This window comes from Equus caballus, chromosome 17, assembly GCF_041296265.1.
Source record: "Equus caballus isolate H_3958 breed thoroughbred chromosome 17, TB-T2T, whole genome shotgun sequence".
Classification (NCBI taxonomy): domain Eukaryota; kingdom Metazoa; phylum Chordata; class Mammalia; order Perissodactyla; family Equidae; genus Equus; species Equus caballus.
In genome coordinates, this window is record NC_091700.1 from 81,462,279 (window position 1) to 81,534,367 (window position 72,089).

General features: G+C 35.4%; 1 long non-coding RNA gene across 1 annotated transcript; it reads right to left on the reverse strand.

Moving 5' to 3' along the window:
• Positions 1 to 8,884: 8,884 nt before the first annotated feature.
• LOC138918473 (uncharacterized) lies at positions 8,885 to 42,076 on the reverse strand. The gene is made up of 4 exons (XR_011427883.1): positions 41,930 to 42,076; positions 14,052 to 14,189; positions 13,630 to 13,954; positions 8,885 to 12,108 (listed from the first exon to the last, which is right to left on the reverse strand). It is a non-coding gene; the product is annotated as an uncharacterized lncRNA (long non-coding RNA).
• Positions 42,077 to 72,089: the final 30,013 nt, after the last annotated feature.

Here is a 72,089-nt window from a genome sequence, read left to right on the forward strand (position 1 = left end):
TATTGGAACACAAAAGGAAGCAATAAAATGATTATCAAAACTAAGGAATAATTCTATGTTATTCAAGAATCTATTGCATTCGTGTTATTTGAAGGTAAAGATTTGTACTTTTAATAAATTTTCACGTGTTTACCTAAGTCCGTCCACTGCTCAAACACATACCACTCTGCCAGACAGTGTCTATTCTAATATTAACAGCAGCACATCACAGAAGCCTTGAAGATAAGACTACCCGTTTACCTTCTGTAAGGGATGTTGGAGAAGCATTCTTCTGGGCCTGAACAATATTTGTGTGACACGTGACCTTCTAAATGCTGGGATTCAGGGAAGAGGCCCTTCTTCCCTGGATTTAAAGGTATGACTTAGTTTGAGAAAGATAATGATGCATTTGAAAAAAAAAAATGTTTCTATTTAGAAAAGGGGGAGTAATGCTTCTAATGTAAAAATAAGAATAAGGCAAATTGTTTGGGTTTTTTTTCATGAAGAAGATTGTCCTTGAGCTAACATCTGTGCCAGTCTTCCTTTATTTTATATATGGGCTCCCTCCACAGCATGGCTTGATGAGCAGTGTGTAGGTCTACGCCCAGGATCCGAACCTGGAAACCCAGGACTGCTGAAGCAGAGCATGAGAACTTAACTGCTATGCCACTGGGCCAGCCCCTAGAATAAGTCAAATTGAAGCAACAACAAAAATAAAATGAAAGAACTTAATTGAATGAACTGATAAATTAAAAAAAAAAAAACTGTGCAGACCAATGGAGCTGAGCATGCTTTTTAAAAGAAAAAGAGGTTTCAAGTGTAAAGAGCAAGTTTTCTTCTGAAATTCAATGAAATACAAGTGACGATATAAACTAATAACCTAACCACAATAAGAAAAACGTCATCAAGTTTTAATCCACAGGAATAATATGCTTTCTGTTTTCTAACTTCTCTACATCAATTGGCAGATATTAACGCATCAATGACTTCGCAATTGGAAGAAATGCTGTATTATGCAGGGTTCTCCAGGGAAAGAGAACCAATAGGAGGAAAATGAGATTTATTTTAAGGGATTGTCTCACACAATTATGGAAGTCGGCATGCCCCAAATCTACAGAGTGGGCCAGCCGGCTGGAGACCAGGGAAGAATCATGCTATAGTTTAGGTCTGAAGGCCACCTGTAGGCAGAATTCCTTTTTGCTCAGAAGAGGTCCCTCTTGGTTTTATTAAGGCTTCAACTGATTGGATCAAGCCACTGATACTATTCAGTATCTGCCAATTTAAATGTTCATCTCAACTAAAAATGACCCACAGAAACATCTAGAATGTTTGACTATATCTGAGTATCATGGCTCAGCCAAATTGCCACATAAAATTAGTGCTCACAGGGGCCAGCCCAGTGGTGCAGCAGTTAAGCTCTCATGTTCTACTTCAGCAGCCTGGAGTTCATCGGTTCAGATTCCAGGTGTGGACCTATGCACCGCTTGGCAAGCCATGCTGTGGCAGGCGTCCCACATATAACATAGAGGAAGATGGGCATGGATATTAGCTCAGGGCCAATCTTCCTCAGCAAAAAGAGGAGAATTGGCAGCAGATGTTAGCTCAGGGCTAGTCTTCCTCAAAAAAAAATTAGTGCTCACAAATGCTTTGAGTCCTATATTCAATTATTGTTTGTTTATGAAAATAACAAGATGTTAACTGAAGATCAAAATTAGTCTGGCTTGTAATAATTTGTGATATTTTTTGTACTTGTGAAGTTAGTAAACACCATGAATTTACCAAGGTACACACACACACACACACACACACACACACACACATACACATATGATATGTTTAATTTTATGTGACCACCTGGCAACTTAGTTAGGCTATGATGCTCAGTTGTTTGGTCAAATAGCACTCTAGATGTTGCTGTGAAGATAATTTTTAGACATGATTAACATTTAAATTAGTAGATTTTGAGTAAAGCACATTCCCTTCCGTAATGTGGGTGGATCTCACCCAATCAGTTGAAGGCCTCAAGAGAAAAGAATAAGGTTCCTGGAGAGAGAGGAATTCTGCCTCCAGACTGACTTCAGACTCACGACTGCAACATTAACTCTGGTAGACATTTCCAGCCTGCCAGCCTTCTCTGCAGATCTCAGATTTGTCAGCACCCACAATTGTGTGAGCCAATTTCTTAAAATAAAAGTAAATTTATCCATCTGTCTGTGTGTCTATCTATCATCGATTTATGTTCTCACAGAAACAGAATTGACAGGAGATTATAAATATATATATATTTTCACCAGAAATTCCAGAAGAGCAATTAGATTCTGATTTCAGAACCTCAACTTGACAATATTATAGTCATCAGAACAAATGATTACAGGGGTAGTGACATAGAGGTGAAAGAAAAGAGGAACACTATCAAGAAATATGAGACAATTACCATTTTAAGTGTAATTATGAACATATTGTTCTATCTAAACATTCTGAGAGTTTGGCATCCTATGACACTGTGTCAGAGAAGAGTTAGATCCATTAGGAATGGTTTGGCTACCAGTGACACAAAAGCAACAAACTGTGGCTTGAAACATATTTATATATTTTTATCATCTAACAACAAATCTGGTATTAAGCACTTAAGGGCTAATTTAGAGTGTCAAAAAGGTCTCAAAAACCCAAGCCATTTTTGTCATTCTTTCCTGCCATCTATGGTATGTTGGCTTTTTGTACTTATGCTTGCAGCCCTTTGGTCAAGAAGTGACCAACTTAGCTCCAGGAACGTTGTTGAAAATTTAGACAAAAAGAAAAATTAAAAGGTCAGCACCAGCATTATCTTTCCTCTTTTATTAAAAAAACAGACCTTCAAGAAGCTTCCCTTCAGGATATTTATTCTTGAGTTTTCTTGACCAAAGTATCAAATGAGGTCTCGGTTCGGTTAAGAGTGGATTAATTTATATTGGACTAAGCTTTCCACACATGCAAAATATTTTTTTTTTTTTTTATTAATGTTATGATAGATTACAACCTTGTGAGATTTCAGTTGTACATTTTTGTTAGTCATGTTGTGGGTACACCACTTCCCCCTCCGTACCCTCCCCCCACCCCCCCTTTTCCCTGGTAACCACCGATCAGATCTCCTTCTCAATATACTAATTTCCACCTATGAGTGGAGTCATATAGAGTTCGTCTTTCTCTGACTGACTTATTTCGCTTAACATAATGCCCTCGAGGTCCATCCACATTGTTGTGAATGGGCCAATTTCGTCTTTTTTTATGGCTGAGTAGTATTCCATTGTGTATATATACCACATCTTCTTTATCCAATCATCAGTTTCTGGGCATGTAGGCTGGTTCCACGTCTTGGCTATTGTAAATAATGCTGCGATGAACATAGGGGTGCAACGGACTCTTGAGATATCTGATTTCAGGTTCTTAGGATAGATACCCAGTAATGGGATGGCTGGGTCATAGGGTATTTCTATTTTTAACTTTTTGAGAAATCTCCATACTGTTTTCCATAGTGGCTGTACCAGTTTGCATTCCCACCAACAGTGTATGAGGGTTCCTCTTTCTCCACAACCTCTCCAACATTTGTCGTTCTTGGTTTTGGATGCTTTTGCCAATCTAACGGGGGTAAGGTGATATCTTAGTGTAGTTTTGATTTGCATTTCCCTGATGATAGCGATGATGAACATCTTTTCATGCCACACATGCAAAATATTATAAATCAAGCCAAAAAAAAAAAAAAGCCCAACTCTTTGAAGGCACTAGGTTTTGACCAAATGGACTTTCTTACTGCCAGTGGACTTAGCCCTGGAAGAAAAGGTAACACACCATGCTGGAGTGCTTAGATCATGGAGCAGCTGGAAGGGAAGCAGAAAGGTACTAACCTACTGGTCCGAGGAGGCAAGATTTGGAGTTTAAGCTGATCAACACCCCCTGGAAATTGAAAGTGGATATGTTATAGTGGAGAGAACTTCCAAATCCTTCTATAGATACTCCTGAATTTCCTCTGTGACCATTTAAGTATACAAGTGCAGGTGAGACCACAAAGAGCCCAGGGGAAAGCAGCATCTGGAAGGCTCAAGTTGCTGACCATCTATCTCAGCTGCTGTCCACAGAAGGGGTCACAGAGCTTGTAGTTTGATTAAGAGGACTAAATCAAAGGAACTAAAATTTAAAACCTATTGATAACACAGAAATTTCACATCACAGGAATAGCAAGCAGGACCCTGGCAGGGTCCTCACATATTAATTTGATTCAGTGGCTATGCACACAGGTATACATATGCCCAGCCATAGCATGGGCCCCCAGCTGCCTCCACGAGTCTGTACTCTGCTGGCAATTATCTCCATGCTGTGTAAATACAACATTAAATACCAAAAAAATCACCATGGCAGATTAAAGAGAGACTGTGGAAGAAAGAAACATGTTTTATATTTTAGTACCATTAACAGCAATTTCTTCCTGCTATTTGAACAAGGGGCAGCATATTTTCATTTGCACTGGGCCCTACAAACTATCTATCTCATCTGGAATGAAAAGAATCCTTTAAAAATTACCAGCGCTTCCTGCTTCGTCAAATTCAATGATAAATTATTCGTCCTCGTCTAACTCAACCTCGTAGCAGGATTTGACATAGTTGACCACTTCCTCATTCTTGAGAATCTTTCCTACATCGCCGGTTGCCTTGTGCAATCTGCTGTGATGGTTCCTCCTCCTCTGCATAATCGTTCAATGCTCCATTGACCTGAGCATTAGTTTTAAGTCCTCTTTTTTTTAATAGCCACCAATTTTCCAGGTTGATGTCATTGATTTTCATACTATCAAATACCACTTGTATGCTGATTGATTCTCTGAATTATATATTCAGATTTCACCCTTCCATCGAGCTGTTGACTTACCCTTTCTACATGAATGTACAATGGACATCTCAAACTTTCCGAAAAGAACCCGACCCTCACCCCCAAACCTTCCACACTGCAAATAACATCATTCTCCACACAGTTGTGCAGGCCCCAAATTTGGAAATCATGCTTCTTCTCTTTCCTTCTTACCCTATATCTAACTCATCAGCAGCCCCTATTAATTCTTCATATATCTGATACTAAATTTGATCACTTTTCCTCTCTTCTGTTGCTGCCACGTTAGTCTTAGCTGCAGTCAACACTCAACTGGGCAACTTAATCCTTCCTGATTTCCTAGGTTCATACCGACATCTTCTAAATACAGTTTCCACATAGCAATCATTTAAATAGATAAAAGTCGATTACTTTAAATCTTGTAGTAACTTTCATGGAAAATTTGAAGAAAATCCAAACTAATGGAGTAAATGGCTTCCTATAATCTACACCTGCTTATCTCTCTGGCTCACTAGTATCTTGCCAACAATATTATGGACATACCAGAATTTTCTGTTTTCCTCAAACATGCCAAATATTCTCCCAGCTGATGTTGCATTCTTGGCTGATTCTCATCATTCAGATCACAACTTAAATATTATCTCTTCGAAAAGGCAAGCCTGCCTTAAGGGGCTTTCTCCAACCTGACCCCTAATCACTTGCTAGCTCATTATGTCTCTTTATTTCCTTATACCACTCAGTACTGAAGGATATATATATATATATATATATATATATATATATATTGTTTTTAATTCATTTGTTTCTTTCCTCTCTTCCTGGCTGGAATGTAAGATTAACAATGAAAGTAAATGTGTTTTTCTTGTCCCTCTCCATATTATCAACAACTAGAACAGTGTTTCCAACATAAGTACTCAATAAAGGTTTCTTTATTTTTATTTTTCCAGCTTTACTGAGGTATAATTGACAAATAAAAATTGTATATATTTAAAGTGTACAACATGATGTTTTGATATATGTATACATTACGACATGATTACACAATCAAGTTAGCTCATCCATCACTTCACAAAGTTATGTTTTTTTGGGGAGGGTGAGAACACTTGCGATCTACTCTCTTAACGAATATGCAGTACAGTATTATTAACTACAGTCATATGCTGTACATTAGATACTCAGAACTTATTCATCTTGTAAATGAAAGTTTGTACCCTTTGACCAACATCTCCCCATTTTCCCCATCCTTCAGCCCCTGGCAACCACCCTTCTACCTCTGGTTCTGTGAGTTCCGCTATTTTCGATTCCACATGTAGGTGAGATTAGACTATTTTTTCTCTGTCTGGCTTATTTCACTTAGCATAATGTATTCCAGGTTCATCCATGTTGTCACAAACGGGAAGATTTCCTTCTTTTATAAGTCTGAATAATATTCTAAACTTATACATACAATATACTAATAATATACATATATATGTTTCGTTTTCTTTATCCATTCATCTGTTGATGGATGCTTAGGTTGTTTCCATATCTTGGTGATTGTGAATAATGCTGCAATGACAATGAGACTGCAAATATCTCTTCAAGACACTAATTTCATTTCCTTTGTATATATACCCAGTAGTGTGATTATTGATTAAATACACACATAAATTGTAGATGAAAGAGTCAACAAGTGGTTAAACAGCCAATGTTAGATCCATATGATAGCAGCATACACTAAAATGTAAAAAAAAAAGAAGCATTTCTGGATTTTGGATTGTTCATACTAAAATAAAAAACAAGGAAAAATATTGCAGAGAAACAAGTATAATGTAGTAATTTTACATTTAAATAATAAAAATTACATTAATGTAAGTCAAATTCAACTCAAGAATTTGTTGCTCAATAACTTGACACGTTCTGTATGCATTTTCACCATTTAGTGGTCCTTTTCAGGATTTTCTCAAACTTGTCTGTTTTTCTGTCCCAAAATATAGTGACATACTCTTGACCTAGCAGCTAACGGGACTTTTTTCTTTAGTATATCCTATCATAATTTTATTAGGATATTTCTCATTTCTTGACTTTCAAAATCTTTTATTCAATATTGTTCTAATTAACATAGATTTTTTTGTTTGTGTGGGAGGGAAGTGCTAACTAGCAATGAAAATTAAACATTTTTGAATTATTAGGCACTATTCATACAGAAATATTCCCTGTTCGCCAATGTCTAAAATCCTCCATATTGGTGTAGTTGTCACTAAGAAATTATGCTGTCTCTCATTCGGATGTCTCTTAGTAACTAGGCAACAGTTTTGCATCTAGACTTCTGCTTTTATCTTCTCACAGTTTCCTCAAGCAGGTAAAGCTTATTTTCATTTTGAAGGTGAGGAATTGTCCTGAATTCCCTTGAATTCCAATAATGCTACTGATGTTTGCTTTTTTACATGAAAGTTAAATTCAACATTCTAAGTGAGAAGAATAAGCATATATACACATACACAAATAATTACACTTATAGTGATAAAAACACAAAACTTATACCATATATATGATACGATATGTAGAGAATCTCCTATAGGTATGGGAATTTCCACTTTAAACTTCCCAGATTAGTTTGGAAACAGAGTGAAGATATCAGATTACTCTGTTTGGGCAAATCCATCAACATAGAACCTTTTAGTTATTTACCTATCTTATGTAGGGAAGAGTATATTTTTTGGGAGAGGGAGCTTTTCAAAGAAGCTCGTGGAGATTACATGCTATTAATAGGTGATAATATGTAGTGCTTACTCCCTTTGCTTCTATTTGCAATTGCAACGGCCACTAAACTTCTTAAGAATAATAATGATTTTTAAAAAGTGAACAAGATACTTCTTGTTTTAGATTCAAAATTTTTGAAGATCTTTAAGGGAAAAAAATAAAGTAAAATATAGTGAAGGACACACGGACCCTGAGAGAAATCTCATCATAAACTAATTACCTTATGAGAGCCGAGAGGTGGTGTCTGTTTTCTGAATTCAGCGCAGAGTGTGAGTGGGCTGGGGAAGGTTAGTCTGGGCACAGTGTGTGGTGGATGCTTGTTCTCCTCTGAACCAGACACCTTGGCATTACTGCTATGCCTAGTGAAAACTGTTACATAATGTGAGTTGAGAAAGTTGATTGACTTGGTCCTTAAGAAATGTAATAATGGGACTCTAGGGTTATTTGTGATGAACTCTTAAAACTGAGTCTTAGAGTAGAGAGATAAGTGCAGACTTCCACTCATACTCTCAAGACCATGGATGAACAAGCAGTTAATGACACATGTCCAGTACTGAGTGTAGAAAAGAGGACCAAATTTATTTAACAATCATTTATAGGAACAATATATATTGCTGTATATATGGGAGCCAGGGAATTTATTAAATTAACATTTAAAGTCTCTAATTTTTGAAAACTATGAGCCATATCCAAATTGAACATACTATAAAACTGAAAGACAAGGTAATTTCACTTAGGTTTTGGAAATTACATTGATGGTGTTGAACATTATGTAAAACTAAGGGAACTTATTCTGAATTGCTTATTGGTGTGAATGCTTTTTTTCCAATTGTTACAGAAAAGTTGAGTCAGAATCATGTGTTGGTTAAGGTAACAAATCAGGAATATCCAAAGAAAGCATATTTCATTCATGTTATGGAAGTTAATTGAGCACACAGTTAATGTTAGCAACAACTTTTTGATTAAATTACTGCTCATGAATTTGCCAAGTCATTATGAATCATTAAATTTTCAATCACTTGTGCAAATCTGTAGTCATGAGCACTTTTTTTTATTTTCTAATCTTTGGCATTGGTTATAATTGTAGGGATGTGTATATAAATTTACTACCTATTGCAAGACAAGAAATGAAGCAATATATATGAAAGCAATATGTAATTAAATCCAAATTAGATCATTTATTTTACAAATAATGCATTTACCTAATATTCTAAGCAATAAGACATTTTGATTAACAATGAATAAAACATGCTTGAAAATACTTTTATTATCTCAACCTCTAGCCTTTAGCTATGACTTTGCAATGAATAAAATGACCATCATTTTGCTCAATGATTTAAATACTCACTGACAGTAAGTTAAGTTTGAAATTGTCTAAGGCCATCATGTACAAGTTATTCTACCACTCTTTTCATAGAACCACTTAAATATTTCCAGAAATAATGCATAAAACCAGTATAATGAAATGAGTATTATCTTGCAAATCAATAGGACCTTGAATTTTAAGTTGCTTTTCTCTTCTAGGGGATTAAAAATCTATTTAGAAACTCAATTGTATCACTGTCATCTACAAAAAAATTTTGTGTGTGTCCCAATCATTGAGTAAATAAATATCTTCTGAGATGATGAATTCCACTGACAATTTGAGAAAAATAAGATAATGAAGGTAATATTTTTTTAAAAATTGGCTATCTTCAAATTTTGCCATGCATTTTAATTTTATTTCATCCAGTACATTCATTCAACACCCTACATACACAGTTATTACTTACACCTATTCTATCCCAGTTTGAGCTCATTGATGACCTTGGCAGCCATTGTACTCCTTTAAGAAATTAAAAGTATAAATTCATGGAAGCCTGATGTAAATGACAATCAAAAGTGACTAGCAGTGATTTCATGAAAAATGACACTTTTAGAGTTGCTATATATGATTTATTCCATTAAAAAAAAACTAAGAGCATAAATATCTGTAGGAAATACTTTTGATTGTATGTCTCAAACGTGATTCAACTATCTTACAATTTTGAAAGATTAGTGAACCAGGGTTCCAGATGCAAATTAAGGTGTGCCAATTAGTTGCAGTCTTGAGATATTTGGAAGGTCGAAGTGGGTATAATCTTCTTCCTGTTGCTGTTATTTATTCTTGGAGAGATGGGAGTTGCTATGGCAGCATTCTAACATCATGTCCATTCTCCAGTTCCCTGTGACAAGAGACAGTTGCAATTCTTCCAACATTTTAATATGAGTATTTAATCTCTGGCCAGTGGCTTTGGATGTCTATTCTCCAACCTTATGAGTATGAAAGGTCATTGCACTATGGTTTCTTGACCTTGACTTAGTTCCAGTGATAACCTGACAGCAAGTTGTTCTCCTAGAGGACTAGTTGTAAAGTGATACCTCAAAGAGCCCCAAGTTAGAACCTGATCTCCCAGTCCTTCAAATAGTTCTTTAAGTACCTAAATCCCTTTATTAAAATATCTAGAGTGGTTTTTGTTTATTTTGTTGAATTCTACTAATCAAATAATGAAAAATGTAAGAATGAACAAACAATGAATAGATAAAAAATCATATCATATCTAATTGAGTGATCAAGGGAACCAGTTCAATCCAGGCTGAGAGTTCAGAAACTAGAATACGCATGGAGAAATCTCGGTGATAATTCATGACAGTTGGGTATAAAGACCTCTAGGAAAAGGCTGAAATTAGGAAAGATATGACACCTAGTCTAAGTTACCCTGCAGAAAACAACCATTGGCATCAGCAAAATAATAATGATAAAGGTTAAAATCTGTAATGTAAAATCTATATAGTGGGCAAAAAGTCATAGAATAAATGGATTCAGGAAGTTGAATCTAGAGTAAATTCTCTAGAAGTAATAGGATTCAAGGAGAAGATGCATTTTTTGGAACATCTGCAGCAAACTCTACAGATCACTTCTCGGGCCAGACATCAACCAATATTCAAAACTCTGCGGATGAAGAAGGGACAGTGTTTCCTTGAGTTTGACATGCAGGAAAAATTTACATGTTCAGAAGCATTAAAAGGTGAGTAGTCAATTGATAAGTAATCCTGCAGTAGCTTCTAGTAACCTAGAGTTGGCAGTAGTACTTAAAAAAGAACTCCATGGGCACAAGTAGAAGAAAAGGAGATTAATTCAGGGAAGATCAACAGGAACGCAAGTCCACTGGGTTGGTAACTACCATTGCTTTGCAGGAAGATAGGTTTTGTTCAACTGGTCAAGTCTCTCACTGTAGCAGGGAGAGATCTACACCATGTTTTCTGTCAGAATACTGTCCATCAGTATTCCATGCTGGAAGGTGTCGTGGAAGTTGCTGCTGCATGAATTATAGCTCATTCAGATCATAACCTGTCACCAGGAGGTCAGTTGAGCAGAATGAACAACAATATACCAATGGGTATGTTACAATATGATTGTGAGGATAGTATGTCGACATTTCCTTTTAGCTGTTAGATTGTGTGGTATGGTTGATGACCAAAAGAGCATGTAAAAGCAATTTTTTAAGAGTGTTCCCTACATTGATTAAAAATTGGGGCTGATAGGGAAAATCTGGTGACCTTGGATTAGAAATGTTGGGAAATTAATAGGTGTAGGTACATACATCTGGAGGAGTAAACAGGGTTGCCATAGGAGGAGAGGAAGCATGTCAACAAGTAAGAGAATCTACTAACACAAGAACACTAACATAGGTATATGGAGAGAAGCTCACCAGAGATGAAACATAACCCAAGTTATGATATTTTAAGAATCCTCAGCATTAGTTAATGGGCTGTGATATTTTGTGTAGTTATGTGTGCCCACATGTGGAAAGTTGTCAGTAAATCTTTCAGCATTTTTAGGCAAATCTGAGCTAGTTTTCCCATAAGCTTCACAATGTATGATGTTGTTTCTGATAAGGGTGATTTGAAGTCCCTGTAGAGAGAGGAATCCACATAAGAAGAATTTTAGAAAGGAAGACTTGGAAGAGAGGTCAGAGCAACTAAGGTAACATAAGAGGAATGATCTAAATTGGCAAGCTATGTATAGAACTATGTAGGTATAAGATCAAATTTAATATTTATTTTCTTTATAATATTCTGACTATTCCAAAATTTTGAAAATGTTCATAAATTAAAAAGCCTTCAACTGTAAGAAAAGAAACCCAAAATAACTATGACTTTAATCAATAAGAAATGTATGATATCTACAACAAAAAATAAAAAATCAAGGATTGGTGATCCAGGGGTTGTTCAGTAGTTTAAAAATATTACTGCAATCTCTTCTTCATCTCTAGAATTCTCATAGTGTTGACATTTTGTCCTCTGATTGCAAGATGGCTGTTATATCGCTAAGCATCACAATTATATTCACAGTCAGGAAGTAGGGAAAGCCAGCTGGGATGATAAAAACCCTGTCTTCATGGCTCTTTCCTTTCATTAGCAAAGAAACTATCTCCAGGAATCTCCCAACAGACTTCTTATGCCTGTACTGTCACAAAACAGCTACGTGATCCTCTATGGCAGCAAGAGAGGCTGGAAAAGAAATAATCTGACTTTAACAATTTCAGTGGTGAGACATAGGCAAGAGTGGCCAAGTGTGTCTGCTCCAATGACTATGCATGTACTGTTTTTATAAAATTAAAATTTAAAATACCTCAGACTATTGAAAAGCATAAAATTGAGGTAATACAATGCATACCCCTAGATACATACTTAAATAAAAAAAAATTACCCATATATATAAATCTTCTAAGCACTCTATCTTCAGAGTCACACTCTTCCATCTCCGTCACAGGTAAATACTCACTTGAAGTTGATGTTCATTAGTTCAGTTCATTTGTTTTCATTTTTACTATATACACTACATATGAAAACACACACCTACACGCATGTGTGCATATGTACACTATATATAGTAAAATACAAACAAATTTACATGCATATATCAAGGAAATATAATAAAACAGTAAGATACATTACTTAGGCACTAAATGGGCAAAAACTTTAAAATCTGACAATACCAAGGGTTGATGAAGACTTGCAAAACAGGAACACTCATATGCTTCTGTTGCAGGTATAAATGGGTACAAATAATCTGGAGAACAATTTGGCGTTATCAGTTAACTAAAGATGTGCATAAATCAAATCCTAAGATTCTAGTTCTAGGTGTAGACACTAGGAAACCTTTCCCATATGAGCACTGGGAGGAATGAACAGTAAGAATCTTCATAGCAAGGTTTATAATAGAACCATTTGGAAACAATCTTCATTCTTGCAAGTAGAGAATTGGTAAATAATGCATAGCATTTTCCCCATTTTTAAAGTGAATTAAACAGCCATCAATATTGGTAGATAAATTTCACAAATATAATATTGAGCAGAAAAGCAACTGTCAAAGAATTTATTTAATGCGATATACTTTATAAATTTTAAATACATAGAAAGTAATCACGTATTACTTTCATAGAGTAAAAGGATAGAAGAGGAGACATTATCTGAAGTATGTTGGGACAAGCTAAGAGGTCAATTGGAAATAAGGAACAAAAAATATATATATATTTTTCCTAGAAGAGATAGTTAGGAAAAGGATATAGGAGATTAGGGGAGGAATATTATCCCTGGGGAATCATTTATGGTTTATTCTAATAATCTCCAACACTCACATATGAACATATTGATACGAACACATATTAAATCCATAATGAAGCCTAGAAATTAATAAGGAGAGAAGACATACGCACTTGTGCATGTACACACACACAAGCAAAACTCCATGAAGTTATATTAATTTACTGATTTCATTTAGTCAAAAGTATCAGAAATAAGCATGGTCCCTGAGAGCAAGAGGAGATGAAGCACATTTGGGGGGATGTTATTTAAATGCAAATTATTTAAAGAAAACTATTTCAAATTTTATTGTATTTGAATGCAAATTATCTTGGTCCTTATTTCAGTTATCTATTACTTTGCAACAAGCCACTTCAAACAGAGGTTCAAAATAATAATAATCTTTTTATGATTCATTGAGTTGGCCTGATGGCTCTTCTGCTTTACCTGGTGTTGACTTAGGCGCAGGGATGCTGTCATTACTTGCTTGCCTGGCAATGTGGTGCAGTCTGCTGCTCCGGAACTCTGCTGAGGCTGTCAGTCAGTTTCTCCAGGGTTTCTTCATGTGGGTCTCTCCACATGGCTGGACCTAGTTCCTTGGGGCATCATGGCTGATTTCAAAGAAGTATTCTAAGTGCTGAATGTAGATTTGTGGACCTCTTCATGTCCAGCCTTGGGAGTTAAACAGCATCACTTCGGCTTCATTTTGTTAGTTAAAACAAGTCACACGGGCAGCCCAGATTCAAGAGGAGGGAAAAAAGATACCACGACTCTGTGGAAAAAGGGGCAAAGAATTTGTGACTATCTTTATTATACCAGATCCTACCCTTAATGGTTAATTATTTACATTTCACTCATATGCAAAATACCTTCATGCCTTTCCAAGATTCTTCAAAGTATTGATCCATTACGGCAGCAGGATGAAGCCTCAGTTCCTGCATCTTGCCCCCAAATCATGTTCACCCGCAAATGAGGCACTTTGTTTGTGTTTCCATGGACCTAGCAACCTGTGAATTTAAAAGGTCATTTATCATTTTCCCCACACATCAAACACACTATGGTGAATGGGCACAGGATAACCAAAATATGCACTCCTATTCACAAAGGAGGAGGTATGGGAGCTACAAAGAGGTCACTGGTGCATAATAATTTTCTACCCAATCATATGATGCCAATTAACCTGAGGCAGGGAATGTTCCTGATTAGGTATCAACTCGTCTCCCTGGCAATGACTATCCATGCTTCTTGGCTCCACCCTCTGGGTTCTTGGTTCTGCCTTCTGACTTATTCTTTTTTTTTTTTTTTTGGAGGAAGATTAGCCCTGAGCTAACATCAGCAGCCAATCCTCCTCTTTTTGCTGAGGAAGTCTGGCCCTAAGCTCACATCCTTGCCCATCATCCTCTAGTTCATATGTGGGATGCCTACTGCAGCATGGCTTGTCAAGCGGTGCCATGTCTGCACCTGGGATCTGAACCAGTGAACCCCAGGCCACCAAAGCAGCACGTGATCACTTAACCACTAAGCCAGTGGGCCGGCCCCTGACTTACTCTTCTTTTCCATTGGAAATGTCCTGTATTTGTCAGTCTGTTTTTTGTCCATTAAAATTTGAAGCCAAAGACCTGTTTTCACTTTTAACTGCTGGCTTTTCAACTGAAACTGTTACTGCTCCTCTAAAAACTCTGTGTGCTTCTGATGTATCAAATTTTAAATCCACTCAATTAGAGAAATGTTCACATGCACAAATCTCTGTGGAGCAAGCATTTCTCTATTGCAGCCTGAGATTTAGGAGTTGTGAGACAGTGTCATTAAGATTCATAGAAGATTTTTGTCTATCTTAATGATTTTATGAAACACACACACCCTTAAGAAACTTAGAAGCTCATCAGTATAGTATAGAGATGCTAAGATGCACCACCACAAACATTTCTAAGTTTGTCATGAAGGATTATACAGCCACACACTTGACTTCATCTTGACCTTGAGTATTTCTTTAACTGGCAACACTTTGTGTTTTATATTTTCCCTGAGGCAATCACTTATTTTAAGTATTTTTTTCCAGAGAGAAAGTCTAAGAATAAGAAACAGTTTTATTTTCCAGCCATACAAGTCTTGGGGTGGAAAGCTTTCCTGTAGATTCTGTCTGAAACTTAACATTTCCTTCTTTAGGTCATTCTTCTTTATACATGCTTTACTATGGGTAGCTAATATAAGCCAAATAACAACTTTCAACTTTCGGACTGGAAATACACTTAGATCCAAAAATTCATTAGGTACTTTTTAAATCTTCCTTTATTTTCTTGCTGGTGCATAACACAGTTCCTACATTATCAAAGCTCTAAAAGCACTTTCCTCAATCTCCTCAGCCTTCCCCCTGCTTCTCAGGCCTCCAACTATGACTCACACTTGAAGTCAATGTTTTTTGCTAGTTTTCGCTTTTCTTGTATTATCATCTTATACCCAGGTGCCAATCTAGTCTAGCCATCAATCATTGTGTAACAATAACTTCCTGTCCCCAACTCGTCTCCTTAAAGCAACAATTTATTATTTTTAATAATTCTGTGAGAAGCACATTTATTTCCTGCTTCACTTGGTGTCAGGTGGGGCGGAAGGATGGCTGAAAGATCCAAATTGATCTCTCTATGAAAGCTAGAAGTTTGGAGCTCCCCTGGGGCTGTCGTGAGGGTGCCTCAGTTCTCCTCAGTGTGATTCTCTCCATTTGGTTACTTGAGCTTCCTCACAACGTGGTGGCTAGGTTTCAAGAATACGTTATTCATGCAGTGATATCTTAAGCTTCAGATTCCTTAAAACCCAGTCTCTGAAGTTAAGGAGTGTAAATTCTGTCACATTTGCTTGCTCAACAAATCTAAGGGCAATCCCAGATTCAAGTGGAAAGCAAATTAACATCAGCTTTCAATAGGAGGAGTGGCAAAAGATTTCTGTCAATTTTAATTCACCAAAGGTGAAATTATTTACAAAGTTGGGTACTTTCTAGATCTGGATGAACAAATGAAAAAAGATCCAAAAAACTCCAAAAGCCTTAATGACTATTGTGCCACAAACCTTTTATACTTATGGCTTTCATCTTAATTCTGGATTAATTTACATTGAAAAAGTCTGAACTTCCTGTACAAGGAATTTTTTAAACCAATATTGCTTATACTTATTTTTTAACCAAATTCAGTTTTCCTGTTTTCACCAAGACTGAAAAAGCAGCATCAATGCCCACTTTTCTCTGAGCAGTATATCCTTAACTCCAGCCATCCATCCTTACAGATCTCATTTTCCTCACACTCTAAAGGAAAAGAAAACTGATCTATTTTATTTTTATTTTTAGATTTTCATTATTACCCCTGCTCTATGCCTGGTCCCACATGGGAAAACATTCGCAACCTAAGTTTTCTCCATTGGTGTATTGGTAGCTGCCAAAAATATGAACGGATGAAAAAGATTGGACTGTAATATGAATGCTTCTGAATCGATGTATTTAATATTTCATGGAGAAAATTCATACTTCACACTTTATCCAAATTCCCATTTACATGATGAGACTATGTTGGTGCACATCTTGCTTATTTGGATAAGCTGTCTCTTCTCATCAGAAATGGCTCCTTTTCATTACTTCATCTGGATCAAAGTTGTTAACAGACAAGATAATCTCTCTGTCTTATTTCTTCTAAATTTAATTTATGAGTAATGGGGAAACTGATTATTTTTGCTCAACTTCTTTTCCTTTCTTGAGATGATACATTTAGTAAGAAAAAAATATAAATTTTTTGTGTGTTCACATCTCATTTATCAGTTATCCTGATTGCTATGTTTGTGTTGCATAATATTTGCCATTCAGAAATAAATTTTCCATCTGTTTTCCTTTACTCAATTCTAAAAGGAAGATAATAACAACAGTAATGTTTAGAAAATTCCATTTATACCATGGAATTAATATTTCTTTTACCACTGCCAGGAAACTATGACGACTAGTAAAACTAGAGTGGAAGGAGCAGATTATACTTTAGTGTCTTTACACGTAGTAGGGGGCATTCACTCTCAAGGAAAACCCAGGAAAAGATGAAAGACAGGAAAGAGAATCACGGCCACAAGTCAATTGGAAAACAGAGATTGGAATAGTCAAAGACAGGGGAAAGTATGCCAAATTATCTTAATCTCCAGAGTTACTTATAATGTGATTGGGGTACACATGCTGAGACTAAGAGCCCCAGCCACTATTAGAATGTGAGCTTCTTCTCAGTGACGTATGTCTGTTTGATTCACAGAAACATCCTACACATCCAATAGTGTCTGAAACATAGTAAGCACTTGATAACCATTTCTTTAAGTAATTAGTTAATTAGGGGTTATACCAAGTCTTTGCAATTTATAGTGTCTCTTATGGTGCCCAGACCACAGAAGATCAATATCTTTCATCTTTCATAGGTTAAATGACTTAAAAACAGGGCATCCTGATTTAGATCGCTATTACTGTCCTAATGTTTCAAGGTTTTTCAATTCAGGCCACATTACTGTACAATCAACAGGAGTAACCCCTTGGGTCAGATTCCCCAGTCCTAGCAGTTATCATCCCTATAGGATGGAATGGTCCCAGGCTACTTTCCTATGCAAGATGCTCTCAGTTAGGAGTTTTATACTAAAAGGGAAGCTGAGCACGGCAGGAGACAACAGCAATATTGTCCACATAATGGTAAGAATGTGAGAAATATTTACGCGCAATTGTTTGCATGGGAGATACCTTTATACTAAACAAGATTATTTAGGCCTTCCTAAAAGTACCTGTGAAGACGAAACTCTAATTTCAAGATAAGTAGATCAAAACCTGTGTTAACAATCTTCTGATCCACATTTCAGTTAGTCAGAGAACTACATTGTAAGTTTCCTTTTGAGACTGTCAGCAGCAGTAATTCCGTCTGAAGGAGTTAATTACTCTAGTTGCATGGGTCATACTCACTGAGTGCAGGGGTGACAGCAATGCTTGGCTACTGAAAGTATAGCAGCAAACTTGTTCTGCACATTGGAGAAAAATAAAATATTGCTATTTATAAGCAAATATCTTCTTAACTGATTGAGATTTATTTTCCAGTTGAATTAAATGTCCATTACCTCTTTTAGTTAATAACTTTTGGAAAGAATTCTAGAAGTAAAAATCTCTCTCATATACAATTAGAATCTTCTAAATTGGAATGTCTCCACAAAGAGAAATTCAGGTTCTAAAAAAATGCACTTTTTTCATTTAGTTAAAATTTTGGATTACAAAGTGAACAAAACTTACAATCTCTCTTTTTCCACAGACTCATTATGCAAAACTACTAATATTTTCATACATTCCAATTAAGTAAATGCAGAAGAATCATATATAAGAAAATAGAAGATTCAATGGTATGATTTTCAAAAGAAAGTTTGGAGAGCTAACTTTTACAAATGTAGAAAATTTTGTTCTATGCGAAAAGTTGGCAAACTATGGTCCATGGACCAAAGCTGCCCCCTCCCCACCTCCACTCCCGTTTGAGTTGGATAATCCATCAGCTGAAAATGTATTTTTAAAAATATTTTAAATGGCCAATTCATACCTACATATTATCCTAAATTTGCCTCTTGGGCTAGGAAATCTATAATATTGCTATCTTGCTCTTTATAAACAAATTCCACCCATCTTGGCTCTATGCATGTTCTATACATTATTAACCTAGTCATTAAGGATATCGACATATCTAACCTCAATCTCTTCTTTCTCAAATGATAGCAGAAGAGTTTCACCATCTACCTTTTCAACAATCACAGAACTAGCTTCTGATCTACAATCTCATTTTGAAATTGAGTAGCATTTCAAGAACTTTTATATCAGTGCAATAATAATAACAATAACAGTATATTAAGTTCATAAAGCAATTTCATTCATATTATAATATATAGTACTGACAAAATCCATGAATTAAACAGAGCTATCTCCATAAACCTGTTTTATAGGTGGAAAGGAAATTAGTATCAGAGAGGTTAAGTGATTGGCCCAGGGTTATAAGTCTTATAATTATGAAGGCTTTCCCTGCGACATTCTTTTTACATGGATTCATACGCCTCTTCAAATTAGTCTGAACTCTTAGTTCATTTAGCTAATTATGCAGGAAAAATAATGATAAACTAGTTATGTATATAATACCGAAGCCAAAAGATAATGAATATAATGCAATTAGCAGAGTTTTGTTGCAGTTAATGCATAAATCATAACAATCAGGTCACCCGGTAGACAACCTAGTAAAATGAACAAAGAGAGTTAACTATGTAACATGCACTATAGAAGATAAAATAGATTAATGGATTAATTAAGTGATCTCAACTCCACTAACGAGAACAAAAGCTTTAAATCAGCTACTTGTTTTCATTAAATCTTTGACAAATTTTAACAATGTAATTTTTGCAACCATCTATCCAGTTACTAATGACTTCTATGTTAAATTTCAGTTTCATTAAGCAATTCCAAGTCAAGTTAACAATTGACTTGCCTTTTGATAATAAGTATGTTCCTTACATGATTCCAATGTTGTCATTACAACTACAGATCCATAAATCTAGAAAACTTACTTTTAAATTTCTAGAGAAATCAAAACGTATATCATAAGTCATAAAGAAAGACAGCATTTAGGAGTGAAAATGGGATATTAAAGGTCACTGTTGTGAAAGACCAAGGAATAATTAATATACAAATTATACATATTTTGTTTGAGTGATATTTTAAGATTGTATTAAAACATAGGACCATACTGAAAATTTTTTAAAAGAATTAACTTTATGATTATTTGTTTACATGAGAAGACAGAGCTATCAAGGTACTTCTTTGAGTTCTTGGTTTTATTCAATGTTTATATCAGAAGACTTGAAAATGGCTTTAAATAACTTTTCAAAAAACACAAGAATTTGGTTGAAATTTTAGAGTCTTAAACATCTGATTTTTTCCAATTGTTTTTGGAAATAAACAACTTAGTAGGAAATATAATTATTAGGTCAGAAATATTTTCCTCAATACTCACTAAATGATGTGTAAATTCTTTTCTTCTACTTATTATTGTGGAGAAGTCTGGGCCTGGAAGGCTTTTTTCCTTTATTTTTTAATCACACACGCAAAAAATCTTTACATCTCCCGCCCTCACCTAATTTTTTAATAATTCCTGGTATGTGTTTAAAACAAAAGTATATTCCATTTGTGTTTCAGGTACTTCTTAAGCATCTCTTTTGGTTATGGCTTTTTAAAGTTTTTCTGTTGTGTAACAATCACCTTAAATCTAATCTTTTAATCCCTTTTTCTTCTTCTGCATTCTAGAAAAGCATTTTAAGATTATCCTTCACATTGCTGATTACAATTTCTTCACTGTAATTTCTGTTCTTACCTACTTAAAACGCACTTTAAAATTTCTATCAGGCTTCTATTTTTTATACAATCATATTTCATCTCATACAGTTCCATTTTCATGACATATTTATCTCGTTTCCTGTTTTCCTAGTTTGTTGCTGTTGTTGAGAATAAAAAGTAGATGTCTTGAAATAAGGGTTCTATGTCCATTCTGTCAAAGCATTGATATCCTCTCCATTTGGAATGAACTGGTGAGCAATTTTAACTGCGAAGTCCATAATAATTCCTTTCTCTTTTTTCCTCTTTAATTATTTTGAGCATGAAATGTTATATCCAGATCCAGTGTTGGCCTGAAATTCTCTTTGTCCTTCTCCTCTGATGACCCGGTTTCTCCTTGAATCTTTCTTTTAGGTCTTAAGATGGAAGGCAAATTAATATCAACAGCTCCAAGTTAGCTTTCTGTGGTGTCCAGAGTAGTTATCATATGATTTAGCAGGGAGTAAAAGGAATATTTTTCTAATTCTTCTTCTTGGTGATTGATGGCTTCTAATTTAAAGCAGTATGTAGTTCAACTCTTGCCCAAAGCATTACATAAAAAAATTTCAACTTCCAGACTATAAAAGCTTCATATTTTCTTTTCTATCTCTGTCCCTTGTTATCACTGAATTCATATCCCAGGTTTTCAATGTGCCACCACCTCCTCATACCTGACTAGTAATGTTTAGAATCACATGCAGTTCTGACGCTTACATCAATATGTGATAAGGGTAGAGTTGGGGCTTGAGGGGTTGTACAGCCCTGGCCCTCCAAGACTACATCCAATGCTGCATGAACAACTCACACTTTAAATCTAAATCTAAGCACTCAAGCTCACAAACAGTTCAAGCTATACTTCCAAGTTCAAGCACATATTCTAACCAATATATCATCCACAGAGGATGAGGATCCACATTCCAGCTCTACAACAATCTCAGAGTCTTTGTTTTAGAGACTCAGAGTCACTGAACATGGGCATGCTCTTCCCAGATCAGAAGCATTTAAAGGTCAGTGTACCTTGAGTACAACAAGAAAAGCAAGATCAACAACAATAATGGTAGCATAGCCTCAAGGGGCTTAGATACTATGTGTATTGGTTATAAACTTTGATTTTTAGCAAAGAAAACATCTCAAAAGAAGTTTCAGATAGAAAAGAATATATTAACTCACAACTCAAAATTCCAAGAATAAAGCTGAATTAAGACCTAGCTTCACTTATGGACTCAGGTATTTCACCTAAATGGGAAGTCCTTTAATTTTGAATTTACTTCATTTTAAACCACTTGTGCCTGACATTTCAATAGTTCTGGCTCTACACTCTCTCAAGTTTGAATACAGTAAAGAACATTTCTTCTTCATATTTTCTGCAAACCTCCTAGGATTCACTCTGATTGAACAAACTTGAGTTATGTACCATTCATGAAACAACCACTGTGGCTGGGGAGATTTCATACATTGCTTGACAGGATTTGGTCATAAATGTCTCTCATGGAACTGTCTGCAGCTCATGACACTCTTGTTGTCATGGTTTGCATGGAATAGAAATTGATACATAGGCTTCATTTTCTGTTGTTTGTTGGATATGATAATAGCATCTTTAATAAAACGCATTAAAATATCTTAAATTGTTGATTTCCTTAGAAGATGATGCAGCATAGTCTTAGGCTTTATTTTGGACCCTATCAACTGAATCACAACCCAAAATAATAGAGACTTTTCGTTTTTTGGAATGACTCAGAAAAGTGAGCTAACAAATTAAAACTTTCTCACAAAACTTGTGCCATGAGGCCAAGAAGAATATGCCAACATGTTGTGCAAAAGATGCTCTGTTACCCAGGACAATTTGGGAAAAAAGATAGGAAGGAGGATAAAAGTAAGTATTCAAGAGTCTGGGTGCCTGCGTTCAATACTGATCCTGCCCTTTGGTAATTGTAAGGCCTTGTGCATTTAATCTAATCTCTCTTTGAGGATCAATGACTAATTCATGCAAAGTACCTAGAGCAGTGTCTCTCACAAAGTAACTACTCAACAAAGCGTCTTTCATTAAACAAAGGAATAGAAGATGTTCAGCAGGTTCTAACTTGAGAAACTGAGAGGACGTCATTTCATTGGGTGGGATGTACAAGACTTTTTAGGTATTATCCCAGTTCAAGCTGTGCACATATAACTTTATGATAAAATAACACTGGACTAAAATATCTCTAAATATGCCACACTGCTGATGAGTAAAGCCTGTGAAAGATATGATAGTCTAAGCATGATATTCAACAAACTGTCTATAATATCTGCTGAAACCTTCACACATTTTTTGTTTCTGAAGTAGGTGGGATAGAACTATAAGGCAAGATCATAATTTGTTTTAAATCTATGCTACCCCCTATTGAAAAATTATGTGTCTGAATAATTCTCATATATGAGGTGGAAATAAACTTTGTCAAATTATAGTCTCAACCCTACTTTATTAATTACATCTGTCACCTTAAAGACATGTTTCCTCAAAGTACTTCTTAACAATTATACTTCCAAAACACGCTGGCAAAACCAAACATTTCATGAAACTCAGACATTTCTAACTGTGCCCAAAAGGTAACTGGGGTCCCATAAATATGCTGAGCAATTATTGCTTTACATATTTGAAGTATATGGAGAATTATCATTTAAAAGATATATTTATTCCCTTTTATTTTATAGTGTCAAACTCTGATGATTTTATCCTGCCACCTTTCTGACCATTCCAGGCTACTCTTTAACATTGATAACCTATAGTTTTATAGAATGGAGCTGTCAATAGAACTTTCTGTGATGAATTTGGCAGTAACTGGCCACATGTGGCTACTAAGCACTTCAAATACAGCTAGTGCAACTGAGGATCTGTATTTAAAATTTTGTCATATAACTACATGGCTAGTGGGTACTATTTTGACAGCACAGTTCTAGACTATTCTTTTTTCACTCAGAAGGATCTACTGGAGGTTTGAAATAGCCACTGCAGACATCAGCAACATGGCAGAGTGAGCTGTTCCCTTTATCTCTTCCCTTTTGAACTACAACTAAATGGACATTCATTGATCAACAGAGGATACTCACCCAGCATCAAGATGCCTGAGACATCTGCAAAGCTATGTGTCTGAAGGTGGATGGACTGCCCCCAGGGAAGTGGTGGAGAGAGGTAAGCACTCCCTTGACTCCTAGCAGCCCTGTGCACACACATGACCACTCTCCTGGCTGGCATGAGCAACCATAGCACCACTGTGGCTGTGCAGGTGGGAGTGCACCTGCCTCAGTACAACTGTGGGAACAGGCAACAGCAGTCCTGAGCCACCATGTGATCACTTTCTCATCCACTGGGAGAGCCCACTGTGCTGCTGTGGTCCCAAGGAGTGGCTGAGGCTCAGAACCTGTGAGAAAGCCCAGCCCACTGAGGACATTGGCCAATGTGACTGTAAGGAGAGGCAGTGGTGGATCTATGTACCTGAGAGAACAATTTCTTGGCTGGCATGAACACCCAGAGTACCACTGAGACCCTGAAGGTAGGAGCAAGCAGGGCAGTCCTAAGCTCCTGTGTGCTTCCTCTCCCATGCAGTGGGAGGGCCCACAGTGCTCCTGCAGTACCAAGGAGTGGCCCAGGCTCGGATCCTGAGAGGAATCCCCCCCCCCCCCCCGCCAAGCAAAGTTTCGAGTGCGATTGTAAGAAGAGGCAGCAGCAGGTCTACACTCCCAGGTGAATACTTCCCCAGCTGGCACAAGCAACCATAATACCCCACAACTTCCATAAGCTGGGATGGGATCAGAAACACAGCTCCTGCTTCCCCTCAGCAGTAGCAGGTGGAATCTGCTACTTGATACTACCACAAATGCCCCAGCAAAAGATTAGTTCATCAAACACTGTGAGAAACTACAGCAACAATTCAGAGCAGAAAGAGAATGACAGTTCTCCAGAAACCAACTCTGAAGTCACAGAAATTTACAATCCAGATGAATTCAAAACAGCTGTCATAAAGAAACTCAGTGAGTTACAAGAAAACTCAGAGAGTCAGTTGGATGAGTTCAGGAATAAAATTAATGAGAAGAAGGAATACTTCACCAAAGAGACTGAAACTATAAGAAAAAAAACAAGCAGAAATTCTGGATATGAAGAACATAATTAATGAAATAAATAATCTAGAATCCTTAGAAAAGAGAGCTGATGTTATGTAGGAAAGAATTAGTGATTTAGAGGATAGAAACATAGAATGGCTTCAGTTGGAGGAGGAGAGAGAACTAAGATTTCTATAAAAATGAAGGAATTTGAGAAATATCTGACTCAATTAGGAAAGCAACATAATGATTAATAGGTATTCCAGAGGGAGAAGGGAGGGAGAAAGGAACAGAAAGTTTGTTCAAAGAAATAAAAGCTGCAAATTTCCCAAACCTAGGGAAGGAGCTGGACCTACAACTACACAAAGCCAATAGAACTCCTGATTACATCAATGCCAAAAGAGCTTTTCCAGGGCATATAATAATAAAACTAGCAAAAGTCAATGAAAAGAAAAAATATTAAGGACAGAATGGCAGAAGAAAACAACCTACAAAGGAAGCCCTATCAGGCTTTCAGCAGATTTCTAAGCAGAAACCTTACAGGCTAGGAGAGAAGGGAATGACACACTAAAAATACTGAAAGACAGGGGCGATCAGGTGGTGCAGCAGTTAAGTTCGCATGTTCTGCTTTGGCAGCCTGGGGTTCGCCAATTCGGATTCTGGATGTGGACCTACACACCGCTTGTCAAGCCATGCTGTGGCAGGCGTCCCACATAGAAAGTAAAGGAAGATGGGCATGGATGCTAGCTCAGGGTCAGTCTTCCTCAAAAAAAGAGGAGGATTGGCTGCAGATGTTACCTCATGGCTAATCTTCCTCAAAAAAAAAAATACTGAAAGACAGAAATTTTCATCCAGGCATACTCAATCCACTGAAACTATGCATCAGACATGATGGAGAAATAAAAGCTTTCTGAGATAAACAAAAACTGAAGGAGTTCACTGCCACTATACCTCCCCTACAAGAAATGATTAAGGATGTCCTCATACTTGAACCAAAAAGGCAAAGGTTTACAAAACTTTGAGCCAGGAGACAAAAAAAATCAGAAAACTGAAGCTCTCTTTCAGAACAGGGAAGCAAATAATTATAACTTAAAAGATAAAGGGAGCGAAAGCATCAAAAATAACTATAAACATGTCACCTTAATGATAAACTTAGAACACAAAACAAAATAATTTTTAACAACAATAACTCAGACAGAGAAGAGAAAAGGGTTAGAACCTGTTTAAGCTAATGGAGATAAGAGGCTATCAGAAAATGGACTATCTCATCTATGAGATTGTTTATACAAATCTCATGGCAACCATTAAACACAAAATAAGAGCAGAGCCACCATTCATAAAAAAAGAGAAAAACTCCACAGAAAACCTCCAAAATGAAAAGGCACCAAGAAATACAAAGGAAGAGAAACAATGGAAACATAGAACAACTGGAAAACAAGAGATAAAATGGCAGTATTAAATACTCATATATCAAAAAATCACTCTAAAGGTAAATGGATTGAATTCTCCAATCAAAGGACACAGAAGCTGGATGGATTAACAAACAAGACCCACCAATATGCTGCCTCCAGGAAGCACATCTCAGCTCCAAAGAAAAACATAGTCTCAAAGTGAAAGGATGGAAGATGATACTCCAAGCAAATGGAAAACAAAGGAAAGCAGGTGTCACTATACTTAAGTCAGACAAAGCAGACTTCAAGATAAAAAAGACAATGTGAGACAAAGAGGGGCAGTACGTAATGATAAAAGGTCTTTCCACCAGGAGGACATAACACTAATAAATATATATGCACCTAACACAGGAGCGCCAAAGTACATAGAACACCTATTAACAGATCAAAAGGGAGAAATTAACAACAACATAATAATAGAAGGGGACCTCAACATCCCACTTACATCAATTGATAGATCATCCAAACAGAAAGTCAACAAAGAATTAGTGGATTTAACAGAAACACTCTATCAGATGGACTTAATAAATATATAGAGAGCATTCCACTCCAAAAGAGCAGAATATACATTCTTTTCAAGTGCACGTGGAACATTCTCAAGGATAGACCATATGTTGGAAAACAGGGCAAGCCTCAATAAATTAAAGAAGACTCAAATCACATCAAGCATCTTCTCTGACCACAATGCTATGAAACTGGAAATCAACTATGAGAAAAAAGCTGGGAAAGTCACAAATATGTGGAGAGTAAATAATATGCTACTGAACAACTACTGGATCAATGAAGGAATCAAAGGAGAAATTAAAAAAATATCTGTAGACAAATGAAAATACAACATACCAACTCTTATTGGATGAAGCAAAAATAGTTGTAACAGGGAAATTCATAGAAATACAGGCCCAGATCAACAAATAAGAACAATCTCAAATGTGTAATCTTAAACTATACCTAACAGAACTAGAAAGAGAAGAACAAAGCCCAAAGTCAACAGGAGGGAAGTAATAAAAAATAGAGCAGAAATAAATAAAATAGAGACTAAACAAACAGAAGAAAGGATCAATGAAACTAAGAGCTGGTTCTTTGAGAAGATAAACATAATTGACAAACCTTTAAGCAGACTCACTAAGAAAAAAAGAGTGAAATCTCAAATGAATAAAATTAGAAATGAAAGAGGAGAAATTACAACAGATACCACAGAAATACAAAGGATTGTAAGAGAATACTATGTAAAATTGTATGCCAACAAATTGGATAACCTAGAAGAAATGGATAAATGCTTAGACTCACAAACCTCCCAAAACTGAGTCAAAAAGAAATAGAGAATCTGAATAGTCCAATTAAAAGTAAAAAGATTGAAACAGCAATCAAAAACCTCCCAAAAAACAAAAGTCCAGGACGAGATGACTTCTCTGGAAAATTCTACCAAACAGTCAATGATTTAATACCTATCCTTCTCAAACTATTCCAAAAAGTTGAAGAACCTGGAACACTTAACTCATTCTATGAGGCCAACATTACCTTGACACCAAAAGCAGGAAAGGACAGAAAAGAAGGAAAATTACAGGCCAATATCGCTGATGAACATAGATGCAAAAATCCTCAACAAAATACTGGCAAACTGAATATAGCAATATATTAAAAGGATCATACACCATGGTCAAGTGGGATTTATACCAGAGATGCCTTGATGTTTCAGCATCTGCAAATAAATCAATGTGATATGCCACATTAACAGAATGAGGAATGAAAATCATGTGGTCATCTCAATAGATGCATAGAAAGCATTTGACAAGATCCAACATCCATTTATGATAAACTCTCAATAAAATGGGTATAGAAGGAAAATACCTCAACATAATAAAGGCCATATGTGACAAACCCACAGCCAACATCATACTTAATGATGAAAAACTAAAAGTCATCCCTCTGAGAACAGGAACAAGATAAGGGTACCCACTCTCACCACTCTTATTCAACATAGCACTGGAGGAATCCAAATTGGAAAGGAAGAAATGAAACTCTTGCTGTTTGCATATGACATAATTCTATATATAGAAAACCCTAAAGAATCCATCAGAAAACTGTTAGAAATAATCAACAACCACAGCAAAGTTGTAGGGTACAAAATCAACATACAAAGATCAGTTGCATTTCTATACACTAAAAATGAACTAGCAGAAAGGGAAGTCAAGAATACAATCTCATTTATAGTCTCAACAAAAACAATAAAGTATCTAGGAATAAATTTAATTAGAGAGGTGAAAGACCTATACAATGAAAACTACAAGACATTATTGAAAGAAATCAAAGAAGATATAAATAAATGGAAAGATATTGCATTGTCATGGATTGGAAGAATAAACATAATTAAAATGTCCATATTACCTAAAGCAATCTACAGATTCAATGCAATCCCAATCAGAATCCCAATGACGTTCTTCATGGAAATAGAACAAAGAATCTTAAAATGTATAGGGAACGACAAAAGATCTCAAATAGCCCAAGCAATCCTGAGACAAAAAAAACAAAGCTGGAGGCATCACAATACCTGACTTCAAAATATGTTACAAAGCTATAATACAGAAAACATATGGTAGTGGCACAAACACAGACCAACATATCAATGGAACAGAATTGAAAGCCCAGAAATAAGACCACGCATCTAAGGACAGTTAGTCTTTGACAAAGGAGCCAAGAACATAAAATGGAGAAAGGAAAGTCTTCAATAAATGGTGTTGGGAAAACTGGACAGCCACGTGCAAAAGAATGAAAGTAGATCATTATCTTACACCATACACAAAAATTAACTCAAAATTGATTAAAGACTTGAATGTCCGACTTGAAATCATAAAACTCCTAGAAGAAAATATAGGTAGTATATTCTTTGACATCGGTTGTAGCAGCATCTTTTCAAGTACCATGTCCACTCAGGCAAAGGGAACAAAAGAAAAAGTTAACAAATGGGGCTACATCAGATTAAAAAGCTTCTACAAGGCAAAGAAAAACATGAAGAAGACAAAAAGATGACTGAAAAACTGGGAGAAAATATTTGCAAATTGTATATCTAACAAGTGGTTAAGATCCAAAATATGTAAAGAATTCAACAACAAAAAAGCAAGTAACCCAATCGAAACCTGGGCAGATGACATGAATAGACATTTTTCTAAAGAAGATATACAGATGGCCAATACACACATGAAAAGATGTTCAACATCACTAATTATTCGGGAAATGCAAATCAAACTACAAGATATAATCTTACACTTGTCAGAATGGCTATAACCACCAAGACAAAAAGCAACAAATATTGGAGAAGATGTGGAGAAAAGGGAGCCCTCATACACTGCTGGTGAGAATGCAAACTGGTACAGCCACTATGAGAAACAGTATGGAGACTTCTCAAAAAATTAAAAATAGAAATACAATATGATCCAGCTGTTCTACTACTGGTTATTTATCCTAGGAAATTGAAATCAACAATCCAAAGAGATGTACGTACCCCTGTGTTCACTGGAGCATTGTTCACTACAGCCAAAACATGGAAGCAAACTAAGTGCCCATTGACTGATGAATGGACAAAGAAGATGAGATATATACATACAATGGAATACTACTCAACCATAAAAAAGACAAAATTGTCCCATTTGAAACAACATGATTGGAACTTGAGGGTATGATGTTAAATGAAATAAGCCAGACAGAGAAAGACAAATATTGCATGATTTCACTCATATGTGGAAGATTAACAAACACATGGACAAAGAGAAGAGATTAGTGGTTACCAGAGGGGAGGGGGATGGGGGTGGGCAGGGGGGTAAAGGGGAACATATGTATAATGACAGATAAAAATTAGACTATTGGTGGTGGTGATGATGCAGTCTATACGGAAACTGACTAATAATAATGTACACCTGAAATATGACTGTTATAAAACATTATGACCTCAATAAGATAAAAAAGTATTAATCAAAAATAAATAAATAAATAACCACTGCTATGTTCCCACTGGCCTCTTTGAAGTCTTCTCTTGTTTGCCCATAAACAGCTCCGGTTAAAACTGCCACAAATGTTAATGCTTACATTGTTTTCCATGTTTAGTCTTTTTTTCTGCGTTTCCTGTATTGGTATACAGCAGACTTATTTGTTAAATATTTCATTTTGATTCCACATCTTAAATATCTCTTAAATCTGTTAGTATCCTTCCCTCTCATTGTCACCTCCCCGATTTAGGTTCTCCTAGTCTCTTTGGTGGGCTACTATACAAATGCTTTTCATAGATTAATATTGTAGGTCTCTTGATGGGATCTTGAAATGCTGCAATGAAGATTCAGCAAGATTTAACTTTTCTGTAAAGACTTTCACAACTATGTTTTTCTTCGTTTGTGCTCCAATGCACTTTCTCCAGATCTCTATTATCATACATGATCTCTTTGGCTGTTACGTCTCACAGCTCCAAATTTTTTTACCCTGAGTTGTAATCTCCTTGAGAACAGAACCATAGCAAAATGATATATCAGAATGGTACTAGTCATACAAGAGGCTTTCCATCACTAGTTGAAGGAATAAATATGTCTCCATTTAAAAAAAGATTATTTAAAGTACCAACACTTTAACTCAAAGAAATATATCACACTTTGGAGAAATCCCAAGTAATAAAGGAAACATTTAGGAACTAGTGTGAGTTATACACACACAGAAAACATATTTCAACAATCGAGAAAGATAATTCAGAGTTAAGGAGTTCTAGTAAAAGTAAGAAAAATATACTAGGTAAAGAAAAAAATGTATGCCTAAGTATATGAACTATATTTATGTATATGTATGAGTAATCAAAGTCTTGCAATCATTTAACCTGTAATTCATTTTTAGACATAGCCTTAGAATATTATTTTAATATAATGTTGCTTATTTTTACCATCCCCAGAGTAATATCAATATACTTACGAAGAGGCTAAGAAGATTGCAAGCATGTAGATGAACTTTCTGTAAGAGATGAGCTCTGCACTCTAATCATATCACCCATGACTACATCAGGTAACAGACTCTCACAGGTAAGTGCTGACTGGGAGCTCTGAGCAGCCCAGGGCTTCAGAAACTGGAAGAGCTTCATTGTGAGAGGAAATTGGGATAGGAAAAAGAAATGTAGATAAATATTATCAATACAAAAGTAGTAGATATTTTGGAGTGGATCTTGAGAACTAGGACAAATCTTTGGAAATATTGAGAAGCATGACAGAGCCATAAAGATATTCCAACATACGTTTGGCCAAGTAATTATACTTAAATCTAAAAAAATAGTTTAGATAAAATCTGATATAGATAAAAATTTTTGCTATCAGTTATTCACAGAAGTAAAATAATTATAAATATCCAATCTTTCTGAGAGTAATAATTCATTAATTAATCTGTGATAAGTATCCTATACATTTATAAGTGTATTTTAGTGCTTCTAGAAAACTCATTTCTGATGACATTAGGTTTTCTCTATCTCTTAGTAATACACTTAATTATAATAGATTTAATAAATGCTTTATGATGTCATAAAAATGTTTATGTAATCAAGGCAAATAAAATGCCTTTATAAAATATAATCACATATTTAACAAGATCATATATATGTAAAACAAGTAAACAAGCTCATCACAAAAATGTACATAAAGAATAACTTGAAATAAGTTACCAACACAAGGTTTTTGTCATTGAGTGGTTGGAATGTATTTGGAGTTTGATTCTTTTAATTATTTCTAAAATATTCTATAATGAACAGAAGTCAATTTATCATGAAAGCATAAAGTACAGTCAAATTGTTATTACGTACTAGGAGAAACCTAATCAGTGCCGTGATTTTGCCTATAATCTAGTCTTCAAAAGAATTTGTACAAGACTTAAATTTTCATGAAGTGCAAAAGGAGGAAGACACATTTTTTAGATGCCCCCAAACTTTGGTTGAGTTCAGAAATAAATTTCTTAGAAATTCTTTTTTTCTTTTTATACTTCCAAGTGTTGGACTCAGGCTACTGTATACAGTACATGACTCCATGATGTTTTAAAATCACTTGCCAGAAATAGCACAGGACTGCCCATAAAACTCTGAAAACCTAGATATCAGAAAGGATTTGACAAAGCGCTTTTAGCTTTACTATGCTGCCTCTGCGTTCAAGGCACAGGCTGGAGTACTCTCCCCCCTTCAGTGCTATATAAGAAGGTAAAGGAACATATTAAAGCTTATGAGAGAGAAAGAGATTAAAAAATTTGCATTTATTCCTCTCCTTCCTTCCATTCTTACTTACCTAGTTTGGTCTTTGCTTCTTCTACTTACAATATACACATTTTCTACTAAAAGAGATAGTGGTGAACACACAATAAGGTGATCTCCAATAAGTTACATACTTGTATAACTCCTTTAATATGGACAGGACCTATTAATTGTTTCCAACCAATGTAATATGGCAAGAATGAAGGAATTTGCAGATGTAATCAAAGTCTCTAATCTGTTAACTGAGTTCATCAAAAGAGACTGTCGTGGACGGCCCAATGTAATCAGCTGATCCTTTTAAAAGAAGGCCCAGGATTTGCCTCCAGTTAGAGAATCAGTAACAGAAGCTTTCTCTCTCCATTACTACCTTTAAAGTAGCCATCTGTAGATTTCTACAGCCACAAAGAAATGAATTCTGTCAACAAGCTGAGGGGGCTTAGAAGCAAGTCCTTCCCTAGACAAGCCTCCAGACGAGACTGTAGCTCTGCCAGACCTTGATTTCAGCCTTGTGAGATCTTGACCCAAGAACTTGGCTTAGCCAGCCCACACGGCTCACCTATAGAAAGTATGAGATAATACATCAGCATTGTTTCAAACCACAAAGCTTGGTGATTTGTTTTACAGCGCAGATAATTACTACAAGGATGAATTAGTTATATACATATCTTTGAAGTAACATTTTGAAAGCTATGCTAATATTTTTGTTCCACAAATATAATAAATGCATTCAATACATTTAATCCTTACAACAACCCTGTAGGTATATTAGTATTTTTGCTGTGTGCTATCTTATTTGAGAAAACTGACATTCATTGAGTTCAGACACATAGCTCCAAAGATAGTGGCTGATACAGGATTCGGACCCAGGTCTGTTTTATTTTTATGCCTATCTCTTGCCTATTGCTCTTCACTGGTGTTCATTCGATGATTGGTATGGGTGACACAAAGCTAGCATATCTGCAGATGGAATTAATTACATACACAGCTAAGGAAAATCTGGCATAAAGGTGTTTGTTGTGCTTTGTCTTTTGTTTTCGCATTTTAATACCATCGTGCATTTTGGAATGAAAGTGCTAGCTGTCTTTAGATTGAAGGAAAATAAACTCATAATGGCAAAATGTTACTGATATAAATGTTTTGGGGACAGAATAAGACAAATGCTGTTGCAGGTCTAGTTTATCAGGCAAGGATGTTTGCGTTCAGGCTGGCAGTGTGCATTTCACAAAGACTGAATTGCTAAGAATAGTGCAGAACTGGGGCACTGCTTAGAACACAGTGCAGGAGAAATATTCCATTAGTTATCAGAAGTGAAATCGCTATTCCTAATGATAAAGAGAGATCAGTTGGGATGACCCAAATAAGTTCTCTGAGAAAAGGTCTATGCCCTAATCATGCTACTGTGACTAATGGTTCTTGCTTTATTCCAGCATCACTCTCTCCTTAAAGAGATAAAAGAGAGGCACGGCGAAATTATGTAAGGTAAAAGATTGAATACAGTTTGTTTTTCATCAGTTTTTAAAGCTTGCAAATCACTATTCAAGTCACCTAACTCTTAAAAATATGGAAACAGGAATATCGGGTGTGTTATGACAGAGAATACATCCTGAACACATTGTGATTCATTCTGTTGAAATCATCACAGAAGAAAAGAAACTGAATGGAGTTAGAGGCATTGTTACTAAATGGATGCAAGGAAATACACATACTTGGTCTTGTTTTTCTTTAGTCAAAATGTGCCAGGATAAAATAATGACCAAGCTGGATTTCTATTAGCTACATTTCCTACCTTCCAAGAATTTAGTGAGATTCAAAAACAATTGTGCAAATTAAAACTTTTTAGAGTATATAAATATATTATATTCCTCACCACAATGTGAGGAATTATTGTTAACAAATTAAATATTCGGCATAATCTTTTCCTCCCCAAAATAGATTCAGAATTATCAAAGTCGCTTACCTCCTTTAATTGGAAACGAAACTATAGGTTTTTGCTTTCAGTAGCTCTCTAGAGCATTTTGTGGATAAAACACTCTCTGGAAACTCCAGTTTTATTAAAATCTTAAAATTCATAAAAGTACCATTTACTTTATCACATAGAGTTGCTTGTGTGATAATTAAGTATATGTATTTTCTGTTTCCACTTAGAAATCGTAGAAAACTAATGTACCGAAAATTTTATGTTCTAAAGGTGAAAATAAAAAATTCCCAATGGTGTTAAAGATTGTGATTGGTGAGGAACTAAATGAATGGGACGAGTAATACCCAGAAATGGGTATCATACTCCTAAGATGAAAGGGCAGTAGCAGTAGTAGGTGATGAAAAGTTACAAGTATAGAAGCCTATTTTGCCATCATTCCCTTAACTATGAGATTTACTAAAATTTGCTGTTGTTTGTATCTTTTCTAACTCTCAAAAAGGTAAATAGACAAATTCCTGTCTCTTCATTGTTAAAATAAACAGAATCAATGGTACATGCAGGCAATAGCCAAAGTATTGTTTTTTCCAAATAGAAATTCCCTTGCCTCTCCATTCTGTTTTGTCAATACACAGCATCAGCTCATCCAACATCTCCATTCTATATTTTAATTTACTGAAGAAGATTAATGAGCATGTTTTTTTATCTGACCCAAGACAGGTTGTTCCTGACTAACTTCATTTGTCTCTTCATTCATCTTTTGTAACCTTTGTATTTTCACGCTGTTGATTTCACAGTTTACTTTACATGGAACCAAGTTTCACTTTTTTCCCAAGATCAACATTCCACCTTCCTTTTGATCAAGACAGAGTACCTTGATTTTCACTTTACTGAGAGTAACAACATCAAGCAAAAACTGTCAAATTTGCCATCTTTTTTTACCTTTAAATCTATCTCTTTATACTCATCAACTCCCATATTATTTGAGTCCCTCATGAAGTGTCCTTGTTACTTGTCAAGCCTAATCTTTCCTCCTTTGTCCCCACTCTTCAATTTATCCTCTTTCCAACACCTTTAGTTTCTCCTTCTCACTTGCCTTTTTTACTGCTGCATAACGTTGGGTTTGTTTCACCTCTATTTAAGGAAAAAAGTCATAGAGCTTCTAGTTTCAAGAAGTATCCAAATAAGTTCTAGATCCATCCTCTTTTACAGAAAACAGAAATAGAAAAATACACCACCTTTGAAAACTAAGTCTGATAGTCAACACGTTTCTCGAATATGGAAGTATTTCCACTGATAATGTGATATATGAATCTCAGTCAAGCCTCATCTTTGATGGTTGACATGTGCTTAATCCTCTTGAAATGGATAAATTCTGTGGATTTGCAGGAAGATGGAGACATGGTAACACCCTTCCCATCCCCTGCCTCTACTTAGGAGGTCAAGAGAACATTAGCAAGAAATGGAAGGAGACCTCGTGGCAGTGTATTCTGGGTATTTTAATGTATGACTGTGTGTGTTTATATTTCCTGAAAATTTGTTCAGAATGACAAAAAATGAGCAGTAATTCAAGCAGTAAAAGGAAAGACCCATCCTTATAGATAGTGATTGTCTGCTAGACAATGGAATCAGATCATGAACCTTTCTGACATTTGAAAATCTGATTTTCTACTTACACATAATTGCATATAAAAAAGGACCGAGAACAAAGCACAAGCCAGAATTAAATTCCCAACATATCACATTTATCATGCCTTTCCCTGACTGTCAATTCCTTTAATTCAGTATTAAAGTATCATACTTTGACCATGAAACTCTTTGAGAACTGCCTATAAGGCCCTTGGTTCTATCACTTGCCTGATCTTAGGCCTCCCTTCTCCCAATACCCACGCCATCCTCTACTTTAGCTTTAAGAACATGTCAAGCTAACAATATGTCAATCATCACTAGCATAATACCTCGTAAATAGTAGTCATTTAAAATATGCAAGCTCCATCCATTTCTACTGGTTCTTGCTGATCTTAATAAGATGTTTACCTATTGGATGATGTATATAACTGACATTAACCTATACTTCTTGAATGCCAACAACATTCCCTAAGACCATTTGAAATCTGTTGCTTTTGCATGGTCCAGCAGGACCCTCTCTGTCTTTCTAGCATGGTTCATGTTTTCCATTCTCCGTACTCTCAGATATACTTATATTGGTAAGTGCAAACAGTGGAAAAGTCGGGCTTAACATGATACCACTGAGGAAAATTGCTGACTTTCTTAATCAGTAATCCAAATTATAGGGGGCGTTAAGAGACAGAATATTCAGTCACTCAAAATAGTTGCAATCACCCAAGGTTTTCCTTCTTTTTCCTTTACTAAACTTAGTATAAGAGCTCTTTCTTCTAGCTACATATTTTTATTTTCACAAGATACTTTCAGCAGTTCCGGGAGATAAACACAGGAAAAGAGATTGCCTATTCCTTGTATCTATTTTTTTATTAAGTGTGAGGAAGCCTCTAGAAGATCCCCTGAATTCCTCAGACATCTTATTGGCCAGAATTAGATCATATGATCATGGTTAAATCAATCTTTAGAAAGAAAAATGGAACCCCCTGATTTACTTCAAATAACCAAGATGCATGTCTTAGGGTGTGGAAGGTGCTAATCTCCCTTGGATGTCAGTAAACACTGGAACAGAATTGGGGAGGTGTTAAGAAGGAGAAAGAGTCAGGGGAAATGGATGTTGAGTTGGCCACCAACAAAATCTCACTCTCCTTTCCATCAGTCAAAATTAAATCTCAAACAAACGCCTATGGCTTTATAAAAACTTTTCTACTTGAGATGGAGATCTCACGTCTTCTCCAAGCTCTGAAAAAGTAATGGTCTGTCCTAGTCATATGAAGCTTAAGATATACCACGTCATATTTTTTAGTTATAGCTTCATATGTACATGCTATCTCTAAAAGTGGGTATTAACCTCTCTGAAAACAAGAAAACAAGTGGATGTTAAGCACTCTGAAAATCTATACTAATATTCAACACTGGAAAATGGTACAATAAATACACTAACTGATTGAATATAAGAAGCTTTCCATTTAAATTTATTTTATGCTTTTTTTTTGGAGGAAGATTAGCCCTGAGATAACATCTGCTGCCAATCCTCCTCTTTTTGCTGAGGAAGACTGCCCCTGAGCTAACAACCGTGCCCATCTTCCTCTAATTTTCATATGTGGGATGACTGCCACAGCATGGCTAGACAAACGCTGCGTAGGTCTGCACCTGGGATACCAACTGGCAAACCCTAGGCTGCTGAAGCAGAACATGTGGACTTAACCACTGCACCACTGGGTCAGCCCCATTTTATGCTTTTTTAGAAAACCATTAGTTTTTTCATATTTCATTGTGAAATTTCAGAAAATGCTGAAACTAGAGGGAAAATAGATACCTGAGAAGAAACTATCTGAAATTCATGCATACTCTAAAGGAACAGTTTATTTCCCAGGAGACGTTAAATGTGGGAATGGCAAAGAACTATACAACAGGAAATATTTGTTCACGTAATAGCTAGCTATGCAATGTATTCACCAATCAGTTAACACAACTATATGTTGTAAGATTTGTCAAATAATGTTATTTAATAACTATAGAATCACTTATTCAATAGGTTTTAAAACATAATTAACAGCAACATTTTTCTGTGATGTTTGCAGCACAGCAGCCAAAGCACAGAACCATCTCAGTATGTAACGATCCCTTTGGGTGACCTTCCAAGGCCAAATGTTGCAAAAATTCATAAATTTTCCCCCTTCTTTCACAATGCAGGAATTAGCAAGATTATTCTCACTCATCTTTAAGTAGGAAATACATCCACTAAGGTAATCAGAAATAAATTAACCAACTAAATCAATAGTAGAAGTCTTAAATTATAAGTGATAAATGAGGGCTTAGCTAATGTATGTGACCGAGCTTGAGTTGTGTGAGTGAATTGCATGCCTGTTTGACATAATTCTATCTGAAATAGAGATAGAAATGTGGACAGACAGATAGAGATCTTCAGATGCTTTTAAATTTATAATGTTGAAGTATTTTGTGAAATACGAGGAGATAGAAGGCCAAGGTAAACATGGTTAACTTTTGAGACAATCTGCAATTAGCAGTGGGGAGGAGAATGACCATGTAGTTAACATGCAAGGGAAGCATTATGTGAAGTAGAAAAATAGTACTGAAAACCAAATGATGCCTTAGAGCAATTTTTACCAAACATATTTAGCTGTTCCTCCCTATAGCAAATGAAAATCTATACTAGTGTCCCATAGGCAAGACAGATTAAAGGAGAAATATTAAGACTGATATTAGGCTATGATCCTACAATTTGTATATCTATCTGTCCACTTCCTTCTCTCATTGATAGAACTAGCTCCTGAAGAAATCATGAGGATCTCCAGACACATCACATAGCAGAGTTTGAAAAATTTGTAAAGTTCAATGAAGCAGGAAGATTTTTGAGATAAAATGAACTTAGTTATAAAAAATAATAAAAGAAATTTTGGCAGAAACATAAATCACAAAACACTATTAGAATTTAAAAGAAAACAAAAATATTATTAGTGAAATGAAATGCAAACCCAAAAAGTATCTCCTAAGTAGTGTTTAATATATTAATAAAATTTTCTTATGTTGAAATAATTTTCTTTGATATAAATACATTTAAACAAGTGCAATATGGGAAAAGAAAATAACCCAGGAGAATAAAGCATAACGTAATTTTACCCACACATCACCCAAAGCCTCTGAAAGTTTTTACATTGACTCTGAAGAAGTAATGTTATTCAAGTCTGAAGAGGAATTTAGAAGACTGAATTTCCCAAGTTAGAAAGAGAAAATGACGTTTATTCACACTTTGATGTTGCTTTGTGGAAGACAAAATAATTACAAGGCTACATATGTATGCTTTTTAGCTCTTTAATGTATTTTCTAGGCCAGGAAACATAAAAATGTGAAAAAAATTCACATGTATTAAAAATAAAGCTGCTATTTACAATAAATGATTTAGATTTTTGTTAAAGCCAGCATTGTAGAAAATGCAAACAAAACTATATGGGTCAGATTGGAAATAAACATTGGGTCCAGTAACATGCAAAAATTAGAGTGGTCAAAGGTTTCCTGAGCTATTATTCTGTATAGACTAGGAATTAAGACTGGAAAAGGAAATGCTGAAAAGGCAAGAGGAATATTCAAGGGAAAAATCAGAAAAGTATTCAAAAGTGGCCAGAAATTACCCATAAACCTAGGCTGAAAGGACAAATTAGAGTATTTATCCTTAAATAGCTAATTTTCTCAGAAAGAATAAAGCTTTCACTTGCTTGGGTTAAATTGGCTTCCTGGACACGAGTCCTCATCTTGGAAATAAATTCACCGCCTTCAAAATAAAACTACGCACAGAATGGTAATTCTATAGAACAAGGGAATTTAAAACCGTGTGTGAGTCGCAAAGCTTACGAGTAAAGGAACATTTATCTGCCAAGATCTCAGTGTTGTGTTAAATCCCTAACATTCAGCACTGGAGATCTCCGGGGACTGTTGTAGACTTTAATCAAAAGAACATTTTGAAGTTTGGTTTAAAAGGTCAAACTTGCTAACTTACCCTTATGTGATGGTAGTTTAGTAATGGTCTAGCAACTTGGCTTGTGGATTGTCATGACCCAGATCATTTTGTGGCAATAGGAAATTGATGTGAATACTTTCAGCCTTACTCAACCATTAAAAAGAGCATTAGCCTGGCTTTTATGTCAAACAGAGTATAGCTAGTCAGAGAAAGAAAGTCTAAGCAGTTGCAAATAGAACAGATCCAAGAATATGAAAGCGTTCTCTTTTTCATAAACACCTGAACATTGCACAGAAATGTGAACAGGAGGCTCCTTCTCCAAGAATGAAAAAAACTGGGTAGGAACAGAAGACAAATTGTCCTCAGGGGGCATTCGGCTCCTGTGAGTGTCTGTATCCCGATTAATGCTGAACGTTTTCTTCAAAATGGAAAGAAAATGAGAAATGCTCTCTTGCACCTCAACTGTTTGCATTTTTAAAAGGAGAGTACCATAGGTACTTAAGGTAGGAATGGATATTAAATAAGTTGTCCAATTATACAGATAATTAATGGAAATTTTGGTAGCACAAGACTAGGGGAGAAGTTGTGGGTCAGACACTTTTGGACACACCAAATATATGAAGATAGCAAGCATAACATCTGCATTATCTATATATCTCAGAATGCCTAATCTTATTTATCTGGACAAATAGTACAAACAAATGGGTCAGCACAAAGACCATTACATAATCAGGACACTGTTGAATTCAGGTGAATTCCATTCCTTGCAGTACAACTTGTGAAAGCCATGTACTTTTAAAATTGTGTAGGTTTTAGTAACAGTGGCTACATAAGTTTTATTTGCTTTTCATAAGTATCTAGAATATGCAGATGGATACTTTTTTAGATAAATGTATTGTGATAGTTTTAAAGCTATATACACAAACTCTTTTTCCCTCAAGAGGAGGGAACTTAATTCCTCTCCACTTGAGTGTAGGCTGGTTTTAATGACTCATTTTCAGAGAATAAAATATGACAGATGTAACAGGATTCCACTTCTAAAAAGACGGTAGCTTCCCATTTTGAATTCTCTCTCTTTGTCTCTCCCTACCCTTTCTCCCTCTTTCTCTTGAATTATTTGCTTTGGGGGCAACTTGCTGCCATATTATGAAGATACTCTAGAAGCTTATGGAGAGGTCCACGTGGCCAGGAACTGAGGCTTGTCAGGATTCACACGACATTGGAAGTAGGTCCTTCCTAAGTCAAGCCATGAAAATATTGCAGCCCTGGTCAACAGCTTGGTTGCAAGCCCATGAGAGACCATGAGCAAGAATTTCCCAGCTAAGCTGCTCTTGGATTCCTGATTCATGGAGACTGCGAGATAATAAACATTTGCTACTTTAAGTCACCAATTTGAGGTAAATTGTCATACAGGAAGAGGTAACATACCAAAATGCAATTAGGTTGAAACCAATACTGACGATGTATGCATATTTATTATAATTTCCATAGACCATACTTATGCGAATGAAGAGGGAACATATTCAAGGACAATAATCAAGTATTCTTCATTTTCACATTTAGCCAGAGAACCACTTACCTGATTTTAGTCTAGGGAATTTCGAGAGGCCTTTGGACTTCAAAGGGCTGGACACTGATGGCTAATCAAATTTTAAGCTGGAGAACAGTCATGGGAGTGGTGCCAAGTAAGGTGAATAGTTTGCTTTAGGTTCTTTTTAAATATGTTTTTGCCTTTATGTATATTTAATTAGGGAACCAAAGTTAACAAGAAATGTTCAGCTATCAAAAGCAAACCAAAAGGAAAATAATAACTCCTTTCAAACGTATATGAAGGTATGATTTTACATAATTGCTATCAATGCAGGTACATCATTCCAAGTTGTTTTTTCACCAGTTACTTCACGTGCTCTTTGGCATAATGTACTGGACCCATAATCATCCACACCAGGGTAAAACAATTTCAATTGCATTAGTAAACCTCTGTGAACCTAGTCTGGCCCACTAAACAATCTGGCCAGGAGGACAGAAAAAGACTGAAGGCACAGACTGGGGAACCAACCTTCCTTCACTCTTTCCTTCCTTCCTTTGCTCTTTCCTTCCTTCCTTTTTCACTTTCCTTCTGGAAGGAAGTGGGCCTGTCCCATAATGAAAGTGACCTCTGTATCATCTTGGAGAGCTGGCTTCCATTTTATCTCTATGACAAAAACAGGACACCTAGGATTGAATGGAAACAAAAGTCAAGAATGTGATTGAAATAATAAAAATGAAAGAAGTGTGTTGCTAGGATGAAAACCATCTACAACATCCATATAAAACATTGAATTTCAGACATATATTAAATATTAGATAGTCCTTTTATGTCTTACTCATCTACTAACTTTATCCATTGCTCTCAATCTATTAAATGTTTAAATTCTTTATTTTTATGATAACAGCTCCTCTTGTCAGGCTCATATTAGGCCTTTAGTGCAAACTCTCTCATTTAATCATTACAAAAACCTCTATGAGATAGAAGTTACTAAATCATTTTTAAGAGGAGCCTGAGACTCAAAAAACAGGCCAACATCACAAAGCAACAAGCGCTCAGACTGTGGTTTCATTGCTAGCCTGTCTGTCCAGTCTCTTCCAAGATTCCAAACTGTCTTATGCATCGAATAGGAGAAAAGCATAGAATTTGGGATTTCAAAATCTGAGTTCTACTTGTTTCTCAGCCCTCAGATAGTGTAATTTTTCAGGAAAACCACTGAATGAGCATAGACCTCAGCTTCTCCCCTGAGAGTTTACTGTGTTTGTTTTTATTTTGAAGAATAGCAGGAAAATTAGACTCATCAATTCCACCATTCTCCAATCAGGTTTTGTCAGATAAATAGTCCTATGAAATCAATTGCTCACATCTCTCTATATAAAGCCCTAGGTGAGAAATTCCTTTCAGAATTTAAAGCCAAAAACAAAATATTTCGTGTAAGATGCATATAATAACATCACCATACTTTTAAAAATAAAACCACAAAATGGTGAAAAGCTTTGACTGCAATGATGTTTAGACCCAATGTGGTATGATTATATATTCACTCCCCTTACAACTCTATAATTGTCTTTATCTCTTTTTTGTTTTGATTCATTATTTAGTTTAATATGTTTTATAAAATTTGTTTTATATATGTTTATATATTGTTTTATATATATATTTATATTTACATATAAAATCTATCATTTATACAGATATTTATGATATTTTGATCCCTCAGTTAATGTATGTTTAATGGATAGCAAATTTTTCACATTTTCCACCTTGTGAAATAAAGTGGGAATATAAATTAAAAACTATCCTCCTTTTCTTAAATTATACAAGTAACACAACTGCAAAGCCAGTCAGTCACCTGGACTGTGTTTAACAAAATTACCAAACAATATTTAAGTCAACTAATTCATAACACCAGGAGAATCCTAAGAAGACAATCAGAGTGGTTAGTTTTAAATATACATCTTAAGAAATATGTCTGAATTTTTCATTTTTGAAACAAACTTAGTTTCAGTCTGTGATAATACTCTTAGTGACCTGGGGTGAACACACACAAACACACACGCACACACACCCCCACCAGCACTCACAAACATCACATTTCTGCCTGTTGACATGAGTCTCTTACATTAAGTGGATGGCAAATCAGTGAAGGCAACTACCTGGGACAGTACAATCAAAAGAGCTGGCTGATTGATTGGGTTTTTCCATCTGTAATTAACTACTGTATATGTATAGCTTCAAAATTAAAATGCTGAAAGAATCGAAAACAGATGCAAACTGTGCTGTTATTTTAGAAAGCAACTTTAATTTCATGCTCTTTTGCTACGTTGTTTTCAAAGTTCTTTGAAGAAAGTGTGCATCATAAAAAAATGTTCATTTCAGTCTGTAGCTTCAGCTACGTGGGGATTGCATGTAACAAAATTTACACAACCATGCAAGTCATCACTATGTTCTAATTTATTAGAAAATTGCTTCCCGGCATAATTTTTCTCCTCACTCCGTCTCCTTGAATGTATAGTATAAAATAACGCAAAATTGAAGTCCCAATTTTAAATCCCAGCTTTTGATCAACAAATAGTTTAGACTTCTGAACTGAGTGTTCATCTTCTAAATCACATTAAATTAAAAAATTTTATTGATGTTAATCCAAGAAACAATACTGAATTATGCACAGACACGCTCTTCAAAATATGACCATGACTTTATTAGTTTCCTTACACTCTTTGAAGTGATAGCTATAGGCTTCACTTATCCTGGAGCATCTGTCTGTGCATACGTATTTCCTAAGAAGTTCTGTAGAATCAGAAGTAAAATCTCAAGTAGTTAGTGTACCAAAAGCCTCAGCATAAGGATGCCTCCTCCTCAAAGCCTTCCTGCAGGGGAGAGGAGCTGACCTCGACCTCCTAGAGGGAAATGCTGTTGTGGCCCGAGGTGCTCCTTTGATCTGAACACCACTGTACTAAAGGTAAATTCTCCATGTGCCTCTTGGAAAGTAATTGACCGTTATTCCACTGGTGTTTGTTGTCGATATAAAGGACCAACTAACTCTTCTAAAACTGAAATCTATTTCCTTAAAAAGAAGAAAAAATATCAACAATTCAGAGAGATGCCAGGCTGCTTTCCTAGCATAGATTCGCCGGTTGTGGTTAACATCTTGGGTTTGGTGCCTGAAACACCTGAGCCCAAGTCCAGCCAGGGGACTTCCTCAGGCTACTTCTCTGCCAAACTTCAGTTTCCTCTTCTACGACATTGCACCCACACTCTGATGGTCATTGTGAGGACGAAACTCAAATAAGCCCACAAATGCCTTGCTACAATACATGATACCAGGTAAATGTTCAATGAACAATTAACAAGAATTTAAATTTTCTGTGTAGTTCATTCTTATACACAAAATTCTATCATTTTTCACTAGTAATTGAGCAAACCTCTTCATATATCTGGCTTCTTTTATCTTCTCAGCTTTTACCTTCATGACATTGACTAACTTAAGTACTTATATTGGTCATACCATTATTTTGCTATTTTTAGCATCATCTTTTGTGTTTTCTGAACAATACAATAAAAAAAGAAACGGGGTAATATAGTGCATACGATATCAGACCATAATCATTGATAGAACAGGATTTTGAGGGGCCGGCCCCGTGGCACCCTGCTGCAGCAGCCCAGGGTTTCGCTGGTTCAGATCCTGGGCGCAGACATGGCACTGCTCCTCAGGCCACATTGAGGCGGCATCTCACATGCCACAACTAGAAGGACCTGCAACTAAAATATACAACTATGTACTGAGGGGATTTGGAGAGATAATGCAGGAAAAAAAAAAAAAAAGAGTGGCAACAGTTGTTAGCTCAGCTGCCAATCTTAAAAAAAAAAAAAAAACGAACAGGATTTTGGTAAGCCAGCTCAATAGTTGAACCTAAACCATCTTAGAACAATACAGCAACAAAAATAGAGAATAGGATTCACACCTTATAAAATCATAGGCTAACCTTGAACACCTTTCCCAGAGAACAAACAGTACTTTGATCATCTTGATCAAAGATTTTCCTACTCAACTTCTTTTAGATGGTTTTGCTTTATTTAATATGTATGATCCACCTAGGCTAGAAGGCAGAAATAAATCAGTTTGGTGACAACTAAAGCAATATTTACTCGAATTCAATTTAGCAAAGAATTTCGACATTACAACATGGATAAATTTTTCAAATATAGATAATTTCTGGGAAAAAATTCTTTTATGCCTATTCCTTTTGGAGATGCTTAATATATTATAGTTAGATATGCAGCAATATTGATAATACTAGACTGTGCATAAGGAGATCTGATAGGTATTTCTGGAAGATCTCATGTGTATAAGCCTAATTTTCCACATTCCTCAAATAGAAATAATCATATTTTCCCCCCTGCATTAAAATATTATAATAAAATAGTAGTAATATTCTTTAAAAAAATATTAGCTCTGTATTTTAATATTACCAAAGCTGAATTAGAAGAATTCATGGAAAAGGGATTTATTGGAAATCAAAATGACTAGAGAGAACTGTTATTACTGGTTTAAGTCAGAGTATAAAATCTCTCTAAATATTTATGTCTCTCCTATTGCTGATCAGTGAGTTAGAGATCTGAACCAAATTATCTCTATTCTCTATTTCTGTTTCTTCTTTCTTTGTCTGGCTTCCTCTGACTTGCAAATGACAAACTTCATCACGTCTACTCAGAACAAAATTTGAAATTTTGGTCAATTGATCATGTATATTTTCAGTCATATAGGTGTGTAATCAGTGTTCATAACAATGTCAAAAGTTCATTCATTCTTAATTCTCTTAGATTGACTGAAGTCGTGTTTACTGAAGCCATACCTTATGTAGTACGTTTTGTTTATTATTAACATAATTGTGTCATTATTAATATAAGAGAAATCTTGATGATTGATAAAAAGAAATAGACCTTACACGGGAAATTTAGAAGACTCATCCATATCCCTCCTATGTTTTTACCAGTAGAATGTTCTTCTGATTGTGTAATAGAAAAGAATAGGTTACTGCTATACAAAATTAAGCTTATGAAACAGACAATTGTACAGCTTCTAATATGATCCTATGATGATTTATTTCACAACATGCAATTCTGCCCTAGGTATAGCATGCAATAAGGGTTGAGGGGTGTGGACAGTGCAGCAGCAGCTGCTATAGGTAAGGCAATCAGGGCAGTCAATTCTCAACAGACTACACTGCATACACGCAGAGAGATATAAATAGATTAAAGGCTCAGTTTCAGCCTTTTTATTTGATATGTTTGTTGCAGTAGGGACAATTGTCTTAAACATTTCTTGGACATTTTCCCATTTAGCGATGTTGAGTCTAAAGATCATGGGGATTTTCAAAAATCTTTCAGAGGAAGGTAGGTTGTGCTCTCCCCCTTTCTCTCTCTGTCTCTCTGTCTGTGTCTCTTGCTCTCTACACAAGACACACACATGCACCCACACACCGGCATTCTGATCTCCATACTGAAAATTTCTAAGCATCTTTTATTTCTGTGAATTGATTTATAGCCAATAAACATTGATCAAACAATAAAATGTAACTTACTTTATGCATAGAAAATATGTATTAAAAATTACCATTTGTCTATTTGTAAAAATAAATTTAAGTATTAGTACTCAGAAATACAGTAGCTACAGTACAATACAGAGATACAGTGACATGTAAGTGGTAAGTAAATGAGACAGGGTAAAGATAATACATTTTTATGATTGTATTTCAAGTTATTTATAATTTTATTTTTTCTGAATCTACATTCTCTGATTAGTCTATTTATTTCCAGATGGCATGATTAAGTTCCCAAATTTCTAAGATTCTGCCGTTATGGTTTAACTTGTTTTATTTACACCAGAACAGCTGATTTTGGCAGCTGGTTTTCCTGAAATAGTTTCAGTCAATAATTTTCCATTTCAATCAATTCAGATCATCTGATTTACTATAGTAGAATAATTCTAGGAGCATTTTAGGAGTTTTCCTTGCACTTGAAATACAAATTTGATATTAGATTTGCAAATTGTTTGCCCATTGGCTCTCTGAAACCCTCTAATATGCCTCAAATGATACACACGTATCTGGCCACTGTTATTACCTATATGGATTCATTAATTGTTCTTATAAAAAGCAGTTATACACACCTTTGCCACTTTTTATTAAATTCAGATGTTTCACGTTTCTTAGAAGTCAATTATAAGTTATGTTGACATATTTTTCCAGTTATGCTATTTAAGTCATTTTATAACTGAAGATGTAAGTATACTTTCTTACTAAATATACTAAATGATTTGCTGCACTCAAAATCCACAAACACATGAAAAAAGGAAGTGCAAATAATGTAACATGGATTTAAAAAAATTTAAAAATGTTTTGGTAATGTTCAACTCTAGAGAGTAGCACAGGAAATTTACAAAAGTGCAGACCCTGAAGTCAAATAGCCAATATATGATTTTTAGCTCTACCACCTATTTCTCTGACTAGGGCAAGTAACTTTTCTTTCCTCAATTTCTTCAAATGTACATTACTTTGAAAGTAAATTAGAGATCAAATCATTCTTAAATAAACACAAACCTTCATTTGGAAATGAAAAAAGAACACTATATTTCTAAATATATTATAAACAGTATATACTTCTAAAGAATCCATAGGTGCAAGAGATGACATAAATAGACAAAATTTAGAAATAAAGATATGGAAAATGTCACATATCAAATTTTGTCATTATAATGCAGCTTAACAGTATTCAGGAGATTTATACTTCGTTTACTTGTTTTTATGAAGCCAACTGAGCAATAATAAGCTAATTATCCAACAAAAATAATGTGCAAGAAATACATGAAGCCAATTATGCAACTGAGTGAAAGACATTAGGAAGACCTAAAAAAATGAATAAATACATCATGTTTATCTACAGGAAGATGCAATATGATAAAGTCAATTATACTGATATTCATTTATAAAGGCAATGCATTTCCAAATAAAATTCCCCATCTTGTTTTTAACCCCTTTGATGTGAGTAAACAAGTTAATATTAATTTCTATTTGAAAGAAAAGGCCAAGAATAAAAATATTGACTTTGAAGAAGAAAAAATGGAAATTCCACATACAAAGTACTAAGTATTATTATAAAATGATATATTGCAGTACTGGTGAACCTTGTCCAATCACAAAAAGAAAACTCCAGGCAAGACTAGAATCTTGATATCTGATAGAATCGAAAAATAAAAATTGGGAAAGAATGGTTCTGCTGTAAATAGATCTGATAATTGGCATTCATACGGGAAAAAATAGAGATCCCTACCATTCACACACAAAAAATTCCAAATGGATTAAACAACTAAATGTTAACAAAAAAATTTGAAATTTAAAAAATAGAAAAATTCCTTTATGAATTTATATATGAGAAATTTCTTTAAAATGATGGAAAAATCAGAAAACAAACACAAAGATTGGTTATTTAACTGTATAAATTTTATACATTTATAAGTCAAACAAAAACTGGAGGAGAGGAGATATTTTAATGTCATATAATTGTCTCGTCTCTTCATCCTAAAAGGTAAATAGCTATTAAAAATATGAGAAAAAAAATTGAGAGCATAAAAGCAAAAAAGATAAACAGGCAATGCAATGAAAAGGTAATCCTAATGAATAATGTAAAATGGAAAAACCAAAAGGTCAATCTGACTAAAAATTAGGGAACTGCCAACTGAAACTACTAAAATAGAGCAATTCATAGCACGTGGATGAGTAAAACTTAAATAGCGACAGTACCAGGTGTTGTCAAGAATATTGAACAATGTAAAACACATCGTGTACTCCTAGTGGCAGTCAGACCCTGAGGTTGCCCCATGTTCCCTGGCCCGTGGTATTCATGCTCTGTCTAATCCCTCGAGTGTGAGCAATACCTGTAACTCCCTTCTAGCCTATAGAATATGGACAGGAAAGAAATATTGCAGATGTCATTAAGGTTTCTCATTGGTTGATTTTGAGTTAATGAAAAATGAGAATACCCTGAATTGGCCTGACATATGAATTGACTGTGCCTGAAAGAGGGCTTGCCAACCCTGGTGGTCTGGTGTTTAAGATTCCTCGCTCTCATGACTGTAACCTGGTTCCTTTCCCAGTCAGGGAACCTCATCACTTGTCTGTCGGTTGTCATAATCTGGCAGCTGCATGTTGCTGTGAGGCTGAAAGTTGTGCCACTGGTATTTCAATACCAAGGGTCACCCTTGGTGCACAAGCTTCAGCAGAGCTTCCAGACTAAGACAGACTAGGAAGAAGGATCTGGCCACCCACTTTAAAAATAATTGGCCATTAAATAGCTGTGGAGCATTGTCTGATACAAGGCTGGAAGATGAAAGGATGGTGCACAAAGACCGGGCAGGGTTCCACTCTGCTGCACACAGGGTTGCTAGGAATTGGAATCCTCTCAAAGGCACTAACAACAACAAAAGAGGGCTTTGCTTTCTCTGAAGTCAAAGATTCCTAGCAGGAGAGACTCTCAATATAGTCTTATTGAAGTAAGTGGCCATGTTGGAGAGGCCTTCATGATAAGGAACTGCTGGCAGCCTCTAGCAAATGCAGGTGATCTCTCGAACAATTGGAGAACTTCCAGAGAACAGCTAGCAAAAAAAATCCAAAAGATAAAAAAAAAAAACTCAACCAAAAAATACCAACCCAGATCCCCTATTGTACAGGTACAAGAAAAGGAATTCTGCTAACAGGAGGCTTGAAATCAGATTCTTTTTCAGTTGATCCTTCAGATGAGAAATCAGTCCAGCCAAAACCTTGATGGCAGCCTTGGGAGACACTGATCAGAAGATCCAGTTAAGCCATGGCCAAATTTCTGACTTGCAGAAGTTGTGAGATAACAAACATGCATTGTTTCAAATCACAAATCACTAAGTTTGTCATGATTTGTTACACAGCAATAGAAAACCAATACAACCACTTTAATAAAAACGACAATGTCTAGTGAAATTGGATACAGGTATACCCTACAACCCACTATATACTTTACTTACACTTCTTGTTTATTTTCTGTCTGCTGGCTAGAAGGTAAGAATCGTGAAGACGGAGCATTTTTACTTTTTGTTCATTTTCTGTACCTATGTTTGACCCAGGCTAGAGGGGCCCTTGCCTGAGCTCCGTGCTTTAGGGAGGGACTGGGAGGGTGCTGGCTTTCCTTGCACTGCTGTGGATAGGCACAGAATCACCAGGATTGTGACAATTCTAAATTCATATCTGGTCTCCCTGGACTTTAAGATGTATTTGACAAGTCAGACGATAAAGCATATTAGGAATTGTTACACTGATTTCTTACAATTACATCTGGAGACGTGATCCATGGGCCTCCATTTGTACCTGTGTTCACGGGTGCACATCTCTCAGCAACAGCCTGGTTCACTGCCAGTGATCTGCCCAACACCCATTTCCCCTAGTCCTTCTTAGAAAGAAAACCCTGGCAGGGACATTTGTCCTCGGAATGGATATGCCCACAACAGATGGAAGGGCATGCACATGGATGATTTATAGAGATATATAGAGAGAGATATAGAGTCATTTATAGAGATAGGAAAACTTGGAGGAGGATCTGGTTTAAGAGGGCTGTTAGAGGTAAATATTTGAAATATTGAGTATGAAGTGTATGAGTTTTCTATTGCTGCCATAACAAATTACCACAAAGTTAACTTAAAATAACACAACTTTATTATCTTGGTTATTGTAGGTGAGAAGACTGGTACGGGTCTCACTGGACTAAAATCAAGGTGTCAGCAGGGCTGCATTCCTTTCTGCCAGCTCTAGGGAGAATCTGCTTCTGTGCTCATTCATCTTTTGGCAAATTCAGTTTCTTGCAGTTGGAGAGCTGAGGTCCCCATTTCCTTGCTGGTCATCAGCTAGAGACCACTCTTAGCTCTTAGGGAATTCTCTACAGTCCTTGGATATAGCCCCCACATCTAGGAACCCACAACAGGGAGTCATGCGGTTCTCATGTCACATCTGTCTGACCTGCTTCCACAGTCACATCTTTCTCTGGCCATAGCTAGGAAAGTTTCTCTACTTTTAAGGACTCATGTGATTAGATTGGATTTGCACAGATAATCTAGAACAATCTCTGCACCCCAAGGTCTATAACCTTAATCACATTTGCAGTGTCCTCTTTTCAACGTAAAGTAACATATTCACAAATTCCAGGAATTAAGACCTGATATCTTTGGGGGGCTATTCTTCTGCCAACCCCACAAAGTTACAATGAGATAGCCAAGTTGATATATGCTGGGCCTGTGTAGATCTTGTATAATATGTGTAATAGCAACGTTAGCTTGTCATCTGATACTTTTTAAGACTAAGAATGTACTTATACCAGAAAAACTGTAAGACTGAGTTGAATAAGTTCTAATTTTTTCAGCACACGTGAAAGTTTCAAACAAATAGACCTCTTTTAGACTGGGGAATTAAACAAAAATAGAAGCTATATTGATCTCCATCTGCATAGCGTTAGTCTCCTGGGCCAACATTAAGCAATCTCATGATATGAGTATCTGTCTTCTGGATTGATAAACCTCTAATGAGTGGACACTGATCCTCCTAAGAGAATTAGCTGCTGCTTGGTCCATACCACCATTGGCTTTATTTCATTTTATGGGAGACATCATAAGCCACTAGATGGTCCTCCAGGATAAACTTGTATAATATATGAAACTTTTCCTCCCTCTGCATCTCTATTCAACTCCTGTAGGTCAGAAACAAGCTTGACCCTGACTAGTTCCCACCTTATAGTCAGTCTAATCTGTTACATCTGAATCAGGGACACGTTTCCATGTGTATTTACACACAATTTACACAAAATTTGCATTCAGAAAAATGGAAGGAAAGAGTTGCTCAATTGTCAGATCCACTGAAGGCAAATATAACCTTCCCAAATCAAAAATTACTATTCATGGATCAACAAGGAATATCCCGTGGCCGAGTAGTTAAGTTCATGTGCTTTGCTTCGGGGGCCCAGATGCTGGGCACGGACCTAGCACTGCTCCTCAGGCCAATGCTGAGGCGGAGTCCCACATAGGACAACCAGAAGGACCTACAACTGGGATATACAAACAGGTACTGGGGGGCTTTGGGGAGAAGAAGGGAAAAAAAGGAAGATTGGCAACAGATGTTAGCTCAGAACCAATCTTTAAAAAAAAAATGCTTTACATATCCAAAATAGAGCTAAAAAAAGGAACAAATTTTGGTAAAAGCAATAAACATTTCTCTGGTTAGCAGAATGATTAGGACAATCTTATCTGTACCTATGATCCATTGTCTTCCTAGATATTTTCACCATCAGAGCCATAAATTACCTCTACAACTTGTGTTTCTTTTTCTCAAGCATAAAATATCCACAATTCCCAATTCCTAAACTAACACTTGCTTTGCACTTTCTCATTCTCTAAGGCGGTGCTTCTCAAACTTCACTGTGCTTCAGAAGCACCTGAAGAAGTTGTTAAAACCCAAATAGCTTAGAAGAAACTCCAGTGTTTTTTATTCAATAGGTCTGTATGCAGGCCTGAGAATCTGCATTTCTAACACATTTCCAGTTAATACTAATGTTTCGATAGGTAAAACCAAATAAAATGTTTAGAATACCCTACCAATATTGAGATGATATCTTACGAAGATGATTACATCCCCCAATCTCAAAAAGAGCAATATGTTTAAGCCAGTAGCTTATATACTGCAGGAGCAAGATTCTGAACTGTGAAGAATGAGGAAATAAAATGTGCAATATACACTATTCTTTTTTTCATATGTATGCATTTATATGTACAATATATCCCATACATAAATGTGTATGGCACACAGGCATGATGTGTGCTTACAAATAAGATAGAAGAAACATAATAAAAAATATATAGAACAGAGCAGTATTCTCTTTCTCCTTCTGTCTTATTCTTTCTTCTTATAGTCTCCCGGATTTTTAACATAAAATATGTCAAAGTTATGCCATAAGAGCAAAATGATATTCAGTATTACCTGAAGAGAGTTTCTTTCCTTGTAATGTCTTAAACGTAATGGTTGTTTATAGTGTTCACAAGAAAAAAAAGTCAAATGTGTCTCTTTAATCTAGGCCATGAGGGATCGCCTGACACCCCTGGTTTCAGACACGAGGGGCAAACCTAGTTCAATGACATCAACTAAACTAGCCAAAGCAGGATGAAGCTGGGTCCACGCAGACCCAGAGAGATAAAAGAAAAGAAGGGAGAGTCTAAGAAATGAGGAAATTCCAGGACACCACTTAAAGGAGGTTTGTGTAGACTGACAGGAAGCAGGAACACAGAGGAAGGCAGTGTTTTGCACCACATTCTGGACTCCGGGTGCTCAGAATCAACTATGAATGATAATGAGTTCTTCTCATTAATGGCCTATTTGCACCTGTGTGCCCTGCCAAATGCCATGGGCAAAATGAAAAGGTTATGTTTTTGTGCACTATCTCCAGGAGTTGTTGAACTATGGGGCAGTCAGCAGCAGCCTCACTTGAAAGCTTGCCATCAAATTGAGCCAAGCACGCTACACCATTCCATCCAAATTGCTGATGGAGGAAGCCAGGGAATGAAAGTAGACCCAGAAACATAGTTATGGTTCCCAGAGTATGCACTCAGTGAGAAAAGGATGCTATGTAGATCTCTGGGTAGTATAAGATTTAACACTAAGTGTGTCAATGAGAAAACAAAAAGCACACTTTAAAGTGTCCATTCTTCTGGAAGTTTCCACTGGGAAATTTCTTCAGAAGTCATTAGGGCAGTGGAAGTATGAAGATTCAGTGTGGATGGGGTGAGATGAATTGCAGCTCTTCTTATCCTCCTGAGTATGTGTTCAATTTAAGTAAAAATAGCAGTTTTAAGGAACGTTTCCTTGTTAACCCATTTTACCAGTTGCCACTGCTTCATCCTTTTATAGAGATGCCATTGAGCAAAAGTAAGAAAGAGTACCTATTCCACATTCCTGTATTTTCCAATATTATTGGGCAAGAGTTAACTCAAAAGGCCTAGGCTGCTAAAACCAGTTGCATTCCAAAGGTCTTCAGTACTGGACCCTGAGCAACTCCTGTGAGCTGATCTCTGAGCCCTTGGAACACCCTGCCTGATAAAAACATCTGTATATCTGAGATCTTGGCGCATGTCACATAGTTTATACTAACAATGTGATGTATGATGAACGCCTTGTCTTTGTGTTCCTGGGGCTTTGGGTCACACTGTATCAGTCTGACCTCTGAGCAGGAGGGGCCTGGGTCTGAATAGCTGAGGTCAGTCATCTGGGAGCTACATGCCTAAGTGACTGACCTCCAATAAAATCCACAGAAACCAAGGCTCAGGTGAGCTTCCCTGGTTGGTAACATTTTACATATGTTGTCACATGTTGTTCCTGGGAAAATTAAGTACAACCTTACCACTCCACTGAGAGAGGACAACTGGAAGCTTGTGTCTAGTCTCTCCTGCACTCCACCACAAGCATTTTCTTCTTTTCCTGGTTTTAATCTGCATCCTTTCACTCTATATAAACCATAACCATGAGTAGAACAGTTCTTCTGAGTTCTGTGAGCCCTTCTAGTAATCATGCAGCCTGTCAGTGGTCTTCAGGATTCCTGACACAAATACTTTTAAAATAAAGCCTAATGATGATGGCCTAGAGTGAAGGAAAAATGGATAATGAGTGTTTTTGGCAAAAACCAGTGGGAGGACTCAGGCTATGACAATGTACCACACATACACTCACATGCCCGCATATACACACATACATTCACACACACCAGGACACTGTGCTGGTGGTCTTGGGGCAGGAGAGATATCAAATTCATAACATTCATGTAAACTACATACTAAATGTACTAAAATTAAGGTTATTTATTTATTTATCCATTTGTTTATTTTTGGTTCTGGGTGAGATTTACGTGTTTGTTTATATTTGGTTATATGTGAGACTCCTACACTTGACATTCTGCTATATGAAGTAAAGCACGATGGGGGAAGAGTCTGTCTTCTAAGATTAGAAACAGTTACACCTGTTGACCTAAGTACTAGATTACCCAAGAGAGAAGGTAAAAAGCTCTTTTTGCTTTTCAAGAATAAAGTAATAGACAAAGGTAAGGTGAATTGAGGAAGACAGTAGGTGTTGGGGAAAATCACCTCAATACTTCATTTAAGCTGCTGATGCTGCTTTCAGGATCTCAGCTGGCCTGAATGTCACCTATGGAAGTATTAGAATATGTTATCCCATTCTCCAGATAACTTACTGCCATTTGCCAAATTGTCAAATACACAAGTCTATGAGATGGTGATGTAAATGGTGCCTCCAAGAGAGTGCAGTGTGCAAGCTGCTTATGTAGGTGGCAGTCCCGGCAGTTCTACTCCTCAGACGAGGCCTTGCTTGTTGTTCGTTTTAAGTTAAATAGCTATGGCATATAACATTGTATAGACGGTTGGTTTTTTAAAGTTCAGATCCATCAAACACATGGTTAGTGGAACTTTTGATTCAAATTCAGGGAATATGTTGCATTTGAGTCTTAGTTTTAGCACCATCCTTTTATTTCTTTTCAGAGATATTGGGTATGGATGATTAAGAAAGGCTATTTTAGAAACTGTCTAGACATGACTAAAATCCATGCTCATACTCTAACTCTAGTTAATTGTAAAGTCTGACTTTGTAATATTGATTAGGGTCAGTAATTGTCTGATCTCTGCTTAGCATTTCCTGATAATTGCAATGGCATGCATGAATTAACAGAAACATATGGCACTCAAACACATTTCTTTATTAATTGTTACTGAGCTGATTTCAATGCTAATTAACATGAGCATACTCTAGAGGGCAATACACAATCTATAACTTCACAAGTATTCCTCCTGTCTTAGAAATACCTGGTTCAAAGAAGGTTTGTTTCCTGAATGGTATGCAGTAAATTGTGTTAAAATATTACATACACTTTACTCCGTGTAATATTAGTTTTCATTTTAAATAATTTTTAAAAATTTTTGAATCCTGAGAGTAAATAATCATTTAATTTCACTTTTTTTTGTAGCAGATTTTTTATGCATCTATTCATTTTTCTCTTATACAAATTCCCCACTTGTATTCCCTTCTATTGTAAGTACTTAAAATGTATCCTTGAGTTTTATGATTTCTTTTAAAATACATAGCTTGGTGTTTATTTTGAACACACATTTATATAAATGGCATTTTGATATATTTTTCTGTTATACTTTTTACTCAATGTTGTTTAAAGATACAGCCACACTGCTTAGCACACAAGTAGCTTTTTTGGCTTTTGAATGCCTCAGAGTATTTCATAGTTTGTATCTCCTTATGCTCATCCATTCCTCAATAATGAGCCCCTAGATTGCCCCCTATTCCTTATCACCAGATAATGTTCCAATAAAAATCTTACTCCTGGCTTATCTGGGAAATTCATGGCAATTCCTCTGGAATTTCTGAGCCATGAATTATAAGGATGCTTAAGCTATCTTATACTGCCAAGTTGTTTTCCAGTATAGAAAACCCCAATTAAAAGGCAAACATTATCAGACTGAATTTAAAAAATCAAGACCCAACTATTTGCTACCTAAAAGAAACGTGCTTTGAACAAAAATATAAATTAGTTAAAAGTCAATGAATAAAAAATTGTATCATACTAGTGCTAACCAAAATAAACTATGTTGACAATATTAGTATCATAAAAAATGTATTTCAGAGCAAAAACGTATATTATTATAATGGCAAAGTGACCAAGTTATCAAGAGGACACTACAATCCTAAGTGTTTATACATCTATTAACCAAATCCCAAAATACATAAAGCTGGAACTTATAGAACTGCAATGAGAAATAGACAACACCACAAGTACAATTTAAGATTTCAATACAACTCTAATAATAATTGATGGAAAAGTACACATAAAATAGGTAAGAATATATTGACTAACTTTACTACAGTGATATGTATATAACCTTATACCTAACAAAAATGAAATTCACATATTTTTCAGGTGTACCTGGGATATTTCTTAAAATAGATTTTAATCTAGGCCGTAAAGTAAACATTAGTTAGTTTAACAGTATCTTTTCTGATCATAATAGAATTAAATTAGAAATTCATAACAGATCTGTATAAAATCAAAAAATATTAGGCAGCCAAATAACACACTTCTAAATAACTCATGATTTAAAGAATAAATAAAAAGAGAAATTATAAAGTATTTTAATGGAATGAAAATGGAAACATAATATTTTACAACGTGTAGGATGCTGCTGAAGAAGTGGGGATACTTAGGTGATAATTAATTTATAGTGCTAAATGCCTATATTAGTAAAGCAAAAGCATCTTGTTAAGCCACTCACCACAGCAACTACCATAAGAAACTAGAAAAGAAGGAAAAATGAAATTTAGATGAGAAGAAGAGAAAGAATAAATACCTGAGTAGTAATCAGTACACTAGAAAATAAGAAAATAGAGAAATCCATGGAACCAAGAGCTGGCTCTTTGCGAAGACAAATGAAGCTGATAAACCTGTAGTGGCATAGATCAGGGAAAACAAAGAGAGGACAAAAGATATATAGGTCAGGAATGAGAGAAGATACTAAAGAAATTGCATTACTCTTTAAAGCACTTACCCCAAAGAATGTTCCTGATCCAGATGGCTTTACTGGTAGAGTGAACAAAATATTTAAGAAAGAAATACTACTAATTCTAAAAAACTCTTCAAAAAACTGGAAACAGAGTGAATAGTTCTTAACTCATTCTATTAGGCTAGCATTGCCCTAATACCGAAACAAGACAAAGACAGTATAAAAAAGAACGATACAGACAAACATCCTTCATGAACCCAGATTCAAAAATGCTAAAGAAAATTTTAACAAATTGAATCTATTTACCTATCTATCTATCTATCGATCTATTGATCTAAATATTCCACGACCTATTGTGGTCTATCACATGAAAGCAAGTTTAGTTAAACATTTGAAAAGCCGTCAATGCAATACACCAAATTAATAATCTAAAAGATAGAGAAATAAAAGGCATCCAGAATGAAAAGGAAGAAATATAATTGTCTTTATTTGCAGATAGCATGGTCATCTACAGTCATGCACTGCATAACAACATTTCAGTTCAGGATGGACCTCATATACCACGGTGGTCCCATAAGATTAGTACCATATAGTGTAGGTATCTATCTTTGTGTAAGTACACTCTGTTGTTCTCACAACAAGGAAATCGCCTAATGATGCATTTCTCAGAATGTATCCCCTTCTTTAAGATACGCATGGTTGTATATGGAAAATCCAATGAGATCTATAAGGAGAGCTACCAGAACTAATAAATGAGTTCAACAAGGTTGCAGAACAAAAGAGTAATATACAAAAATCAATTGCATTTTATATACTAGCAATGAACAATTGAAAATTGAGACAAAAATAATATTTACCCTAGCACCAAAATACTTAATACTTAAGGATAAATTTGACAAAAGTTGTGAAAAGCACAAAATATTGCTGAAAGGAAATCAAGGAGCTCTAAATAAATAGAAAATATACAATGTCCATGGCTCAGAAGAATTAATATTGTTAAAATGGCAATATTCCCCAAGTTTATTTACAGATGGAACATAATCCTTATTGATATTCCAGCTATCACTTTTTGGGAATAAATAAGCTTATTGTAAAATTCATATGGAAATGCAAAGGGCATAGAAGACCCCAAACAATCTTAAAATATAAGAACAAAGTTGGAAGATATCACCTGTTTTCAAATTTCAGTTTAAAGATAGACAAATAGGTCAATAGAACAGAATAGAGACTTGGGAAAAACACCCTGACCAATGTGGAATACTGATTTTTGATACAGAGGCAAAGACAATTCAAGGGAGAAGGTAGAGACTTTCCATAAATTGTGTTGGAAAAATTGGATATCCATATACATTTTTCTAAAGAGTGTTGCTCCCATACTTCACACCATATTAAAATGTTAACAAAATGGATCATAGACATAAAGGCAATATCTGAAACTATTAAACTTCTAGAAGAAAAGGTAGAAGAAAACCTTTGTGACCTCAGGTAGGCAACTATTTCTTAGACACAACACCCAAACGACAATCTATCAAATAAAAAAAGATAAATTTGCTTCATCAAAATTAAAAACTTCTGCTCTTTGAAATATACTGCTAAGAGGAAAAAGATAAACTATGGACTGTACAAAAAATATTTCCAAATTATATATTTGATAAAATATTTCTATCCAGAACATTAAAAAAATTTGAGATTCAATAAGAAAACCAACAATCCAATTTAAAAAATGGATAAACTATTTGAATAGATGCTTCACCAAAGAATACATACGGATAGCAAATAAGCACATGAAATAAGCATATGAAAAGATGCTCAACACTATCAGTCATTAGAGAAATGTCAATTAAAACCACAACATGATACAGTCATGTGTCTCTTACTGATGAGGACATGTTCTAAGAAATGCATCATTAGGTAATTTTCTCATTGACCAAACATATAGTGTACTTACACAAGCCTTGATGGTATAGCCTACTAAACACCTAGGCTATATGGTACCAATCTTATGGGACCACCATTGTATATTTGGTCCGTTGGTGACTCAAATGTCATTATGTGACACATGACTATACTACTGCATACCTATTAGAATGGCTAAAAGCAAAATGACTGACCATACCAAGTGTTGACAAGCATATGGAGCAAGTGAAACTCTCATACACTAATGATTTGAATGTAAAATGGTACAACTATTTTGGACCATTGTTTGACAGTTTCTTAAAAAGTTAAACATGCATGAACTATATGATTCAGTAGGTGCACTCTTATGTATTTGCCCAAGAGAAATGAAACCATGTGTTTATACAATGACATGTACATGAATGTTCCTAATAGCTTTGTTTGTTACTACCAGAAACTAGAAAGAACTCAAATATCCATCAACGAGATAAACACACTGTGGTATACTCATAAAATAGAAAGCCCTCTCCATGAGCTGAGTGAGGAACTCTAAAACCTCCGTTCATCCCTCAGCTTGCTCATTACTTTCCCTGAAAGCTCTCTCTTCTTCTTCTTGGTACAACTGGATTCCCTCTCACCTGCTATGTATCCGTTATGTGATCCTTATATTGAACACAAATCTGCATGCAGGCTACTAACCCTCTGAGCAGAAACAAGAAACACATCTTTGTTATTTGTATTCCCAACGTGGAGCATAGGGCCTTGAAGTTCGTAGGTGTTTGTGTTAGTAAAAAATGAATTTGGAAAGACCAATGTTCCATCCTAAAAATGAGAACAAGTTAGATAACTTAGAAAATCAGATTTTATTATAGAGCTGAGGACACAAAGAGATCTAAATTATCTAAATTTAATAATGAAAATGACAAGCTCTTCCAGGAAGGAAATGGCCTGTGGCTGCTTTCATGCCTGCCTGTGTCTTAGTTCTGCATTTACTCTAATGTGACTCGTGTGTCTAGATGTTAACAGTGCTTTTCCATTATACCATTTCCAAAAATTTACTCAATATTCTTTTTGTACCTACTCTCATTATTCTGCATTATCAGCCTATGTAAGATAGAAGGAGATAAGTATAAAATCAATAGCTAAATAAAAGCCTCCAAATATTAACACCATGAATCCTAAATTTGCGAAATAAAAATGCTAGACTTAGAGTTGACCTTGCAGATTAAATGGAATTTAAACACTATTTTCCATGAAAGCATCACATAGGTAACTTTACTCTTATAGAAAGCTTACAATTTTCTTTTTGAAATGCAAATCTAAAGCTTAGGTATTGCACAGAAGCTATGATTTGGAATATAGATAACCAGGAGATATATGTTTCATAAATCCTGCAATAAAATGGTAATCAGTGAATCAGCAACCTTAATCTCTTGCATATTTCAAATGCTGAGCAAACACTTTTGGTAAAGGAAATCAATAGAAAAGGATACTAAAAAATTTAAGAAAGAGAAATCAAAGTCTGATTAAGGAATGTATGTGAGTTGTACCTCAACTGTGCCAATAAGCAGCTTTTGGATGAAGGAATTATAATATGTTTACAGGTACTATAATACATGGTTTTATGTCAAGGTCATAGTATTCACAAAATCACTCTTTAATCCACTGTAGCCCACTAATTTTTGAATTTATTTGTGCAAATATTATATGTACATATAGTTTCCTTTAATATGTCACCTGAAAATAAAAGAAATGTGGAACTTGGCAAAGAATCATTTGACAAGCACCTTGCATACGTATATTTATATTGTCTTTTTGGAAGAAGTAAATGATAGGAAAATGGCTATAAATTCATGCACCTGATTTTATCTCATACCAAATTACTCTTGTAAGTAGAGGGCTTGATCAGCCAGATAAATACAGTCTCATTGAGAAACTGTGAGATACGAGCAAATTTGCTGTACAAGAAGGTGGGACCAGCATCTGTCTGAAAGACCCAATTCATCTTATCAATCCCCTCTCTACAACATGGGAATAACAAGAGTACCTATCTGATAGGGTTATAGGAGGCTTAAATTACGTGTTATTTATAAATACTTAGCATAATGATAGTATATATTAAGCACTCCAGATATAAATAAAATTAACAAACCAATGATGTTGAATCCCGAGTTGAAATTACAGTTTCAAATTGTACAGTAAAATAATATTAGAAATGATACCTGAAATGAGGCGTTGTTTCATATGGTGTAGTTTTTGATAGTAAATGATCAAACGTGGAAATTGATTTTTTTAAGATATACTTTTGGGTGAGTAAGATTGGTCCTGAGCTATCATCTGTTGCCAATCATCCTCTTTTTTTATCTCCCTAAAGTCCCAGTACATAATTGTATATCGTAGTTGTGTGTCCCTCTAGTTCTTCTACGTGGGATGCCACCACAGCATGGCTTAATGAGTGGTGTAGGTCTGGGCCCAGGATCCAAACCAGTGAACCCTGGGCCATGAAGCACAGTGTGCGAACTTAACCACTTAGCCGTGGGACCAGCCCCTGGAAATTGATTTTTTTTATTGAGGTAGATTAGCCCTGAGCTAACATCTGCACCAATCCTCCTCTTTTTCCTAAGGAAGACTGCCCCTGAGCTAACATCTGTGCCCATCTTCCTCTACTTTATATGTGGGATGACTGCCACAGCATGGCATGCCAAGCGGTGCCATGTCTGCACACGGGATTCGAACCAGCGATCCCGGGCCACCGAAGTGGAATGTGTGCACTTCACTGCTACGCCACTGGGTGGCCCCAGGAAATTGATTTTTAACCTGTACCAAATCTATATTCCGCTAACATTAATTGTTTCAATGACGATTTGATGGGTGGTCACACTCTTTCTGCAGATGTAAAATAGAAAAAAATTTAAGTCCTTTCCATCTCTTAACTTCTATGGTTCTGATTTTAATGTCTAATACATAGAATATTTCACTTACAAGTTTAATTTTAAGTGACTAGAATGTACTTCAAAATTAATTTCTTTGCAATTTCTAATATTAATGTTTTAATAATATTTTGATAATAAAGGATTTTCCTTTAGTAGTAATGACTACTGCCAGTAGTCATTGCTATCAGAATATAATCATTTCACGAAGGTTTGGTGATTATGACAATTAAATAATAATAATTGCTAACATTTACTGAGCGCTCCTGATTTACTAGCCTGTGCCAAGGACTTTATTTAATTACTTTATTTACTATTCTCTCCAATCATGTCAGTAAACATCTGTAGTTTTTCCTCATCTTATCTGCTGTTTAGAGGGGTTAGGTAATATAGCTCTGAGGGCTGGAAATGGATCCTCCAAATTTGGGCAACACTGATAAATATGAGGGTGAAGCATCAAGATTTATGCACAGTATAGTGAATATAGACAACACTAGTGCATTATAATCATCAAACTTGCTAAGAGACCAGATCTGAATTATTCCCATCACAAAAAAGAAATGATAATTATGTAACATGGCAGAGGTGCTATATATTGCTACAATGTCAATCATATTGCAATACATAAATGTAGCAAATCAATATATTGTACACCATAAATTTATACAATATTGTAAGTCAAATATATTTTAAAAATTATTAAAAATATATTTTTAAAAGTTTTACATGCAGGATACTTTGGGTGTTATTTCAAGGAATAGATGTCATAACTCTTCTGTAATGCATTTAGAGAAGTGTTTATGAACACTTGTAATAATAATGTTTATTAAAGTGGTACCTCCTTGCCATGAAGAGAACAATGTTTAAAAAAAAAGGAGAGAATTGAGGTTTATGGAGAAAGATCATTATCTTGAAGTTGAAAGCAAACGAGGCCAGTGAATGAAAGTGCTTCTAGAATATGCTATTTGGACTGTCTAGTACAGCCTGAAGGGCAGTTGAGATCAGAGGTTAGGGGTCTCTAGTGGGAGTCTTTGTCTCCCTTCGGCTGTATTAAGCAGAGCATGGGCAGGTCAAGCAGATGGTAAACGGTCAACTTGATTAGACTTGACTGGATGGAACTAGATGATAAACTTGAAATAGTTTGAGAAAGAAGGCAATATGGACTTGAGTATATAGACCAACAAATCACCTGGGAACATAAAAGCAGCTGTAGCAAAATAAAGGGGGGAAAGCTCTATGAAGAACAGCAGATTTCTCTTATCAGAGGATTAGATGACTAAAGAAACTGCTAGACAAAATTTGATTGAATTAAAGATCTATAAAAATGATAAATAAAAGAATATAAACTAGTAATATATATCATGATAGTTGGTAGTAATTTGAAGGAAGGAGCTTATATTCTGTCAAATATTAAAGAAAAGCATGATTTCTTTGTAAAAGCCTGGAACATATCTCTGTAGTCTTATGTATCATTTGAATTTGTACAAAACTGGGAAATTTAACATTGGAGGTATGCTCTTTAATTATTATAGACAAAATAACTTAAAAACTATGAAGGAAGCTGTCAGAATGATTGCTGATAATTTTTTAAAAACTGCAAAATAAAATTCTAAACAATAAAAATAGTGACAAATTAAAAATCTTATTAAAATAACAGGAGGTATTATAAAGAATTTCCAATTTTTTTCAATTGTGACCAGAAGTAACCAAAAAAAAATGATGACTATAATTTTTTTTTTTTGGCTAGGAAAAATTCCCCCTGAGCTAACATCTGTTTTCACTAACATCTGTTTTCAATCTTCCTCTCTTTTTTCTGCCCAAAGCCCCAGTACATAGTTGTATATTCTAGTTCTAAGTCCTTCTAGTTCTTCTATGTGAGCCACTGTCACAGCATGGCTACTGACTGACTAACTGAAGTGGAGCACACTGAACTTTAACCATTAGGCCATCAGAGCTGCCTCTAAACTTTTTTATTTAGCATTTTTATTTGGAATTTCTGGCTAAAGTAAAAACATGCAAAAAATAAAAAGAGGTAAAAAATATTGGAAGTGGTTAAATAAATTATCATGTCTTGAGAATATGTGTTTACATTAGGCAAGATCACATAGAAAGAAAACCCAAGGTAACACATGTAATATATTTTTAGAGAAGTGTTCTTTTACCTAAAGGGAGAGGATTCTGATCTTATTGTTTTTTCAAGATTTGGTAACATTTAACATTCCAAATTTAGAAATCTTAATTTTAATCCTCTGTAGATATTATTTATCAGCCTCCCAGTGTTTCAAATGAGGTTGTTTTGACGGCTTAGAAAAAAGATAAGACCTTTTGTCTAGGATGTCACGTGCACCTTAGGATGTTTACCAATTCTGCCTGCTCACATGCCAGCCTCAATCACTGGGACTTTCAAGAAAGCCCTGTATATTCCAAACCACCTGTGCAGAGTGGGATGGGGAAGAGGAGACAGGCAGAAAGATGATAAGCATTTATTGATAAGCACTTATCTGGAAGAAGAGGATCTCTTTACAATACTAATCTTTTATTAATATTCAATATCTATCTTATATTTTCAAGAAATTTTAAGTGGCTCCGAGAAATTCTTTCAAGTGCATCCATTCTAAAGCTATTCTCTGTCTATGAAATGAGAACGTTACATAAATGTGCGTTAATATAAGTAGGGCTGATACTGAAGAAGAGCTAAGAAAAGAGTTTCTGTCTCAATCTAAATTTATATGTAAATCTATTTTGGGGCCGGCCACATGACTGAATGGTTAAGTTCATGCGCTCAGCTGCGGCGGCCCAGGGTTCGGATCCTGGGCGTGGACATGGCACCGCACGTCAGGCCATGTTGAGGCGGCGTCCCATATGCCACAATTAGAAGGACCTGCAACTAAGATATACAACTATGTACCAGGGGGAATTTGGGGAGATAAAACAGAAAAAAAAAAAAGATTGGCCACAGTTGTTAGCTCAGGTGCCAATCTTTAAGAAAAAAAAAAATCTATTTTAATATTATGTCTATGTATTAATAGGAATAGTTTCTAAAACATTTGTTATAGATTATAAGCAGAAAAAGATAGCTACCCCAAAATTTGTAAATATTTTAATAAGTTAGAGTTCATACTAGTAAGGAATAAAATTCAGTCAGAAATATATCTTGAGTAGCTACTGTGTCACAGGCAATGTGAAGAACTTTTGAAAATGATAGGTACAATGTAGTGATATAATATATATAGTACATATATACATATTATATATAACACACACATATATATAAAATATATATTTTATCCCACTTCATCTTATAACGTCCCTAAATTTAGACATTTCATCTGTTTTACAAATGGTGAACTTGTGGCTCAAAGAAATGTATAACTTTTCTAAAATCACATTTAATACTTCACAGAAATGATATTTGAATATAAAGTGTTCTAATACCAATACAAGTCAGTTAATCACACAGTCATTTTAGATAAGTTTCCAAATCAGCTTGAATATTTGGAACATAATATTAGGGAAAAGGAGTACTAAAGAATTATGTCAAAAGCATGTATAATATTGTGATTGTGTATATTCATGTACATAATATATTTACATAGGCAAGAAAGTATGTGAATATGAAAAAATGGTCACTGTGCTTTTTTCTGGTAATAATGGCTCTAAGTTTTTATAACATTATTTTTCTATATGCATATTTCCTGAATTCAGTTGTGCTCAATAATACTTTCAAACTTTCTGAAAAACAGAAACTGATAAATTGATTTTGTTTGTTAATTTAATGACTATTAAAGAGGAATTAACAGATTTTTCAAGAAAAAAGCCCGTTATTATAAAATATTAATTAAGAATATAAGAAATTGATAATTAACTAGAATATAGAATATCTAAACTTTTAAAATTTTTAGAATGTTATAAAAATAACTGAATCGTAATTCAATAGGACGAGTGAAAATAAAAGCTCTTCATCTCTGGGTAAATGTCACCAGAAGGATATTGGTTATCTAATCTGGTGTGGCAGACAAATATTATTTAACAACTGATACCAGAGCATAAGAAAGAGATTGCGTTTACTTATGAAAATAATGAAATAGGCCTTTGGGAGGATAGAAGCTTCAATGTGAAGGCCATAGATGGAAAAATACTCAAGTTGTAACTAAATGTCTTAGCAGCATAGAAAGAAGAAATGCAAAGGAATTTAGAGAAGGGGTGCTATTGAGAGAGAATTGACAAGGCGAATCAACTCGGTGAGTAGGTTGAAGCCTAAGTTACTGAAAGTGAGTGAAGGAAGGAAAAGGAGTCTAAAAATCATTTTCATTTAATCATCGTTATTATGAATCTTATTCATTTGTGTCTTTATTCAAAAATATATTTTCAAAATAATTGTTTGCCAGGCATTGCAATGAATGAGGGTGAAATTTAAAAGACATGCTCATGGGTCATACCTCGTGTTGGTGGTGGGAGAAAAGGTTTGAAAAGCAGAAAAATAGCTTAATTGAGACCGGCCCAGTGGCATAGTGGTTAAGTTTGCGCACTCTGCTTCAGCGGCCCAGGGTTCACAGGTTAGGATCCCAGGTGCAGACCTATGCACCACTCATGAACCCATGGTGTGGCAGTGTCCCACATATAAAATGGAGGAAGATTGGGACAGATGTTAGCTCACGGACAATCTTCCTCACCAAAAAGAAAAAAAGAAAGAAAAAGAAAAATAGATTAAGAGGTGTATTCAGGAGGAGAAAACTTTTTTTTCCCCTTGTGTTTTTTTTCCAAAGTGGTTTGAAATATAGTAAAGACACATACGAATAAAAATTTCTTATATTACAAATATGAGTTTTCAAAGGAGGCAAAATGTGTGATTAACTAATACCCTGTACCTGAGCATTTTAGTCCTAAATTGGACTGAAATAAAGCCACCAATATATTTTTTGTGATAAATAACATTGGTAATGTTTCAAGGATGTGGGCATGGCCATTCACATTGTCTTCCATTTATGGGACAGTATCAGTTAGGATCCATTTGGCTGTAAGTGACAGAATATCAGAACATGTTATCTTTGATATTAAGATAATTATCTCACAAAGCAAAATGTCTGGAGATAGGCAGTACTGTGGGTGGTTCCATAGGTCAAAAATACCATAAAGGAACCAACCTCTTTTCATCTTTCCATCTGTATTCTCGACATGTTACTTCCTTCTTCATGGTCACAAGATAGCTGCCATAGCTCCAGTGATCATATCTTCACAGAATCTTTAAGAAAGAAAACAACTAAAGGGATTTCTCTCCACCTCTCTCTATCTTTGTCAAGAAACAAAATATTTTTCCATAAGGCATCATGGACTGTATCTTACCTCTCTAGTTGAGTAGAACTTAGTGGCATAAGAACTAGTGTTCCAGTCGGAGGCAAATGGAAACAGATTCCTGTGACTTGCTTAGATCCTTCCGTGGGATTGGTTGCTTTGACATCTAAGCAAAATCAAGAATCTGCTGGTGAAGAAGAGAGAACGACAAGAAAGCAAGCAACAGTGTCCCCACAGTAAGGAAATAGATATATATTAAAAAATAAATTAACTTGTTCAGAAAAAAAATAGAACCTTATTCCCCAAAGAAGTAGTAGGAGAGTGTTTTCAATAAGGATGATTATCTAATAGAACATAACGTAAAGGAGGAAAAATACAATTATTGCACTCTTTGGGGAAAGAAGCAATAAGAAGATTAAGACCAACTATAGGAAATAATCACCATGAAATTTCTTGGACAAATCACCCTAACATTCTGATATGATCATGAAAAATGGGCTTTTTGTCATAAATTCTTATGATTACATATTATTTATAGGACATCTTTTTATAACAAGCAAACCAAAATAACAGGAAAATAATAGCAAGACATCTGAAAAACAATGTCATTCAAAATAGACAACAATATTAGAATGTCTAAAATCCAGAATGCTGGCAGTACCGAATCCTAGGGAAGATGCAACAGCAGCATCTCTCATTCATTGTTTGGTACAAAAATGCAAAATAATACAGTCACTTGAAGGACAGCTTCACAGTTTCTTCCAATACTAAACATTTCCCACCATAGGATCCAGCAATTGCCCTCCTTGGTATTAGCCAAATGAGTTGAAACTTATGTCCACACAAAAACCTTCACACGTGTGGACATAGCAGTTTTATTCATAATTGCCAAAACTTGGAAGCAGCTAAGATGTCCTTCAGTAGGTGAGTGGATAAACCAATTGTGATACATTCATACAATGGAATATTATTCAGTTGTAAAAAGAAATTAGCTATCAAGCCATAAAAAGATATGGGGAAAATTTAAAAGCCTCTAAGAGAAAGAAGGCAATCAGAAAAGCCTACATACTGTATAATTTCAACAATATGACATTCCGGAAAAGGCAAAACTATAGAGGCAGTAAAAATATTAGTGGTTACCAGGGGTTTGTGGGGAGGGAGGAATGAATAGGTAGAGCATAGGGTATTTTTAGGTTAGTGAAACTATCCTGCATGATCCTGTTATAGTGGATACAGGTCATAACGCATTTGTCAAACACCATAGACCATGCAACACCAAGAGTGAATCTTAAGGTAAACTATGGACTTTGGGGGATAATGATGTGTCAATGCTCCTGTATCAATTGTAACAAATGTACCACCCTGGTGGGGGTGTGGGGACAGGAGATTTATGGGAAATCTCTGTGCTTTCCACTCAATTTTGCTGTAAACCTAAAACTGCTCAAAAAATAAAGCCTGTGTTTTAAAAACAAACAATGAGCTTCAATTTTAAAGGTTATGGGAATGTACTTCAGAAGTATTACTCTTCAAAACTATTTCAAAATGTATGCTGGCTTAGGCTGAAAATTTGGAGCATTTGTATATTTAATAGTGTGAGATGGAAACTAAATGTATATATTAAGAGTGTCAATATTCAACACAAATATTGAATTGCCAAAATTATGCCGTCCACCAACATTAGAAATTTATGTAATCTACAATTAAAGTTAAGTTAGTATTATTAACAAAATGAGGTATTTTTCATCTGATAAAATCAGTGAAATAAAATAGATGAAGAGAATAGTATCATACTAAGTATTCTCTATAATAATCAAATGCTTAAAAGGTTATGTGATTTTATTTGTATAAGTGTGTATGCACACTTAAAGGTGAAGGAACAAATCATGTTCTTAAAAACCAGGTCTAACTCTTCTTATTATTTCAAAAATGGTATCTATTGGAATTTATTAGTTAGTTTATAAAATCAATGGTAAAAACATTAAGCCAAGATTGGAAAATACATAAGACCTAAAGTCAGATCCCAGAGGAATGATGTTGTAAAGAGGTGACTACCGCTGCTTTGGCACTCTGGCACCTCCATTGCCACTCTCATAAATTCCAAATAATCCAATTTTATTTTTGTGCCATTTGCTCTGGATTTAAATTGTCGAGCAAGAATCCAAATGAAAATAATTGAAGAATGCCATTTCAATCTCCAGATTTGTATATGAGGAGAATGGAGATAACTGTACAAAAAAAAAGAATGTACTGGGAGTGGCACATCACAGTAAATTAGAAGACAGAGGAGTATAAATCAACAGCCTAATTCAATAGCCTGGTTCTCACCAGCTTAGGTCTTCTGAAATATATTACCATGGGAGACTTCATTAAAATACTTAGTTAAAAAGAATAAGATGTAGCTACTGTTCATAATTCATTATGATTGGACAATCGACAATATAGGTAGACGAGAACATTCCAAATTTGAAACATTGTTTTAAACTGGAAGTGTAATCATCTGCATGGCGTGTTCTACTAGATTTAACATGTTTGAGGGTTCCTAGGGCAACTTGGAGTTGCCTCAGGAGTCTCGAAGGGGTTGGACCAGGAGACAGAGGGAGCAGGATTGCTGAGTCTTCTGTTTTAATTAGAGCAATTCTTTAACATTTTCTCCATTGGAGGTCTCCATAAAATTATTTTTACAAAAGAGCTTTGAGGCTCCAAATTTTGAAAATCAATGATGTATAAAATGGCACCTTCTAACTAAGCTCTTAAGAGACAGCTCTGTATATAATTACATTTTGTTACTTAAGAAAAAGGATCCGTTTTTTTCAGATGAGCTTTTTGTTAATTAAGTGCTTACTATGGAACAGACATTTTTCTAGCACTTTCTGTAATCTAATTTGAACAAGAGTTTACTCACTCCTTTTAAAGATTAGAAATATATAGATAGTCATTTCAAAATTCAATTTCACGTGCTTGGAACCTCTTGGGATGTTTTTCGGTAGCCAATTAATTTTCATTCAGTCAAACATCCTGGTCTATACTAATCCAGAAGAGCTTTGCGGCAGTTGGGTTGAAATGGTGGAAAGCTCGATAGACCAGTGAGACCAACACAATATCCCCCTGCTGTATTTACACAGGTGAAATCTCTTCATCATACAACTGTGTTCCCAAGTCTATGCTTCCTCAAAAAGCGCCATGTAGTGTCTAGTCTAGCCATTGTAATTCTAAAACACCCACACACATTTGCTCCAGCCAAGATGAAAATAAATTTTTACAGCAATGCTCTTATTGGCAACAAATTGCTATTACTTTCTCTTCACAACTGTGAATCACTCATATTTAGTCTCCAGTTTCTAACCAGAAAAGGAAATGGAAAGGTATATGGAAGGTAGAGAACATCTTCTTATTTGATGCTTTTTGTAGTTGCAGTCACTGTAACCAGCTGCCATCTTGATTTATTTGATTTCCGAAAGTCTACACTCCCATGCGCTTTAACCTCTGGGGTCAATTCTTCTTGGTTTAATCTTTGCTTCGAATTCTTTGCCTTGTTTCTGATCCCGGATACCCACTATTTTATGTTTTGTATTTTAGCCCTGTTCACACTTACAATTAAAAGGTTTTTAACTTTCCAGATTGCTGTCCATGATTCATCTGACTCCTAATTCCAATCCTATGCTTAAAGAAAATAAATTTAAAAGTTATTATATATGTTTTTTCATAATAAAATCTGCTTTATCTCTTGCTTTTAGCTTGTTAGAATTGGCAGAGCAATAGAATACATTTGCATTTTTTGACTCTTGCCTTTTATCTTTCTTCTATCTTCAACTTTGGGACACAGGTACGATGACTAGAGATGCAGAAGCCATTTTGCAAGAATGAGGATGAATGCTACCTGCTAAGTAAGCTGTCTTGGAATACCAAAAAGAATTAAGGGTGCTGAGAGTGTAATGGGAGC